The sequence below is a fragment of the Lolium perenne genome, chromosome 7, assembly GCF_019359855.2.
Source record: "Lolium perenne isolate Kyuss_39 chromosome 7, Kyuss_2.0, whole genome shotgun sequence".
Lineage (NCBI taxonomy): Eukaryota > Viridiplantae > Streptophyta > Magnoliopsida > Poales > Poaceae > Lolium > Lolium perenne.
Window position 1 is genome coordinate 3133289 of NC_067250.2, and position 71427 is coordinate 3204715.

The following is a 71427-nucleotide window of genomic DNA, read 5'->3' on the forward strand; positions in this document are numbered from 1 at the left end:
TAGCATTACATAAGGATGATCTTGTTCATGTAGGGCAGCTCACAAGATCTAAACATGAGGCACAAATTGGAGAAGACAACCATCTCGCTACTTCTATGAACCCATAGTTCAGGGATGAACTACTCACGCAGTGTGATGTAGATGCCTCCGGCAGGGTGGTCGGGAAGAGTTTCAGAACCCTCCTGAGATGGGTTCTGCGATGGCGGCCGTGATAGAACTTTTTGTGGATGCAGACTCGGGTCTTCAGAGTTTTCCTGAGATCTTAATTAAATAATCAGAGGGGCAATGTCGGTGGAGGCCAGGGTGGCCCACACCACCCCTAGGCACGGGCCAGGGCTAGGCCGCGCCTAGGGCTAGCGTGGCCACCCTGCTGCCCCCCTTCGACTCCCCTCTAGACTCTATCTTCGTTACGGAAAATATGGACTTCACCTTTTTTGTTTGATCTAATTCCAATAATATTTTCTGTACAACTTTTCTGAAATACAAAACAACACTGTGGCATCTTGTTAATAGTTAGTGCCGGAAAATGTATAAAAGTGCAATGAAACCTGAGTAAAACATATACGAATTGTTGTAAAACAAGCATGGATCATCAAAAATTATAGATACGTTTGAGACGTGTCATACTGATACTACTGCTGTGTTACTATTTCCATTTCTCTCATATTACTGCTGATTTCACATCACCCATGTTACTAGTGCTTTTCCAGGTGCAGCTGAATTGACAACTTCGCTATTAAGGCTTATAAGTATTATTTACCTCCTCTTGTGTCGAATCAATAAATTTGGATTTTACTTCCCTCGAAGACTGTTGCGATCTCCTATACTTGTGGGTCATCAGTGAGCCTCAGACACATATCATATTGTCGTGCCCAGGTTGTTGTAGCAGGCCTAGAAGACGCCACTTGTGAATTGCGATCCCAAACCGGTGATGATGTTTTTAGGCACACCGAATCGGCATACAATCCCCTTGATGAGCTTTATGGCGGCTTGGGCGGTTACGGCACGCATTGTCTCCACCTCCACTAACTTCGTGAAATTGTCGATGTATACGATGAGAAACTAGTAACCGCCAACTGCTCGTAGAAGCTTGCTGACAATGTCCAGCTCCTAAACCGTGAACATCCAGGAGAGCAGGATGGTTTGTAGAGCTTGTGCCTATTGGTGTATGTTATCCACGTGGAATGGAATGGCTAGTAGAATCCATGTTGGTACGCCTTCATATCCAGCGCCCATGAGGCAACGTGGCTGGAACACATGCATTGTGAATGTCTACCATCAATGCTCGGTCTTCCTCCCGAGAGAAGTACTGAAGCTTCCATATCCACGTCACCGTTACAGGTCGCCATCTATCAACATGTACATCTTTGATCGCTTGGCAGGTGATGCCTTCAACTTGCTTGCCATCCTTGGGCAGGGTGCACTCGCATATGTACCTTAGAGCATCTCCAGTTGCGTCCCCAAATGACGTTTGGGGGACGGCGGACAAGAAATAGAGAAAAACGTGTTTCAGTCGTGTCCCCCAAAGATAAATAGTGCCTCATTTTATGTCCGGCGTCTGGACACAAAAACAACGTCCGGACGCATGCATGCAGCCTACTTTTTCCACGTGGGGTGGTCCCCTCTATTAAAATGCATGCATCCGAACGCTGTTTGGGGGACGCGGCTGGGAAGGGCCTCTTTTTTGTATAGATTTTTAGTGTCTTTTTGTCCGGCGCTATCTCCAAACGTGCCCTCGTGCCGGACGTTTTTTGAGGGACACGACTGGAGATGCTCTTAGAATGTCTTTCACCCAAGGGAGAGTAATACCTTAGATGAACATGAGGATGTTCTTGTTGGGCACTGATCCCTTTGAGGGCTTCCCATTAACGTGATCCCCTAAAGAGGATGTGATGCCCCCCCCCCCCCCCCCCCGGTTTCCAGGAGAACATGCTCACGTTTGGCAGCGAGCTTCGAGAGTTCATCGACTATGAGGTTCATATCCCACTCCATGTATATTAACTTGAAACACCTCTACCTCCTGCGAACGTCATCGACATATGCCATCATCCGATGGCAGGCGTACTCCTGGTTGACTTGGTTCACCAACAACTGGGAGTCGCCGCAGACCACAATCTGTCTTATGCTAAGGCTGGCGGAAGCCCTAAGGCCTGCTAGCATACCTTCATATTCTGCAGTGTAGTTGGTGGAAAATCCCTTATCGAACCACATTTGCATGTCGTACTTGAGTTGCTCATTGGAGGGTGACACAATCAACACACCCTCCCATGCAAATTCATATGCGTACGAGCTGTTGAAGTACATGATCCAACAACCCACATCGTCATCCCCGGGATGGCTTGACTACGACTCCCAACAATCGGAGTGTCCGTGCACTCCACCACCAAATTTTCCACAGCCAGGCTCTTTATGGCATTGTTGTGGTGAAGTGTAGGTCGAACTCCACGATGCGCCGAATGGCTTCCTTGTTCCAGAGGGTGTGCTCGAGGTAGTACCCAATTGCCACCATGATGTGGTTGGCTTAGAATTAGTGGCCCAAATTTCGTTTATCTTGCTACAAAGACTTCATAATATCCTAATCAAATAATGAATATGCTAGTGGTGAATCTACAACTCCTTGAGAACGCTTTATCCTGACTGAGTTTTTAAGTACCCGTAGTCTGTCTATTTTATTTTTGTGCTTATTTACTACTGCTTTGTTCAAAACTCAACAACAACAATATTATTAATTATTTTTAGTTTTCTTTGGAATAAGAATATATCTCTGGTCTATCTGAGCGAAGAGAACAAGGGGCAATTAAAATGTTACCAAATAACTCCACCGTGGTTCGATAGTCGTGCTTTTTGAAACTAAGTACATACGCGTGCCATTGTGTAGCTCTTTATGGGCGTAGACATTCCGGGCACGGAGGCCAGGGATGTCACCGATGAGTGACGACTACATCGGCCTCTTCTCCTAGGAGGCCGAGTAGCCCAAGGCTGCTAAGATGGAGCAGTAACTCCTTGTCATGCCGCCCGATGTGGACGAGGTGGAACCTCTTCGCCTAGCCATCATTGCCTTGAGGCTGCAGGAGGTGAACGAGTGGCGGAGTCTCGCCATGCAGATACGCAAGTTGACGCATGCGTAGGGTACCCCACAACGCCTGTTCATACCTGACCCGACACTGCCACCGCCACCACCAGCACCAGCACCACGCCGCATGCCCCTCCAAGGTCGCCAGCGAATTACTGGAATGCGTCTGCACCCGCCCCTCCAGTGCGACTAATTGTCCCATGGCCATGGCCAAATTTGAAGTTCGTCAACATGACCAACAAAGAGGGCGAGGAGAACTAGATAGGCCTAGGATTTTTGCCCAATTATATTTTTCTATTTTGTTTACCTTGTGGTATGTGAATTATCTTCATAAAACGTGGTTTGGGGCAACTGCTCGACACCCTAAACGTGAGTGCGGCTATTTCATTATGTAGAGAGGTACACAATATATGTATAATACAATTACAGATAATCTACAACTATTTCGTATTATGTACAGTCTAACACCCTCCCTCGATCTTAACTATGTCCTGAGGTACAAAGCAGGTTAAGATTGCGCCTACATCCTACAAACTGAGGTTGTGTAAGAGGGTTCATGAAGATGTCAGCAAGTTGATCTTTGGAGGAGATGAACTTGATTTTGAGTAGCTTCTGATCAAAGCGTTCCCTCACAAAATGATAGTCAACTTCGATGTGTTTCGTTCGGGCATGAAATACCAGATTCGATGAAAGGTATGTAGCACCGATGTTATCACACCAAAGAACAGGCGGCTGAGCTTGAGGGATTTCCAACTCTCTCAATAACGACTTTACATATATGATTTTGGTTGTGACATTAGCAATTGCCTTGTACTCAGCTTCAATACTACTACGAGACACTGTAGCTTGCTTGCGAGCATTACATGCGATCAAATTAGGTCCAAAGAAGACCACATAGCCCCCCGTGGATCGCCTGTCATCAGGATTACCAACCCAATCTGCATCTGAGAATGCGGAAAGACCACAAGACGATGCAGGCTAGAGATGCAACCCGTACGGGGCAATGAGACAGATATAGCGCAAGATACGCTTCACATCGGACCAATGTGTAGTCATGAGAGCATGAAGATACTGACACACACGATTAACTTCATAGGAGATGTTAGGCCTGGTGATAGTCAAGTACTGGAGACCACCAACAATACTGCGGTGGTCAGTGGCATCATCAAAAGTGAGAAGGTCCCCATCAAGAGCAGAAAATCCGTCAGTAGCAGACATATGAGTCGAGGCATGTTTGCACTTTAGCACACCAGCTCGGCGCAGTAATTCCATAGAGTACATATGCTGAGTAAGAGACAATCCAGCAGAAGACAGCATCTGAGGAGCTAATAAGAATAAATATAATCAACATAGATCAGCAGGTACATGGTGATCTCAGGGCGCTGGAGAAGAAACAAGGATCAGTCTGCTGTAGAGGGGGCAAACCCATGAGCCCGAAGAACAGAGCCAAGGCGTGCATGCCAAGCACGAGAAGCCTGTTTCAAACTCTAGAGCGCCTTCACAAGACAACAAAGATGCTGATGACGATTAGGATCAACAAAGCCTGGGGCTGACGCATATAGTCCTCCTCCTCCAATACACAATGCAGAAAAGCATTCTGAACATCTAGCTGGCGCAACGACCACCCTCATGTGACAGCCAATGAGAGTAGCAAACAAATGGTATTAGGTTTAACAACTGGATAGAATGTATCCTCATAATCAAGTCCATACCTCTGTTTGAAGCCCTTGGCCACTAACCGCGCCTTGTAGCGTTCAATAGACCCATCAGCATGTTTCTTGACTTTGAAGATCCACTTGGAATCAATAATATTGACTCCAGACACAGGAGGAACCAGCTGCCAAGTATCATTCTTCTGAAGTGTGTGAAACTCCTGTTCCATAGCACTGCGCCAATGAGGAATACCGAGAGCAGCCTGAAAATGCCAGGGTTCGCAGTGGGGTCACCCTCAGCCTGTGCAACGCAAGATGCAATCCATGCAACCGTCCCGTCAGAGCGCTCTTTCAGGCAAAAATCCCAGCTTGACTGCAGGTAAGAGGATGGAGAACAACCGGTGCTGGAGCAGGTGGTGGAGACGTGTCGTTGAAGACGACAGTGACGCAGACGAGGCGGCCGACCCGGGAGAGGACGGCGTAGGCGAGGTTCCTGGGGCAGGCAAGAACGGCCTAGGGGACGTCACGGAGGGTGATGCTGGGCCGGGCGACGACGGCCCAGGCGAGGACGACGCGGGGGAGGCGGGAACCCCACACGAGGAGGCCATGTAAAACGTGGTTTGTGGCAACTGCTCGACACCCTAAACGTGGGTGCGGCTATTTCATTATATAGAGGGGTACATAATATGTGTACAATACAATTACAGATAATGTATACTACTCCATATTATGTATAGTCTAACAAAGTTTGCAATATATAATTTCTTTTAATGAGTCGGAGGCAGCTGATTTTGAGATTTTGAGCCCCTGACGCAAATGGATAAGGGAGGTGGCAGAGTTAACTTTGTGTTCACGGCCCAACCCCAACGGACAAGAGGAGCGGCACAACTGATTTTATGTACACGACCCGACCCAAACAAACTAAACGGACATATTTTTGTGTCTGAAATAGGTTGGGCTACAAAGAGATGCCCAAACGCAGCAACTGAATTGAGAGGGGAGAAGCGACATGCATTTTCACGGTGAATAGATTGTGAGAGCGGTACGTGTTCATGAACCATGACCTGCCGACTGTTCTAATTTAATAGCAAAAGGCTTTGTTCATTATCCCAGCATATCATGTCAGCCTATGCAAGATATATACAAAATGAGTTTGTGTTATTGCACTCGGCATTGACCTGTGGTTGGTTCGCAAGTCGCAACTACGGTTACAAATAAGCTGGATTAATCTGATCAGGTTTGACAAAACACATTCCAAGCAAAAGAAAAGTGCAAAACCCATACTACATGCCGGCAGGATTGTTTACAATCAGATAGCCAGACGTGCGCCCTTGAACTTTGTTATTTGTCAGAGAAAGGAAATTAATAATTAATTAACGAAAAATTAGAAAAGAAAATTGTACGTACTTACGTGCGCCCAACTCGTTTCAGATGAACGTGGAGGCAACGTACTCAGGCGCGCCAAGTTAATTCGTGAACCAGCCCTCTATAAACTCGCGTTCCCTCGGCGACGTACCGATCAACTCCGGCGTACGATCAATCGGTCAATCGGCGAGTTAAGTACCCTTTGACGATCATGGAGAGGATTCCGGCGATCGTGGTGGTAGTGTTGATCGCTGCGGCGGCTCAGCTGGCGAGCGCCGGTTTTCCTAACCAGTACTGGCCGGCGCCGGCGCCGGCGACTCCGGCACCTAGCGGTCCTTCGACGGGCTTCCCGACGTCCGGCTGGCAGGACGCCCACGCCACCTTCTACGGCGACGACTCCGGCCTCGGCCACGACTTCGGTACGTATACATCGATCCTCCATGCATATATATACCTACATGCACCATTGCACCGCAAAGTCTTGTACGTGAGCGTCCAAAATTAATGCAGGCGGCGCGTGCGGGTACAGCGGCGAGAACATCGCTGGGCTCTACTCGACGAGGACGGCGGCGCTGAGCACGCCACTGTTCCAGGACGGCCTCGGTTGCGGGCGGTGCTACGAGATCCGGTGCGTCCAGTCAAAGTGGTGCGTCGCCGGGTCCCCCTCCGTCGTCGTCACCGGGACCAACCTCTGCCCGCCCAACTGGTACCAGGCCAGCGACAACGGTGGCTGGTGCAACCCGCCGCGTCAGCACTTCGACATGGCGCCGCCCTCGTTCTACAAGCTCGCCGCCAGGGTCGCCGGCATCGTCCCTATCCAGTACCGCCGCGTCCCGTGCCAGAGGTCCGGCGGCGTCAGGTTCTACGTCGCTGGGAACGACTACTGGCTGCTCCTCTACGTGATGAACCTCGGCGGCGCCGGCGACGTCTCCACCGTGTCCATCAGGCCGGCCGACAGCAGCAACTGGATCGACGCGTCGCAGAACTGGGGGATCACGTACCAGGCATTCACCAGGCTGGAGAAGAGCGTGGGTCTCGTCGTCAGGCTCACCACCGGGAGCTCGCCGCAGAAGACCATCGTGTGCGGCGACGCCATCCCCGCCTACTGGGCCTCCGGCCTCACGTACCAGGGATCTAGCAACTTCTGGTGATCCATATACATATATGCACCGATATGATCCGGTCATATACTTCGATCGATCCATCAACGTGCTAGTGCTTTTTGTTTGATTTTGCTATACTTAAACTTGGAGTTGTAACGACCCACCTCGCTTTTTTTTTATCGTTTTGTTCTCAACTTTAATTTCGTCCATCCGAGTTGTCCTCCTGATAATGTATATCCTTGATTTATGTACTACATCTTCTCCGTGTCTTAGAGTTCCATAATAATTCATTATATGCTTTTGCTAATTCCCGACTAACCGGGAATTATGTTAGCTCCCGACGTTTCTTTGCTGGGACGCTAGGTCGGCCCACATTGGTGTTTTTGTAAGCTTTTGTTTGTTGTTGGGCTGCTAGAGTATGGGTTTGATATCTTTTTGGAGGAGGGCCTAGGTGCTGCTAGAGTCCTACTTACTGTCTTCATTTTTCAGCTAGGTTTTTTTTACCTTTGGACATTTTTATATTTAATTACGTATAGTTACATAATTACATATACGCATGTAATTGGAAATTTATGATTTATACACGGTTACATGTAGATGCGCAATTATGTATACATGTGTAACTGAAATCTCTTGATATTTTTTTATGTGTTTGCACATAGATATGTAATTGCACATATATATGCAATTACACATAGATGCGTATATGCAATTACACATAGATGCGTAATTGCACATGTGTATGCAATTACACATCGATATGTAATTACATATATGCGCGTGATTTTAAACTTTGTATGCAATCTTTTTTTCGATTATATCTTTACTGTATCTAGTAATAAAGGAAGTTTCTCTCTTATTTTTTCGTCCGTTTTTAACTACCCATGTTTTCTGTCAAATTTACGGGTACTGCCACCGCCTAGGTCAACTTAACCCACAGTCTCCCACCCCATGGTTCATCCCAAAACGTTTTTCTTGGTGAAGCCCGACCTCCATCTCTCTTTCTTTATGTAGGGTACCTCCACTTTGAACCCCGCCGCCGCCACATGCCACTCCGGCCGCCGTGGTAGCCTACACGCCAGATCCACCTGAAACAATACATTCTTGGTAGGAATCCGGCCGATCTTGGAAGGCAATCGACGCAGACATCGGTGGCAAGTGCCTGGACGCCATGAACCGGTCCAGGGCGGAGCCGGCTCGGACAACCAGGGAGCCCCCACGGCGAGGACATGGCATGTAGTGGAGCCGGACGGCGGCGCGGACATGACCGTAGGGGAGCCTATGGTGGCGGTTCCTTGGATGGAGAGGGCCTGGAAGGGAGGAATCGGTCCAGGGCGGAGCCGGCTTCGGCAAGCATGAAACCCCGCGGCGAGCATAAAACTCACCTCACCGCACAGCCCCTCCAGCCGCCGCCGTCAGGGGCGTCACCGGGCAAAGCCCGCGTGGCACTACGGCAGCGGGGGCGATCCTCGGTCGCTGATTGGACTGTCGCGGCGGCAAGCGTGTCCTCCTCTCGCAGCGAAGGTGAAGCGAGGCTACGGCGTTGGCAGGCGGCGGTGGTGCGGATTCCGGGACCGATCGTGCCCTAGATGGGCCTAGGCTGGGCCAGACTTCCGTGCAGTCCCTCCCGTTCATATGGTCCTTCGGTGACGCGCATATGCATCCCTGGGCTAATTCTTTATCAGGTGGATGCCTCGGGTAGGTGCTCCGGGCATGGCGGCGGTGGTCTCCTCCTTCGCTGGAGGTGGTCGGCCGGTTTGCAGCGAGTTGTGGAGGCGTGGCTGTCGGTGAAAGCCGTGCTCCGACTCCGGTCATGGAGGGTGATAGCGGCGTCTACTCGACGTTACCTTATTGAAGGCATCGATGTCGCAGCCAGCGTCTACACACTTGTGCTGCTCCGACAAAAACCCTAGATCTGGTTATGCAGATTACGATGGCTGTAGATCGGCATCGCTTTTTACCTCATGGGGCCATCATTTTTGGTGTCGCTGCTGAATGGTAGCGGCAAGTGGTGGAGCGGTGTGCCTCTATCATGTTGACGACGACAAGTCTTGGCGGCATGGCGAGCGGGGCCTCGGTGATGGATGCGGTGTGATAGAATTGTGTGGGATGGAGGTGTTGTATGGCGCCATGGCGGCGTCGACGACATGTATGCCATGGGCTTACGGATCTCTACCCTGAAGATGGACCAGCGGTTGGTGGAGGTGATAGCTTCAGAAGTGAGAGCATGAAGCGATTGTGGAGGGTCTGCTACACTGGTCGTGTGCTCTTGTTTCACCATAGGGTGACTGAGCGATGCCCCTAGTGCCTAATTAGTTGATGGGGTGTTGGTTTCTGATTTAAGGGCATAAGGCCCTGACGACATGATTCTTCACATATTGTTAGGTTGGTAGGTGTTGAGTGGTGTTGTCGGTTTTTGTGATGTATGTCTTTGGCAGATCTTGGTTGAATAAAATCCAAATAAAGGTTGTATGCTTTGCTTTGATGCAGAGGCTAGAGGCTAGGGCTTCGTTCACCCTTTCGAAAAGACTAATGATACCACTATATGTACCGGGTTACAACTAAGATACTACCAGATTGAGATATCATCATGATACGTATCGATTGGCCACCATAGTATCGTAACATCGTAAGATACTACGATACCTATCGTGATACTTACAACCATGCTTGCAACTTATATGCACAAGTCACGATGCAATCATACCATGTAGAACTTAACTGAACACAAACTTAGTCCCCAGAGCTAGCTAAGAGCTAGCAAAACCCAAATAATAAATAAACAAAAACCTAAACGTGCGTTATCTACACTCAGATAGCCTCGATCCGAATTTGATGAAATATGATCGTCCATCTCTTATGAACCATAAATCTCTTTGTTTTTTAGAGGAGGGCCATGCTCTGGTTCAATTTTATAGAAAGAAATCAGAAAAATCTTACAAAGAGCGGTTAACGACCTCTAGACACACAACGGTACCGCGTCTAGACAACCTTAGAGAGTTTTAAGTGGCGAAGGATGAAAAAGTTTTGAGGTGGGACGAACTCGGAAAAAAGGGAGAAATGATACAAAATCTAAAATAGTCTAAACAATTAAACATAAATCACTTGGTAAAACAGAAATTAGAACAAACTTAAATATAATCAAATCTAAGAAATACTGATAACGAAGCTTTAACGCCGTCCAAAATGCTGTAATGGCAAGACTCCGCCTTTTTGTTTTTGTTTTGAAAATCATCCTTAGTTTGACAATGATCGAGACTTCTAAATATCCCTGGCTCCATGTGGCGTACAAAGTTACTAAGCCAGCCACGAGAAATCTTGCTACGCAACATTGGATAAATCTATGTAACATTTCCATTTCCACAAATCATCAAATAACACAAAGTGTTCTATAAGGTACCTCTCGTTACTGGCCTTTCTCTTTCTTGTCCATCTTCAGACTGATTAATTCGAAGTGGCCAAGAGGGCCGAGGCATCCGGCCCGTCGTTCAGCTGCGCGGGCGCTTCATCGCGGTCTCGACCAGGCTTCCTAGCTTCTCACTGGAGAATGCGCCGCACTGCCTGGTGCCTGCCTACCTTCCGTTGTTCGCCTGCCACATGCTCTCAAGAGCACATACGAGAGGAGGGGACGAGCCGACGAGCAGTTGGACGGACGGGGGGACGAGTCACTAGCAGTGATGGTTTCCTCATCCTTCAGGTGAAGCTACCTTTGCCTTCTTCTCGGGAACACCAGACAGTTCAACTGGTTCCCCCATCCTGTAGCCTGGATCTCGCCAGGTCAATAGCAGTGAGTTTTGAACTAAATGCTCCACTTTGATCATCATTAAAACTAGCAGATCCTTGGCACTCTCAGTGACTGCCACTGCGAAAATGTACAATCCAACCTTTTCCAGAGCTAAACCTCATTTTTCTTCACCATTTTCTAAAAACCAACTTTGGAGGAGTTGAAAACCAAGTTCCAAAACAGTGCGTGCCCTGGTTGTACTGCAATACCATAAACCACTGCCCACCTGATCTTGGTCAAAAGAAACAACTAGTCCCAACGCGGTTTTCGGCAGGACTGCGAACCTAGATGACACTGCCAATTGTCAAATATTTAGGTTTAACCGGTGTAACCTGTTGAGGTCCCGGGTTCCGTGTTATATAGGCTGGAAGAACCCCAGCCGTGGTGTTTACATGAGATACGGGCTGGGTCGGTGTACTACACCGTACCCAGGCCCATACAGATATAACAAGATCTAACAGCCCCCCTTAATCTAAACTACGAAGAAGATTTAGATTACGTCTAAACTCATGAAGATTCTTAACTGGAAGAGCTTTAGTAAATCCATCAGCTACTTGATCCTTGCTAGACACAAACTTTACTCTTAGCTTCTTGTTCGCCACTCGTTCTCTGACAAAATGAAAATCAATCTCAATATGTTTAGTACGTGCATGGAAGACTGGATTTGCAGAAAGATAAGTAGCACCAAGGTTGTCACACCACAAACATGGTTTTTCCTTTAATTGAACTCCAAGTTCTCTAAGCAGTGCTTCTATCCAAATCATTTCCGCAGTTGCATTGGCCAATGCTTTATACTCAGCTTCTGTACTTGACCTTGAAACTGTAGCTTGTTTTCTGGCACTCCAGGAGACCAAGTTTGGTCCTACAAAGATTGCAAAAACTCCTGTAGATCTTCTATCATCAAGGCAACCAGCCCAATCAGCATCAGAAAAACCACTCAAGAGTGTAGATGATGATGGCTGAAAAGTGATGCCAATATCAACAGTATCTTTCACGTAGCGCAGAATTCTTTTAACAGCAGTCCAATGGACGGTGGTGGGAGCATGCAAGAACTGACAGACTTTATTCACAGAGAAAGCAATATCTGGCCTTGTAAGTGTGAGATACTGCAAGCCTCCAACAACGCTGCGATAATTTGTGCTATCATCGGAACCAAGAGGATCTCCATCCATGAGGGACAAAGGATCCGAGACTGACAATGGAGTAGGCGCTGCCTTGCACACACGCATACCAAGTTTCTCAAGTAGATCAGTTGCATATTTCTGTTGAGTTAACAGTAACCCATTCCGTGTTCTTTTCACCTCTATTCCCAAGAAGTAGTGTAAGTCACCAAGATCTTTGATTGCAAAATTATCATTGAGATTTTTAACCAGTCTAGTTATAGCCAAATCTGAAGAGCTTGCAACAATAATGTCATCAACATAAACTAACAAGAACATTGTGATACCTGGCCTTTGAAACAGAAATAATGATGTATCTGCCTTTGATGGTGTAAAACCAAGACTGTGCAGTTTGGAGCTAAGCCGAGAATACCATGCACCGTCCTGCACGGCGTGATGATGGTGGCTATGAGCGCCGCCATGATGATGGAGGATATGACCGTCGCCGACGTGGGCACGGGCGCGTTCCCACCCCCTATGTGGATGTGACGTGCCAAATTTGCACCATTCATGGCCATCGCGCCTCCGACTGCTGGTGGCGCTTCAACAAGGATTGACCAACATGTGATATAGCCATACCATTTCCATCAGCGGTGTGAACGCAGTCTCGGCCCTTGTACTTTTCAGAGGTGTTGAGCTTGTTCAATTCGCTTGTAATGTGATTAGTGGCTCCAGTATCGGAGTACCAATTGCTGTCGACGCCATAGGATGCAGCATGGGCACCCTTCTTCCCTCGTCCAGAATCATCATCATCATCACTGTCATCCTTCTTGAAGCGCCACCAGCAGTCGGAGGCGCGATGGCCATGAATGGTGCAAATTTGGCACGTCACATCCACATAGGGGGTGGGAACGCGCCCGTGCCCACGTCGGCGACGGTCATATCCTCCATCATCACGGCGGCGCTCATAGCCACCATCATCACGCCGTGCAGGACGACGATCTTCCTTGCGCGCGCCATCACGCCGGTCGTCCCAGCGAGCACCATCATCACGACGACGGTCACCGTCATCACGGCGCCGGTCGTCCTAGCGCTGCCCGCGGCCACGGTCACTGCGGTCTGGTGAGCGTGCACGGCCACGGTCACCGCGGTCTGGTGATCGCGCACGACCACGGTCACCACGGTCCTGTCCGCAACCACGACTTGCAGCGTTGGCAGAGGAGGTGAACCCCGCTGCTTGGCCAGTTTCGGAGAGCATTTCCTGGCGCATATCATGAGCAATAATTTGATCATAGACATCATCTAATGTAATGGCATTGTTACCGTTTACAGAGGCAGCAACATCGTTGTAGGATCCATCAAGTCCTCCAACAATGTAGCCGATCATCTCATCTTCTGGAACAGGTTTCCCTGCGGCAGCGAGCTCCGACGCAAACCCCTTCATCTTGGCGAAGAAGACCGAGGCGGAGAGCTCAAGTTTCTTGGTGCTAGAGAGAGCACCGCGCAGCTGATTGATGCGTGAGCGAGAGCGAGACCCGCAGATGTTGTTGATGATTGTCCATACCTCGGCTGTCGACTCGACGCCGATGGTGTGAGCAAGTACTTCCGGCGAGAGGGGGTTGAGGATCCACCCAAGCACCGTTGAATCCTTCGCAACCCATGTAGCATAGGCAGGGTTGGGGATTTTCTTCTTCTTCCCATCACTGTCTTCTACCTCCAGATGAGTCGGCGGCGCTGCATCCGTGCCGTCCAGCAAGTCCAGGACTTGCGCGCCGCGCAGAGGAGGGAACACCAGAGTTTTCCAGAACAAGTAGTTGGCCCTGGTGAGCTTCTGAGAGGGAGGTGCCCCCAGGGAGGCGGCCAAAGCCGGAGCTGACGAGGAGGACGCCATGAACTTGAGGCAAACTTTCCGATCTAACGATCGTGACGTTGGGTTTTGGTGTTTTCCGATCTACAGATCGTGGGTTTTTGGTTTTGGAGGTTTTCCGATCTACAGATCGTAGGATTTCGGTTGTGTTGTTGGGGTTTTTGGGTTTTTCCGATCAGATCGATCGTGAGGGAGATAGACGATGGGTTTTCCGATCAGATTGATCGTGGGAGGAGATCCTCGGCGGCAGCTAGGTCACGGGAGAGGAGAGCTCTGATACCATGTCAAATATTTAGGTTTAACCGGTGTAACCTGTTGAGGTCCCGGGTTCCGTGTTATATAGGCTGGAAGAACCCCAGCCGTGGTGTTTACATGAGATACGGGCTGGGTCGGTGTACTACACCGTACCCAGGCCCATACAGATATAACAAGATCTAACACCAATCAGATAATTATTTGTAGGAAAGATGGACTGCACACACATAGCACATCCCTATCTACAGTGATTAATACCGGCAATTAGTAACTTGCGAGTTGAGGCTACATCACTGGCATATAGTATAATCCTCTTATGAGGAAATAAATTAGTGCAAATACGTGGGGGCATCTCAGATGCATGACCAACTAATTAAACAAGGTCGTTGGAGATCAGCACAAGTGGTGATGCTTAGTTTAGTCACCTGAAGTTCCATTGGCCAGAATCTCCTGATCAGGAAGCTTTACTTGGTCATGATTTCACAGGTAATACTTACACAGTTGTGCTTGACCAGGGAACAACCTTAGGTTCTGACCAGATCCAAGTGAAGTGGAGGTGACATACTCTACCTTTTCTAGGGTGACATCACCAAGCTAAATTAACCGGCTTAATCATCTAGCCCCTAATTGCTTGATTAAAGTACTAACAATGGTTGAAGAAGGATGATGAAAAAGCCTATCTCCACCACAAACTCACATATAAAAATTTGCAAAAAAAAATGGCAATGGCAAAAATATAATGTCGTGTTGAATTATGCAAGCTAGCAGTACTTTTTCTGGCCTATTGTTGCAACTATAAACTATTTAATTTGCACTTGGTACGTACTAATAATATTAGAAGTACTATACCATGTCTTGTACTGTACTACTGTTTACCCTACGACTTGTATGGCCTTTCTGCCGGTTCTCCAGCTTGCAGCCCATCTAGTTATATAACACTAATTGATCACTGCGAACCCCTTTAGTTCAAACGAAATATCATAAGAATTTTGGAAAATTCAATTTCTTAGCATTTCCTCTTTGTCTTGCATATCTTCTTTGATCTGTAAGATTAGAAGCCGTAGGGATTCTTTGGAAAGACATGTTTTTCATTAGTTTAACCTCATGAAAAATTTCTCCTTGCTTCAGTGAGAAGTATGACATATATCTAATCCTTTGGAAGAATTCATGTTTGTATCTATGGAACTCATCCACTTTGATATCCCTACGTCATTGAAATCATACCAACCAGAGGGCCTGTCATGTGTGTACTGTCCGTAACAAAGACTTTTCTTCCAAATACGACAAATCCGATTGGCATGTGATCTCCTAAATTATTCCGTTCCTCATTTGTCTCAAGGGTTTATCATACATATCTACAGATGTTAATTGTCTATCCATGCACATTTGTCGCATCGATGGCTTCACTACTTAGTATAACTTGACTAAGGACCTTTTCCTTCGATTTTCACCTAACTACCGCGTTCACTTAATTATATCAACTTCATTCTTTTATGTTTTCTGCCGTAACTTTTTTGTTATGGCGATCTGAAGTCCATGGAGATTACCTATTGTGTGGGGATGAATCCAAAACTGAAGTTGTCGCAATCTAAAGTTCATGATCCAGGAGAGAAGCAAGCAAAGCGTGGCCTCGATCATTTCACTAGTACAAAACTGATTATTAATAGTAAGAGCATGTCTGCATACTCGGGGTTTGTGCTAGTGATTGGCGTCGATGCCATGTCGATGTATCATTCGGTTGGTGACTATCGGTACTACTACTGTGACTGCATGTATGTGCGCTTGTGGTTATGCTAGTTGTTGACTAAGTACGTGATGGTCCCCGAATTGATGCATATCCACCATTCCTACTCATCAACTTTATATTAGTTTAATCTACACCGTTATTTTTCTAATACTTGGTTATACTATAATAATAGACATAAGATTAAGTTGTTGTTTTTTTATTTTCGAAAAGAACAACATGAGTTTTAGCTAGCCCAACTCAACAATCTTGTAATGTAAAATAGCCGCGAGTACCCAACCCGGGCGCGGGGAGGAGGTGGGGCGCAACAAAGTTCCATACGACCACAGTCGTGCTCGCGAGTGTTGTGTACTAGCAAATGATGTGTCGCTGACGAAGCTTGTTAGAATTGTTAGATCCAACACCCACACGAATTGAGCCGATGAGCACTTTAGTGTTTTGTGTTATAGCTTTTCTTTCCTGCCTTGCCTTCTCCCTTTTTTTGATCCAAAATGTAAGCTTCTCACAAGCACGACAGAAACACAATGATTGATCTAATCATACTACCCCACAAGGACAATACACGCACTTAGTAACTTGTATCCCACACAAAAGGATAAGACATGCTCAAACTGGAACCAGATAGAACATAAGGGGAAAACCTAAACGCTTCTAAGACAAATGAGACGTGACACGGTTTATCTCTAACAAAGCAGGGCTTACAATGTATTAGGCGTAAATGGCAAAATGAATGAACCACTTGCACTCCCATGGTGCAAAACTAGATCACATCGAGGGTGTGAAAGGATCGTTCGGGACTAGAGAGAAGATTGTAGGCAACATTGGGCAACAAAACATGGGAAGTCAAGGCCATGATCTAAGCATCAACATGTCACGACTATAAGATGGGTCAGTCGAGAACCCTCTCTTTAGTTAAATAATCTCGAGGAAACTAGATGGCGGAGGGAGGAAGCTAAAAGGAAAGGCATTCTTCAGCGTAAAAAGTCCATGCAAATGAAGTGCAATCTTGTCTACAATTACAAGAGATTGAAGCATACAGTAACATGTTTGGAATATTAACAATTGCATCCTATAATCGGTCTAGGGAGACTCACATCAACCATATAAGGGGCCAACATGTATCCCTTTAACCTACACTCTTTCAGCCCATCCAGCCCACGAAGTACCAGGAGACGAGGATCACACCAACAACTCCACCAACCTAATATCCCGTGCTACATCCGAGTTCAGACGACTATACAAGGAAGATCACAATGCCAATTGATGCGCAAAATATACACTATGTCAGGTATTGCATGGAGACTCCTACCACCGACGCCTATATATACTAAATACCCTGATGTCAAAATCTCTTGGAGTCTTCCTCAAGCCCTTGAAGATTTAGTTTACGTAGGCATAAACCCTAACTACATCTAATCTCGTTTATTCCTTCTATAAACTAGATTGTTTTGTTCTTGTAATTGTACTTGTGATCTCCCTATCAATAAAGTCTAAAGGGAACTTCTTCTTGATCCACTGCATGTTGACCCGAGCATCTACCGAATGTTTGTTTCAATCTTCTGAAGTGTTATTATCACCAGATCATGAAACACCCCTTGGTCACCCCCAATCACGTAAAAGAATCAGCTATTTAGAGGCCAGAGTGCTTAAAACCCACTCCAACTGACTTTGCAAAACAATGTAGAGGATCATGTAAAACCAATCCTCTAGCCACAAATCTAGGGAGTATAGAGACATTTTTACATGATCACATGTCCATACTTATTTTTTAGGTGAACTATTTTCCCATAAATGGTGTGGAGGGATGCACGCTAGGTTGTGGCGAGGCAGGCGCCGTTGGTGCTACTGCTGCGTCTCGAGGCAGGGATTTGTGTCATAAGGAATAAAGTGAGCAGTAGCAAAAAATTAAAAAGAATGAAAATGATAACTTGCCGGTCTTTGTAAGAACAAACAATGAATAATGCTTGCTGCTCCAAATCAAAAGCGGTTATGGGAAGGTCAGGGACCTAAATGATACTGCAAAATAATACTAACCAATTTTTAAGAATCCGCAGAAGATCTGCGTGTTATTATATTATGCTCATAGGGGGACCACATCCTAAACAACGCTGAATACACCCAAAGAAGACTCACCGCAAAGGAAGATACCACCGCCCGTCATCTCTAAGGATGCAGGCTACTAATAATGTTGATGCAAATGCAGTGCACTACTACGAAACTAATGCCCCTACCTATAGTGAACGGTGGATTGAGACGGGAACATGGAGGCCGTCAATTTGGCCCTTGAGAGTTGTGTTGAGTTTAGACAAATTGAAAGTTTAAGCTTATGGGGGTCACAGATATATGTCCAACTGGATCACTACAGAGCAACCGAGTGTGATGCTTAATTTAGTCACCAAACGTTTCATTGGCCAGGAAACATAATTTACTTAGCAACCATACATAATGAATTGTGGTTGACTAGGGAAGAACCTTTGGGTGTGGCCAGGTCCAGGTAAAGTGCAGGTGACCAAAACATATTTTCAAGGATGACATCATCGCCACTGCAAAGTATATGACATCCAATTGCTTGATAATAAGGGTTAATATAGGAACGCGTTGTTTGGGATAGGACCATGATGGACGACAAGCTCACCACCACTGCATAAACCTAGATTACATCCAAATTGCCTCTCTCCTGGCCTAGTTGCACCCAAATTAAGAGTAGTCAAATTAAATTTGCACCGGGTATACCAACCCAATAATAGTACACCAGCTTGCATCCCATCCAATTATTTATATTAACCTTAATTAATCAACTTGTGAAATTAATCTTTATGTCTCTCTACTACATATTTAGCTCAGAATATTATGCCTGGCATCCAGTCATGTCCGTGCCCAATTGTTAATTACTACATGTATGCAGCATGCGTTACAAAGACTTTTCTTCAAGTTTGAGTAGAAGTTGACTTCCCAAATTATTTCATATTACCTCATTTGTCTTGAGCTTATCAACTGGCTCTAATGCATCTGCAAATGGAAATTATCTATCCATGCATATCTGTCACATCCATCTGTTTGGCCGCATGACAACTCACACGATTTGTTCAACTTGACCGTGAAGTCGTGAATTGTTCTTTTTTCGCAAATTACCGCGTTGATACTTACAGCTCTATTGTGTTTACTGCAAGTAATTGAAAGTTGATGTTATGTTGAACGCCTCATGGTTTCACATGCACCTGCTTCCAAGGTGACACGTCGGCACGCATGCATGCAAGACGATCAGTGCATGAATGTAGGCCGTCCGATCTACAACAGGAATCAAGCTAGGGCTGAGATTGAGCCAACGGGATATGGAAAGTCAAGGCCTCGACGACATGGCGCGAAATTCACCGATCGTGTATAAATAGGTGTACACATGTAACGCTGTCGGGACAGAGATTCAGAGAAGATCGTCTGATCGAGCTGCAAATCCAACAATGGCGTTGACTGCGGCGCTGCCGGAGAGCACGGGAGCGGAGCAAAGCCAAGGAGTAGTCAAGCTGGCGCGCCGTAATGGCGGCGAGGAGAGGAGGCGGGAGCACATGTTCGACAAGGTGGTGACGCCCAGCGACGTTGGGAAGCTGAATCGGCTGGTGGTGCCCAAGCACTTCGCCGAGCGGCACTTCCTGCCGCGGCTGCTCGGCGACGGCGCGGCGGCGAGGCTCGCCGGCGCCGTGCTGCGGTTCGAGGACGGGCGCGGCGGCGGCAAGGCGTGGGCCTTCCGCTTCTCCTACTGGAGCAGCAGCCAGAGCTACGTCATGACGAAAGGGTGGAGCGCCTTCGTGCGCGACCGCCGCCTCGCCGCCGGCGATACCGTCTCCTTCTACCACGCGGGCGCCCGACTCTTCATCGACTGCCGGCGGCGCGGCGCCCGAGTAGCATTGGCGCCGGCCACGCCCGTCTTACCGGCTCCTTGCCGAGTCTTGGTCACGTCGACGCCCTGTTCGACCTCGGACGACTACGTCGGGGCGCCGGCGCCGCGGGGGCGGTGCTTCCGGCTGTTCGGCGTCGATCTCGTGCTTGCCGGCGCCGAGCTGCCGCTGTCTACGGATTTGCAGCTAGCTCTGTAGCGATGATCATCTACCTCTACCTCTCCCTCTCCCTGATAGTACTTCTGACTGTATAAAGTGAGTTGCATTTCTTTCTGGTTAGATCATCGCAGCAAGAAGGGGATTAAATTGATTAACATGTTGCTAATTCCGAATTCATATGTCTTCATCCATTCATACACTCGCTTAGTCACGTACGGACAGGACATGTTGAAACATTTAGTTGATTCTGAAGAAATTTAGTTTACCTTAGCTATATCCGGCTAATTTGCACTGAATTATTCTGTGAGGTATTCTGTAACTGAACTCGAGCGGAGACAATCTAAATCCTCAACTAGGTTTTTAGCTAAATTATTTTCTTGCTCGGTCAATGTCGCGCTAAGCAATGCCGCCATCGTCGTCGTCTCCAGGCGACCGCCCCAGCTCCTTGGCCCTGGCGGCTGCGAGCTCCTTGCCTTTGCCCCAGAGGAAGGCGTAGAGCCCCAACACGACGAGCGCCGCCCCGAGCACGCCGCCAAGGTAGACCTCGGTGCCGAGCACGAGGGCGTCGACCACGGTGGTTGCCACCAGCGAGAGCGAGTTGAACATGGGCGGGTACACGGGCCCGCGGCGAGCCACCGCCCAGGACACGAGCACGAACGTCACCCCCGTGTTGAACACCCCGGAGTAGACCACCGTGGCCAGCTGCACGTCCCACCGCAGCCTCCACGCCTCCAATGTCAACGCCCCGCCGGCGCCGGTGCCGCTGAGGGCGGCCACCACGACGGCCGCGATGGCGGACTGGACGCTGCCGGCAGCGCAGGTCAGGGTCGTGGTCCAGTACCGCGACGGGAACACGACGGCGACTCTGGCCTGGACAACGAACCAGAGCGCGTAGCTCACGCAGCTGCCCACCAGGAACAGCGTGCCGACGACCATGTTCTGGCTGCCATGGACGGAGGTGACAGGTTTGGCGCCGTGGGAGTGGGATACCCGCAGGTGCGGGAGGTGGAGGTGGGTGCCCTTGCAGAGGCTGACGACCATGGTGCCGGCGACGCCCGCGGCGGCGCCAAGGAGCTTGGTCCTACCCGGCCAGCCGGCGAGGGAGAGGCGCTCCGCCCGAAGCGCGACGGCGATGAGAAATGTGGCGACCGGGATGAGGTTGAGGAAGTCGACGGCGTAGGCGGCGCTGGTGGCGCGCAGGCCGCAGTAGTAGAGCCCCATCGCCAGCAGAACTCTGCACCATGCAGTGCATTGCACGTAGCACACGCACAGGCACCATGTTTGAGGAATTTTGACGATCAACCAACTGTAAAATTAAAATGCTTTGGTTCTAGGTTGCGATGCGAACCCTAACGTGGCGTTGATGAAGATCCAGCCCAGCACCGCCAGGTTCAGTTTCTTCCAGAGTGCCCTGTAGTAATCAGCATGCAGGAACAAATGTAAGAAGAGATGTTGTTGTGTTTGGGTGCAGAGAAATGACCGAATTAAGAAAGATATGAGGTTGCATGCATTTTTTTTAATAATGAGCGCTTTATTACTCTTTAGAAGCAATTTCAGCCGACCTCTACATAGCTAAGATGTACTCATATGAGGTTGCATGCATGGAAATGGATGCATGAGAGACACAATGTTGTTTCCAAACAGAATTAACTTGGTAGAAATTCTTTTGGAATGTTGTTGTGTTTTTTGTTTCGCTTGTCGTTCATGTAAGCACCTAGCTCACAAGCTTTGGTTTGGAATTGCAATTTTGGAAATATTTTGTCCGGTGTTGGAAATAACTAAAATCAAGTGAATTTCAGCTATTTCGGCACTCATTTCGGCCAACATGCTGAATTTTCCCTCGACATTCATTTAAATATATTTTAGAAATTAAATTAATGTATAGTACTGTAATATTTTGAAAGAAAGTTAATTATTCTGGGGTCTACTCAAAAATTCAGTGAATTCCGATGAAATTGCATGGAAAATGACTTCCTTCGCCTGATAATAATAAAAAATAAATTAGACCACTGGGGAGAGAGACCAGAGTTATTTTCGTTAGCAGAATGGAACATCACCGAAATTGCAAGTAGAAGCACTTAAATTTGGGTGGGTGAGAAAGCATCGGCCGAGAGGTCATATTCAGATATATACGAACAAACCGTAGAGACACGACTGAGTATTTGTTAGGTGTACAATTTCCAAATTGACAGACAGAGTTCAGTGCACTTGCAGCGTGTAAGTCTGTGCATGATCTGGATTAGCAGAAATGGAGATCGATCGAGACAGCATACATGGCCAGATCGGCCAGCGTATAGCTGGCAGACTGCATGCGTGTCTAGTGTCTAGTGCAGTCGCAAAACTAACTGTCAAAGAAAAAGAAAAAGACAACACCGATAGCTTGCTGTAGTACAAGGTTTCCATTTGCGGCTGAATGCTTGTCTGGTACTACGTGCCACGTGGCAAACGTCGGCCAGATCCTCTATTAGCCTAGGTGCTCGCATGCATGTCTACTGCTGCTGTCAGTAAACATGAGAACTACTCCCTCCCTCAGTTTCAAAGTAAGTTTGACAGAGTTGTCTAGATTTGTGTTGTTTAGATACATATACGATCTACAGTAGAGTTCAACGTCTCCAACCTAAGGGTGCGTTTGGTTGCTGATTAAAAGAGGGATGGGATGGGACGGCCCCTCTTTTGCTTATGTTTGGTTGTAAGTGAGATGGATGGTACTATCCACTTGTAGGGAATATTTTCTCAAAAAAAAGATCAACTGATCCGGTAAAATTGGCCGAACCTCCTCAGCCATGTTTTGCTAATCGGTGGACCACTGACTATTATTCTCTCCTCATTCCTCGTATTCCCCGTCACTCTTTCAAAAAAAAAAAATTCCCGTTGCCAACCGCTTTCCATCCCATCCCTCAGATTGTACCAACCAAACAAAATGTGGGATCAGCATAATGTTCATTCCATCCACAGAATGTAGACCATCCCATCCCATCCACATTAGTCCATCAACCAAACGCAGCCTCAGGTCTAAGACTAAGCTATTCTTCAATCCAGTACCCTAATCCTTTCGAACAAAACCTAAAGGCTACAAAGACTTAATCTCCGCTAGTACACTTTTGAATCTTGAGATCCAAGAAACAGGAGAATTGCATGAGTTCGTTCTGGGTGAATCACCAGAAGCTGGATAGATGCATATAGGCAGAGAGAGATGGGTGTACAAATGTATATCCATTATTTTTGACAAAAGCTTGTATATCTGTGTCTAATTTTCATGTAGAGCAATAAACATCAAGTTAGGAGAAATATAAGTAAAAAACTGTGACTTTCAGTCTGCTCTATAAACCAATTATTCATAGGCTGACTCTCCAATGATAGAAGTACCCAAATTGAGACGTAAATCTGCCATACTCATTTTGAAACAGAGGAACTACTAGGGTACTACCGGTATATGAAAAGCAAGAGGAATCGCTCGTCACTGGACTTTGTCGGTCGATCGCCGTTCGTGTTTTTCGTCGCAACAAATTGACGAGTGAATTGTTCATTTCGTATACGTACGTGTGTCAGTCTATCTACGTACGTGTGCGCCTATGCTGTTGGACTGTACGCATGGCGTACGTCTGGTAGCGAAGTACTCTGGGACCTAGCTAAGAACAAAATTATGTTCCTGCATCACGGATGGACGGACGCGGCGAAAATCCACTTGCGCGTACGTACGTACCTCTCGAAGACGAGGGCGAGGGGCGCGACGGCGGCGGCGGCGACGAGGTTGCGGTAGACGAGGAGGACCAGCGGGTGCATGCCGGCGTTGAGGGCCACCTTCGACATCACCATCGTCACCACCGTGAACACCTGCACCAGCACCATCCCGGCCGGCAGCGCCACCCACTCCGCCCTCCTCCTCCTCTTCCCCGCGTCCCTCGCCGCCTCCGTGGCCACGGCCGCCGCTTCCATGTCGCCGCCGCCTCCCGCCATGACCGGCCCGCCGGACTAGTTAGTGTGCGTGAGCTTTCCTAATAATCCTGGGACGCGAGCCGAGCTAACGCCGGGAGAGGAGGCCGCAATATATAGCCGGAAACGAACAATGGCACTGCCGGGGGCTGGCCGCTGGCGGTCGCCTTGCGTTGCGTGTGGTTAGTTAGCTCCTGGTTACTGTATGTTTTCCATTGCATACGCAAATGCATTAATGCCTCACAATTCGATCTAGGGTACTACTGTCTACTACCTACTCTGGGAAAAAATCGATCAAGAAATAGAAAAAAAAAACTGAAATATTCGGCAGTATAGATAATGACCACAAGGTCGATCCTGCTTCAAACGATCAAGAAAATATTTGGAATGTCTTGAAAAAAAAGAGGCAATAAGTTTTCTTTTCTTAAGGATATACTCTCTCCGTTCTAAAATACTCTGCATTCTAGACCTAAATTTATTCTGGAAAAAGATAAGTACATTCTAGCTTTTAGTCAACAAGAATACGGAAACCGAATGGTCCTCTTTTATCTATTGGATGTCACTATTTTCAATGTAGCTTGAATCGGTTGTTTACTAATTTAAGTAGTACTAATAAATGCACTACTAATTTGTCTGATTTTTTCTAGTACAATGTAGAGTAAAAGAGAACGGGGAAGTATATCTTTGAATTAAGTGGCATGGTCAATATATCTATAATATCTATAAAGTTGATCCCCGCTAAGTGTATTTAATGTTTGCAAGCTGCATCCACAATAAGCCTCACCTGAAATATTCAGAGCCATTTGATCAAGTATTAACGCACTGGATTTCCTGCAAGATCAGCTTTCAATACGCTACCATGCGCAGCTAACCAGTCTGAGAAACCAAAAGACCTCTTTCTCTTCCCTCATTCATCTCCCCAGTCCTAAGACTAGCCACAATAAGAGTATCATAAATAGTATCATGCATGCTATGGTAAAAATCTGATGTGACGCATCAATTAATGAGGTGAGAGATGAGAGTGGTATCATAATATGATACCGTATCATAGAACGTAAAACTAGAAAATTTAATGGCAAACACATCTAGTACACATATTTGCATTGACACTCTACAAAACATTAAATATGATAATACTATGATACTACTCCCTCCGTCCTAGAGTGTAAGTCACAATCTCGTTTTCAGATTGTCCCACATATGAGGCAAATAAGGCACAATTTTGCATTAATTGGAGTTAATTAGCGCATACATGCAGCCTCACCTTCCTCTTCTCCACATGCAGCTATGCGGGAGACTCACTCCACCATGCATGCAATAATTATGGGGTTGTTTTTATTGGTTGTTGCAGTAACGAAACATCACAGTCCGGTCTAATTAGTCACAATTTCTGCCCCAATCATGTTACGCCTTGGGCCAAGATATTAGAGGATTGTGACTTACACTCTAAGACGGAGGGAGTACTATTTTATGATATTACGCATTGTGGGGTTAGTATCATAAACTAGTATCATGTGCATGATACTAGTTCCAGTTGTGACTAGACTAAATAGAAACCGCAGCCGTCTCATCTTCCTCCGCTCATGATGTCAGCCATAGAATTGTCTCTGGCATCCATGCACGCAGATTGCGGAAAGAAATTCGTGGAGGTAGTCAAAGGGACATACGTGCCGATAAATACCTTCCTCCCAGCAAGAATCCTCCTGGCCACCGGCGCGGCCTTAATCAACATTGCCTCCGTAAAATCTGATTCAATTGGTAACCCTCCCCACCTCTGTCTCTTCAGGAATAAGATTCAGTCTTGTCAGCCAGTACGTCGTCGGGGATCTGATCGCCTCTGTATGTGCATCACTTCAGGTGCGGCTATTTGCTACCCAGTCTCACCATGCTAAACGTCTGACAGAACCAATGACCAAGCACTCCTCTTGCCTAATACTCCTATATATCTCGCTGCTCTGCTTTTCAGCACAAATGCCATGCGCGGGTTGTAGTCTAATGCACGAAAGATTAGAAAGCAGATACACCAAACTGTGGCGATCCATGATCTAGGAGGTCAGCTTTTCTAGCATGAGTTAGAGTTGATGTTGCACTACAAGGGCTACAAGGTCCTAATTCATCCATGTCTGCGCGGACATCATCAACATCATGTCATGTGGTATTGTGGTGCCCGTATATGTCATGTGCCATGGGTTTCAACCGGTACACACAATACATGTAGTGGTCATGAAAGTGCATTTCTGCCGGCTTCCATACTGGTAATCTTCGTGAGCTAGCTGCTCTGATGCTAATGCAAGGTGGATGATGTGGTCATATGTACCAAAAATTCCTTTTTTATTTGTTCTCTTTTTCAAAATAATTTCCCCCACTTTGGCCTTATCCTGCAAACTAGGTATAATCGTTGGGATGATGTTCCTTCTGAATAATACTGCACTTTGATTGGCCACAAATTCACATATTGTATGCAAGATTGGTCTTCCAAATATTTCATTATAAGACGTGAAATTTCAGTCATTAGAAGGAATACAATTTTGGCAGTGTATATCAAAATTTTTTTTTGCTACATAACTACTTTGCTTAGATAGCATCCCCGGGTATTTTATAACTGTCTTCACTCATCTTCCTTATGTAGGACACTTAAAACCAATTTGTGAAAGGTATCATTTGTTTGATGATTAAGGATAATTGTTCCACCTAAATGAATATTGCATTTTATATATGTTAAGTAGTTTGTAAGAAAAATCTCATCTATAGTGTACTCTTAATACTTTCTTCCAGATTCCCGCAGCAACGCGCGCGAGGAATTCACCTAGTTTTCAAATCAGAGCCACTCCACTTGGGTGGTTGGGGGCAATGGGACATGGCATCTTGCTTAGCGTCCACCTTATAATCAATCATCACACGCCTTCCCCTTCTATATAGACTTAGTTTTTTTTTCTTTTGAACCAACCGTCTCACACTAGTAGAAAACAGGACTTTCGTCAGGCTGCTTTAGTCTGGTCGTAGTCTAGACCGGGACTAAATGTCTGGCCACGTCGACCCGAATCCGCTCACGTGTACGGCACCCTTTGGTCCCGGGTCGTTAGAACCTTTTGTCCCGGTTTGAGACACAAACCGGGACTAAAGGGGTCTGCAGCCATGTGCTCCCCCTCAAACCCGGACAAATGGGTTGGCCCTATATATATGGCAGCCCCCTCTCCCCTCTCTTTTGTTTTTTCCCTGGTGGGAGGAGTGTGGGTTTGTGCTAGTTTTTTTATTCGTATGCACTAGAGGTATTTGTTGAAATGTGTGTTAGAGTGATGCCACCATAGGTCACAGAAGACAAACATGATATAAGGTGCCCGAACCACACTTAAGCTTCCTCCTCCTAATTTCCACTTGTTCTAAAAGGTTAGCAACTATTTTCTCGTTTAGACCGTGCGGTACTAATTTTAGGATCGTGATTGTGTTTGATATAGTTGTATGATGCAGATGAGCCATCCATTGATGTATACATCCACCGCCAAGACACCTGAAATACAGACTCTCCAAAAACGATGCCTCCAAGAAGGGAACAGTGCTCTAACACCATCGTCGCCCGATCAACGATCTTAGGTTTTCACCCTGAAGATAATCCCTGATACGTCCAATTTGCATCACTATTTTATATCATAATTTGCTGTTATTCATTGATATATTTCATATTGGGACACAATACTTATGTTATTTCATCTATTTTGCATGTTTCATCATTATTGGAGGATCAAGCACCGGAGCCGTGGATTCTGCTGGAAAAAGCACCGTCAGAACGCAATATTTCGGAAGATCAACTGTGGAAGGAAATTATACCAAAAATCCTATTTTTCAAGATGACGAAGGAAGCCAGAAGGAGGAGCTGAGAAGGCCCAAGGTGGGGCCAGACCACAGGCCGGCGCGGCCCATGGCCTGGCCGCGCCACCTTGTGGTGTGGGGGCCCCACAGCCCCTTTCGCCTCCTTTTCTTCGCGAAACCCTTCGTCCCGAAAACCTAAGCTACAGAGGGTACCTCGCGAAGAGCCACAGCCGCCTCTGCGGGGCGGAGAACACCAGAGAGAAAAGAGCTCTCCGGCGGGCAGGAATCCGCCGGGGAAATTCCCTCCCGGAGGGGGAAATCGACGCCATCGTCACCGTCATCGAGCTGGATATCATCTCCATCACCATCATCATCATCTCCACCATCATCACCGCCGTCTCCACCGCTGGACACCGTCACCACCGTAGCAATTTGGGTTTGATCTTGATTGTTTGATAGGGGAAACTCCTTGATTGTTTGATAGGGGAAACTCTCCCGGTATCGATTTCTACTTGTTGTTGATGCTATTGAGTGAAACCATTGAACCAAGGTTTATGTTCAGATTGTTATTCATCATCATATCACCTCTGATCATGTTCCATATGATGTCTCGTGAGTAGTTCGTTTAGTTCTTGAGGACATGGGTGAAGTCTAAATGTTAGTAGTGAATTATGGTTGAGTAATATTCAATGTTATGATATTTAAGTTGTGGTGTCATTCTTCTAGTGGTGTCGTGTGAACGTCGACTACACGACACTTCACCTTTATGGGCCTAGGGGAATGCATCTTGTACTCGTTTGCCGATTGCGGGGTTGCCGGAGTGACAGAAACCTAAACCCCCGTTGGTATATCGATGCAGGAGGGATAGCAGGATCTCAGAGTTTAAGGCTGTGGTTAGATTTATTCTTAATTACTTTCTTGTAGTTGCGGATGCTTGCAAGGGGTATAATCACAAGTATGTATTAGTCCTAGGAAGGGCGGTACATTAGCATAGGTTCACCCACACAACACTTATCATAACAATGAAGATTATTTAGCCGTATGTAGCGAAAGCACTAGACTAAAATCCCGTGTGTCCTCGAGAACGTTTGGTCATTATAAGTAAACAAACCGGCTTGTCCTTTGTGCTAAAAAGGATTGGGCCACTCGCTGCAATTATTTCTCTCGCATTTTACTTACTTGTACTTTATTCATCTGTTACATCAAAACCCCCTGAATACTTGTCTGTGAGCATTTACAGTGAATCCTTCATCGAAACTGCTTGTCAAAACCTTCTGCTCCTCGTTGGGATCGACATTCTTACTTATCGAAGATACTACGATACACCCCCTATACTTGTGGGTCATCAAGACTATTTTCTGGCGCCGTTGCCGGGGAGTGAAGCGCTATTGCTAAGTGGAATTGGTAAGGAAAACTTTACTGTTTGTGCTGATTTTATTTCTGCCTGCTGCTATAAGTCATTATGGAGAGATCTTCTCTTCAATTTCTATTTGGGAAATCTACTACTACTGCAACGGTAGTGGATGAGGCGCCAGGTGAGGAAGTGATACCATATAAAATACCTATGAAAATTATTGAACGTGTTATGGATAACCGCTATGAAGGGGATGGAACTGTCCATCCCGGTGATCATTTACTATTTTTGCATGAATTATGCGGGTTATTCAAATGTGCAGGTATTGCCATGAATGAAGTTAGAAAGAAACTATTCTCTATATCGCTGTCTGGTAAAGCGGCGCATTGGTATAGATTGCTGAAGAATGGTGATTCTCTTGATTGGGAGGACATTGTGCCTTTATTTTATTCTAAATTCTATCCTCCAAGTGAAATTCACAAAGATCGTAACCGCATATATAATTTCTGGCCTCATGATGGAGAAAGTATTGCCCAAGCTTGGGGGAGATTGAAGTCTTTAATGCTCAAATGCCCCATTCATGAGCTTCCTGGTAATGTTACTATTGATAATTTCTATGCAAGACTTTCTTTTCAAGACAAGACCTTGCTGGATACTTCTTGTTCTGGATCATTTACACGCAACAAAGAAGAGTTTAAAAGGGACCTTCTTGATCGGATCCAAGAAAATACTGAAGGTTGGGAGAACGACAAGGATAGAGAATCAGGTATAATTTATGATTATAAATGCATTGAAGCTTTTATGGATACTGATAAATTTCGTAATATGAGTGCTACATATGGTCTTGATTCTCAAGTTGCTGCAAATCTTTATAAAGCTTTTGCCTCTCATTATGAATTGCCTAAGAAGAATTTTGATAAGTATCATGAACCGTATAAAGATAAAATTGATTCATCTATTAATAAATGCGTTGTAGTTGAAACTGCTGATCATGTTATTCCTGAAGCTTATATTGAAAAAACTCCTTTCCCTGCTAAAATGAAGGAGTACTCTGTTATAAATAGTGCGGTTCATAAAAGTGAAAAGAAACACTGTAGAACCTGAAGAACAAATAAAAGTTGAACCTCTTGTTGCAATAGTTAAAGATCTTGTGACTGAAAATGTGGAGGATGGTCATATTATTTTCTGTGAAGATGCTTCTAATATTGTTTCACATCCTAATAAACCCAAACAAGTTAGTGTTCCTATGCTATCTGTTAGAATTGGTGATCATTGCTATTATGGTTTATGTGATATTGGTGCAAGTGTTAGTGCTATTCCTTATGAGCTTTACACGGAGATTATGCACGAAATTGATTCTTGTGAACTTGAAGATATTGATGTGGTTATTCAGCTGGCTAATAGAGAAACTATTTCTCCAATTGGTATTGTTCGAGATGTAGAAGTTCTATGTGGTAAGATTAAATATCCTATGACTTTTTGGTACTTGGTTCTGCTGCTAGTGATTATTGTCCTATCATTTTTGGTAGACCTTTTCTAAATACTTGTGGAGCTATTATAGATTGCAAGAAAGAGAAAATTTTGACTAAATTTGCTGGTGAATCTTATGAGTTTAACTTCTCTAAATTTATCAAAACTCCTTATAAAGCTGATTTGCCTAGTGATGATTTTAAAATGGAGCAGTGTGCATCTATTGTTCTTGTTCCTAATAATCCTTTGCAGCAACATTTGGAGAATAGCGAGAGTGAAGTTTTTAGGAAAGAAAGAGATGAGCTTGAGGAAATTTTTCTTCGCCAACCTATTCTCAAGCATGATTTACCGGTGGAAGATTTGGGTACAACACCGCCACCAAAGGAAGATCCTGTTTTTGATTTAAAGCCTTTACCTGATAATCTTAAATATGCTCATATTGATGATAAGAAAATATATCCTGTTATTATTAGTTCTAAGCTTTCAGAGATTGAGGAAGAAAGGTTATTGGAAATATTGAAGAAACACCGAGGAGCTATTGGCTACACTCTTGATGATTTGAAGGGGATTTCTCCTTCTATTTGCCAACATGCTTTTAATATGGAAGATGATGCAAAGCCTGTTGTTGAACATCAGCGTCGTCTAATTCCGAAGATGAAGGAGGTGGTAAGGAATGAGGTATTAAAACTTCTTGAAGCTGGTATTATATATCCTATTGCTGATAGTAGATGGGTTAGTCCTGTGCATTGCGTTTCCAAGAAAGGAGGAATGACTGTTGTGCCTAATGATAATGATGAGCTCATCCCTCAAAGAGTAGTTGTAGGGTATAGAATGTGCATTGATTTTCGAAAAGTTAATAAAGTCACTAAGAAAGATCATTACCCTCTACCATTTATTGATCAAATGCTAGAAAGATTGTCTAAAAATACTCATTTTTGCTTTCTTGATGGTTATTCTGGGTTTTCACAAATTGCTGTTAAAACTAAAGATCAAGAGAAAACCACTTTTACTTGTCCCTATGGAACTTATGCTTATAGGCGTATGCCTTTTGGTTTATGTAATGCTCCTGCTACTTTTCAAAGATGCATGTCTGCTATTTTTCATGGCTTTTGTGAGAGTATTGTGGAAGTATTCATGGATGATTTTTCCGTCTATGGGAATTCTTTTGATAGTTGCTTGCGAAACCTTGATAAAGTTTTGCAGAGATGTGAAGAAACTAACCTTGTTCTTAATTGGGAGAAATGCCACTTTATGGTTAATGAAAGAATTGTATTGGGACATAAAATTTCTGAGAGAGGTATTGAAGTTGATAGAGCTAAAGTTGAAGCAATTGAGAAGATGCCCTATCCGAGGGATGTTAAAGGTATTCGTAGTGTTCTTGGTCATGCTGGGTTTTATAGGAGATTTATTAAAGATTTCTCCAAGATTTCAAAGCCTCTTACTAATCTTCTTCAAAAAGACGTACCTTTTGTTTTTGATGATGATTGTAAGGAAGCTTTTGAAACTCTAAAGAAAGCCTTAACAACTGCTCCTGTAGTTGAACCTCCTGATTGGAATTTGCCTTTTGAAATTATGTGTGATGCTAGTGATTTTGCTGTAGGCACTGTTCTTGGACAGCGAGTAGATAAAAAACTGAATGTTATTCATTATGCTAGTAAAACTCTTGATGCTGCTCAAAGAAATTATGCTACAACTGAAAAAGAATTATTAGCTGTAGTCTTTGCTTGTGATAAATTTAGATCTTATACTGTTGATTCAAAAGTTACGATTCATACTGATCATGCTGCAATTAGATACCTTATGACAAAGAAAGATGCTAAGCCGAGGCTTATTAGATGGGTACTTCTTTTGCAAGAATTTGATTTACATATTGTAGATAGGAAAGGTGCTGATAATCCTGTTGCTGATAGTTTGTCTAGATTGGAAAATATTGCTTATGATCCTGTTCCTGTTAATGATAGTTTTCCAAATGAACAATTGGCTGTAATAAAGGTGAGCTCGCGAGACAGTCCTTGGTATGCTGATTATGCTAACTTTATTGTTTCCAAGTACTTGCCTCCAACCTTTTCAGCTCAGCAAAGGAGGAAATTATTTTATGACTTGAGGCATTATTTCTGGGATGACCCACACTTATATAAAGAAGGAGTGGATGGTATTCTGCGAAGGTGTGTTCCCGAATATGAACAACAAGAGATATTGAGTAATTTCATGGTAGTGCTTATGGAGGACATCACGCCGGAGAAAGAACCGCGCAAAAGGTTCTACAATCAGGTTTTTATTGGCCAACTCTCTTCAAGGATGCGAGAAAGTTTATTTTATCTTGTGATGAATGCCAAAGGGTTGGTAATATCTCCAGACGTAATGAAATGCCTATGAATTATACTCTTGTTATTGAACCATTTGATTGTTGGGGATTTGACTTCATGGGACCTTTTCCGTCTTCAGAAGGTAACACTCATATACTTGTTGCTGTTGATTATGTTACTAAATGGGTGGAAGCCATACCTACAAAAAGTGCTGATGGTGAGACCTCTTTAAGAATGCTTTTAGACATTATTTTTCCTAGATTTGGAGTGCCTAGATATATTATGACTGATGGAGGTTCTCATTTTATTCATGGAGGTTTTAGAAAAACTCTTGCTAGGTATGGTATTAATCATAGAATTGCTTCCGCTTATCATCCTCAAACTAGTGGGCAAGTAGAATTATCAAATAGAGAGATGAAATCTATCTTGCAAAAGACTGTTAATAAAACTAGAAAGAATTGGGCTAGTAAATTGAAGGATGCACTATGGGCTTATAGAACTGCTTATAAAAATCCCATGGGAATGTCACCTTCTAAAATGGTTTACGGAAAAGCTTGTCATTTACCTTTAGAACTAGAGCACAAAGCTTATTGGGCTGTTAGAGAATTAAATAAAGATCCTAAACTTGCCGGTAATAAGAGGTTGTTGCAATTAAGTTCTCTAGATCAATGGAGAAGTGAAGCCTATAAAAATGCTAAACTCTTTAAAGAGAAAGTAAAAAAATGGCATGATAGGAGGATTATCAAAAGAGAATTTACTATTGGGGATAAAGTCCTATTGTATCGGTCTCGTCTCAGATTCTTTGCAGGGAAATTACTCTCGAAATGGGAAGGACCGTATGTTGTTGAGGAGGTGTATCGTTCAGGAGCAATTAAAATTAGCTCTCTCCAAGGCAATGCCACGCAAGTGGTGAATGGACAAAGACTCAAGCATTATATCTCAGGTGATTCTTATAATGTTGATGTTGATATTATTCAAGTGGAAACACCGGAGGCTTTCATTAAAGGACAAATTGACAGTCCGCCAGAACTCGACTTTGAATAGGTAACAGTACTGGTAATGAAAAGTTCACAATTTACTTTCCGAACAATATTTTTGCTGTTTTTGGAAAATATGAAAAATTACGAGATCGAAACGGAGTGGAAAAGACGCACGAGGGCGTGCCACCATAGGCCGGCGCGGCCTGACCTGGGCCCGTGCCGACCTATGCTCTGGCCGCCTCGTCGCCCCTTTCCGACCCTGGTTCGATCTGGTACTTTCCTTTTGTCGTGAAATTTTTTGCTATATAATCCCCCGGACCCCTGGAGGCCCGCATATCGTTTTCTCGACGTGTTTTGTTTGAAATTTTTTTGCCAGATTTGCTTCGGATCTAGAGCCATCATGTCTTCGTCGGAAACTCCGAAGGACAGCTCCTGCAAGGATGTTGGCAACTTGTACATGGAGGAGCTGAGGATGCACCCCAAGGAGTTGCTGCTCGTTGAAGGAGAACTGCAGATCAAGGATGTCCAGGGTCCTAAAGGAGAAGGAAGCTTGGAAGACAGGATGGAGAAGCTAGAACAAGAGGTTTTCAAATACAAGAAGATGGCTGAGCGTGAGGTGGATATCTTCCACAGGATTGTGTCTGAACTCATTGCTGAACATGAGAAGGAAACTGCAAAGCTTTGGGGCGACATCCTCTCACTTCACGACACCACCAACAAGCTCCAAGCACAACTCTATGACGTTCGAATCGAATCGTGAGTATGAAAACAGGTTTAAATACATAAGCTGTGCTGCTAGTTTCAGGATTCCCAAGACCAAGATGTCGTTTCTTGATGGAGAGCCTCTTCCTTGGAAGTTTGATGACGGGAGTTCATCACCCCCATCGCCGAAGGAGTAATTCATCATCGGTATTGGCATCCCCTTGGTTTGTTCCAAGCTTGGGGGAGTGCCGCGGTATCACATCATCACTATCTTTTACTTTTTATTGTCAAGTAGTGTCATATCATGAGTAGGGAAGTTATCATATAAGATGGGTTGCAGTTTGGAAGTATCTCCCCTTTAGTTGGTTATCTATGTATCCCTTGGTGTGAGTTATCGTTATGGAATATTAATGAGAAGTCTTATCATTTACATATTGCACATCTTATTTTAGTTTGCAATCTCTATTATATGATTTACCTTGTTGTTAGTATTGGTATCACTTTGGGAGCATTGAATAAATCTATTTGGTTTTGGCAAACTTAGCATTGGTCAATAGCAACAACACTTTGAGGTTTAAGTAGAAAAGAGAAATACATGTAGTTATTTCATTGTCTTTCTTTCTTGTTAGCTCATAGCTTATTATTCTGAAGTTAAAATTGTTTGTCCTTACAAGGGGGATGCATGATTGTTTCTATCACATGTATATTTGTTTGTTTCCTTCAACTCTTATGCTTGCTAATTAGCCTTGCTAGCCAAAGACTTGTACTGAGAGGGAATACTTCTCGTGCGTCCAAACCTTAGTCCAAACCTATGTCATTTGTGTCCACCATACCTACCTACTACATGGTATTTTCTGCCATTCCAAGTAAATACTTCATGTGCTACCTTTAGACAATTCAAAACTTAGTATCTCTTATTTGTGTCAATGTTTTATAGCTCATGAGGAAGTATGTGGTGTTTTATGTTTCAATCTTGTTGGGCAACTTTCACCAATGGACTAGTGGCTTCATCCGCTTATCCAATAATTTTGCAAAAAGAGCTGGCAATGGGATTCCCAGTCCCAAACTAATTAAACTAATTAGACACTCCTTCATGGTATGAGATTGTTGGCAGGCACCCGAGGATTCGGTTAGCCATGGTTTGTGAAAGAAAGGTTGGAAGGAGTGCCACACAAAATAAAAATAAAATGGGAGCCGCTCTTTGAAGGTTGTCTGGCAAGGGGGTTAGAGTACCCGCTACCAGTCGTTGACAACAACAAACACCTCTCAAAATGTTACTTTTATTATCTCTATATGATTTCAAAACTGAAAAAGCTCTAGCACATGATTTAATCCCTGCTTCCCTCTGCGAAGGGCCTGTCTTTTATTTTCTGTTGAGTCAGTAAACCTATTTCCCTCCATCTCAAGCAAGCATTTTAGTTGTTGTGATCAAACTATTATATTGTGATTTGCTTTATCATGTCTTTTATTCTTCCTTGTTTAGTACAAGTTTTATCTGAATGAATATAGCTTTGCAAGTTATCAATGATCATGAGGAGACCATTATGATTGAGTATGCAAGTTGTGCCTTATAAACTTTAACATGAGAGCGCTGCTCAATGAGATAAGTATAATCTGTTAATTGTTCTCTGACCAAGAACGAAGTTTGCCATCACCAACTATGATTTCTTATGCACCTTTATTTGTGATTACTTTATACTTGTTTCAAGTTGAGTTATATGAGGAAGTTGTTTACTAGAATGTCTTGTGTGAATGAATATGATGCTTCTTGTCCGTATTTTATTTATCGACTCTTCACTCCATAAACATGTGGTCCTGTTTACCGAGTTCAGTTTCGCTTGGGGACAAGCGAAGTCTAAGCTTGGGGGGAGTTGATACGTCCAATTTGCATCACTATTTTATATCATAATTTGCTGTTATTCATTGATATATTTCATATTGGGACACAATACTTATGTTATTTCATCTATTTTGCATGTTTCATCATTATTGGAGGATCAAGCACCGGAGCCAGGATTCTGCTGGAAAAAGCACCGTCAGAACGCAATATTTCGGAAGATCAACTGTGGAAGGAAATTATACCAAAAATCCTATTTTTCAAGATGACGAAGGAAGCCAGAAGGAGGAGCTGAGAAGGCCCAAGGTGGGGCCAGACCACAGGCCGGCGCGGCCCATGGCCTGGCCGCGCCACCCTGTGGTGTGGGGGCCCCACAGCCCCTTTCGCCTCCTTTTCTTCGCGAAACCCTTCGTCCCGAAAACCTAAGCTACAGAGGGTACCTCGCGAAGAGCCACAGCCGCCTCTGCGGGGCGGAGAACACCAGAGAGAAAAGAGCTCTCCGGCGGGTGATGACCCACAAGTATAGGGGGTGTATCGTAGTATTTTCGATAAGTAAGAATGTCGATCCCAACGAGGAGCAGAAGGTGTTGACAAGCAGTTTCGATGAAGAATTCACTGTAAATGCTCACAGACAAGTATTTAGGGGGTTTTGATGTAACAGTTGAATAAAGTACGAGTAAGTAAAGTGCGAGAGTAACAATTGCAGCGAGTGGCCCAATCCTTTTTAGCACAAAGGACAAGCCGGTTTGTTTACTTATAATGACCAAACGTTCTCGAGGACACACGGGATTTTAGTCTAGTGTTTTCGCTACATACGGCTAAATAATCTTCATTGTTATGATAAGTGTTGTGTGGGTGAACCTATGCTAATGTACCGCCCTTCCTAGGACTAATACATACTTGTGATTATACCCCTTGCAAGCATCCGCAACTACAAGAAAGTAATTAAGAATAAATCTAACCACAGCCTTAAACTCTGAGATCCTGCTATCCCTCCTGCATCGATATACCAACGGGGGTTTAGGTTTCTGTCACTCCGGCAACCCCGCAATTGGCAAACGAGTACAAGATGCATTCCCCTAGGCCCATAAATGGTGAAGTGTCATGTAGTCGACGTTCACATGACACCACTAGAAGAATAACACCACAACTTAAATATCATACCATTGAATATTACTCAACCATAGTTCACTACTAACATTTAGACTTCACCCATGTCCTCAAGAACTAAACGAACTACTCACGAGACATCATATGGAACATGATCAGAGGTGATATGATGATGAATAACAATCTGAACATAAACTTGGTTCAATGGTTTCACTCAATAGCATCAACAACAAGTAGAGATCGATACCGGGAGAGTTTCCCCTATCAAACAATCAAGATAAAACCCAAATTGCTACGGCGGTGACGGTGTCCAGCGGTGGAGACGGCGGTGATGATGGTGGAGATGATGATGATGGTGATGGAGATGATGTCCAGCTCGATGACGGTGACGATGGCGTCGATTTCCCCCTCCGGGAGGGAATTTCCCCGGCGGATTCCTGCCCGCCGGAGAGCTCTTTTCTCTCTGGTGTTCTCCGCCCCGCAGAGGCGGCCGTAACTCTTCGCGAGGTATCCTCTCTGGCTTAGGTTTTCGGGACGAAGGGTTTCGCGAAGAAAAGGAGCATAATTTCTTTGAGCAAAGACTACAGCTAATAATTCTTTTTCAGTTGTAGCATAATTTCTTTGAGCAGCATCAAGAGTTTTACTAGCATAATGAATAACATTCAGTTTTTTATCTACTCGCTGTCCAAGAACAGCGCCTACAGCAAAATCACTAGCATCACACATAATTTCAAAAGGCAAATTCCAATCAGGAGGTTCAACTACAGGAGCAGTTGTTAAGGCTTTCTTTAGAGTTTCAAAAGCTTCCTTACAATCATCATCAAAAACAAAAGGTACGTCTTTTTGAAGAAGATTAGTAAGAGGCTTTGAAATCTTGGAGAAATCTTTAATAAATCTCCTATAAAACCCAGCATGACCAAGAACACTACGAATACCTTTAACATCCCTCGGATAGGGCATCTTCTCAATTGCTTCAACTTTAGCTCTATCAACTTCAATACCTTTCTCAGAAATTTTATGTCCCAATACAATTCCTTCATTAACCATAAAGTGGCATTTCTCCCAATTAAGAACAAGGTTAGTTTCTTCACATCTCTGCAAAACTTTATCAAGGTTTCGCAAGCAACTATCAAAAGAATTCCCATAGACGGAAAAATCATCCATGAATACCTCTACGATACTCTCGCAAAAACCATGAAAAATAGCAGACATGCATCTTTGAAAAGTAGCAGGAGCATTACATAAACCAAAAGGCATACGTCTATAAGCATAAGTTCCATAGGGACAAGTAAAAGTGGTTTTCTCTTGATCTTTAGTTTTAACAAAATTTGTGAAAATCCGAATAACCATCAAGAAAGCAAAAATGAGTATTTTTAGACAATCTTTCTAGCATTTGATCAATAAATGGTAAAGGGTAATGATCTTTCTTAGTAACTTTATTAACTTTTCGAAAATCAATGCACATTCTATACCCTACAACTACTCTTTGAGGGATGAGCTCATCATTATCATTAGGCACAACAGTCATTCCTCCTTTCTTGGGAACACAATGCACAGGACTAACCCATCTACTATCAGCAATAGGATATATAATACCAGCTTCAAGAAGTCTTAATACCTCATTCCTTACCACTTCCTTCATCTTCGGAATTAGACGACGCTAATGTTCAACAACAGGCTTTGCATCATCTTCCATATTAATAGCATGTTGGCAAATAGAAGGAGAAATCCCCTTCAAATCATCAAGAGTGTAGCCAATAGCTCCTCGGTGTTTCTTCAATATTTCCAATAGCCTTTCTTCTTCAAACTCTGAAAGCTTAGAACTAATAATAACATGATATATTTTCTTATCATCAATATGAGCATATTTAAGATTATCAGGCAAAGGCTTTAAATCAAAAACAGGATCTTCCTTTGGTGGCGGTGTTGTACCCAGATCTTCCACCGGTAAATCATGCTTAAGAATAGGTTGGCGAAGAAAAATTTCCTCAAGCTCATCTCTTTCTTTCCTAAAAACTTCACTCTCGCTATCCTCCAAATGTTGCTGCAAAGGATTGTTAGGAACAAGAACAATAGATGCACACTGTTCCATTTTAAAATCATCACTAGGCAAATCATCTTTATAAGGAGTTTTGGTAAATTTAGAGAAGTTAAACTCATAAGATTCACCAGCAAATTTAGTCAAAATTTTCTCTTTCTTGCAATCAATAATAGCTCCACAAGTATTTAGAAAAGGTCTACCAAAAATAATAGGACAATAATCACTAGCAGCAGAACCAAGTACCAAAAAGTCAGCAGGATATTTAATCTTACCACATAGAACTTCCACATCTCGAACAATACCAATTGGAGAAATAGTTTCTCTATTAGCCAGCTGAATAACCACATCAATATCTTCAAGTTCACAAGAATCAATTTCGTGCATAATCTCCGTGTAAAGCTCATAAGGAATAGCACTAACGCTTGCACCAATATCACATAATCCATAATAGCAATGATCACCAATTCTAACAGATAGCATAGGAACACTAACTTGTTTGGGTTTATTAGGATGTGAAACAATATTAGAAGCATCTTCACAGAAAATAATATGACCATCCTCCACATTTCCAGTCACAAGATCTTTAACTATTGCAACAGCAGGTTCAACTTTTATTTGTTCTTCAGGTTCTACAGGTTTCTTTTCACTTTTATGAACTGCACTATTTATAACAGAGTACTCCTTCATTTTAGCAGGGAAAGGAGTTTTTTCAATATAAGCTTCAGGAATAACATGATCAGCAGTTTCAACTACAACGCATTTATTAATAGATGAATCAATTTTATCTTTATAAGGTTCATGATACTTATCAAAATTCTTCTTTGGCAATTCATAATGAGAGGCAAAAGCTTTATAAAGATTTGCAGCAACTTGAGAATCAAGACCATATGTAGCACTCATATTACGAAATTTATCAGTATCCATAAAAGCTTCAATGCATTTATAATCATAAATTATACCTGATTCTCTATCCTTGTCGTTCTCCCAACCTTCAGTATTTTCTTGGATCCGATCAAGAAGGTCCCTTTTAAACTCTTCTTTGTTGCGTGTAAATGATCCAGAACAAGAAGTATCCAGCAAGGTCTTGTCTTGAAAAGAAAGTCTTGCATAGAAATTATCAATAATAACATTACCAGGAAGCTCATGAATGGGGCATTTGAGCATTAAAGACTTCAATCTCCCCCAAGCTTGGGCAATACTCTCTCCATCATGAGGCCAAAAATTATATATGCGATTCCGATCCTTGTGAATTTCACTTGGAGGATAGAACTTAGAATAAAACCGGGGCACAATATCATTCCATTCAAGAGAGTCCCCATTATCCAGTAATTTATACCAATGCGCCGCCTTACCAGATAACGATAAAGAGAATAGTTTCTTCCTCACTTCATCCATAGCAATACCTGCACACTTGAATAAACCGCATAATTCATGTAAGAACAATAAATGATCTCCAGGGTGGACAGTTCCATCCCCTTCATAGCGGTTATCCATAACACGTTCAATAATTTTCATAGGTATTTTATATGGTATCACTTCCTCACCTGGCGCCTCATCCACTACCGTTGCAGTAGTAGTAGATTTCCCAAATAGAAATTGAAGAGAAGATCTCTCCATAATGACTTATAGCAGCAGGCAGAAATAAAATCAGCACAAACAGTAAAGGTTTTCCTTACCAATTCCACTTACCAATAGCGCTTCACTCCCCGGCAACGGCGCCAGAAAATAGTCTTGATGACCCACAAGTGTAGGGGGTGTATCGTAGTATTTTCGATAAGTAAGAATGTCGATCCCAACGAGGAGCAGAAGGTGTTGACAAGCAGTTTCGATGAAGGATTCACTGTAAATGCTCACAGACAAGTATTCAGGGGGTTTTGATGTAACAGTTGAATAAAGTACGAGTAAGTAAAGTGCGAGAGTAACAATTGCAGCGAGTGGCCCAATCCTTTTTAGCACAAAGGACAAGCCGGTTTGTTTACTTATAATGACCAAACGTTCTCGAGGACACACGGGATTTTAGTCTAGTGTTTTCGCTACATACGACTAAATAATCTTCATTGTTATGATAAGTGTTGTGTGGGTGAACCTATGCTAATGTACCGCCCTTCCTAGGACTAATACATACTTGTGATTATACCCCTTGCAAGCATCCGCAACTACAAGAAAGTAATTAAGAATAAATCTAACCACAGCCTTAAACTCTGAGATCCTGCTATCCCTCCTGCATCGATATACCAACGGGGGTTTAGGTTTCTGTCACTCCGGCAACCCCGCAATTGGCAAACGAGTACAAGATGCACTCCCCTAGGCCCATAAATGGTGAAGTGTCATGTAGTCGACGTTCACATGACACCACTAGAAGAATAACACCACAACTTAAATATCATACCATTGAATATTACTCAACCATAGTTCACTACTAACATTTAGACTTCACCCATGTCCTCAAGAACTAAACGAACTACTCACGAGACATCATATGGAACATGATCAGAGGTGATATGATGATGAATAACAATCTGAACATAAACTTGGTTCAATGGTTTCACTCAATAGCATCAACAACAAGTAGAGATCGATACCGGGAGAGTTTCCCCTATCAAACAATCAAGATCAAATCCAAATTGCTACGGAGGTGACGGTGTCCAGCGGTGGAGACGGCGGTGATGATGGTGGAGATGATGATGATGGTGATGGAGATGATGTCCAGCTCGATGACGGTGACGATGGCGTCGATTTCCCCCTCCGGGAGGGAATTTCCCCGGCGGATTCCTGCCCGCCGGAGAGCTCTTTTCTCTCTGGTGTTCTCCGCCCCGCAGAGGCGGCCGTAACTCTTCGCGAGGTACCCTCTGTGGCTTAGGTTTTCGGGATGAAGGGTTTCGCGAAGAAAAGGAGGCAAAGGGGCTGTGGGGCCCCCACACCACAAGGTGGCGCGGCCAGGCCATGGGCTGCGCCGGCCTGTGGTCTGGCCCCACCTTGTTCCTTCTCAGCTCCTCCTTCTGGCTTCCTTCGTCATCTTGAAAAATTGGATTTTTGGTATAATTTCCTTCCACAGTTGATCTTCCGAAATATTGCGTTCTGACGGTGCTTTTTCCAGCAGAATCCTGGCTCCGGTGCTTGATCCTCCAATAATGATGAAACATGCAAAATAGATGAAATAACATAAGTATTGTGTCCAAATATGAAATATATCAATGAATAACAGCAAATTATGATACAAAATAGTGATGCAAATTGGACGTATCAGCGGGCAGGAATCCGCCGGGGAAATTCCCTCCCGGAGGGGGAAATCGACGCCATCGTCACCGTCATCGAGCTAGACATCATCTCCATCACCATCGTCATCATCTCCACCATCATCACCGCCGTCTCCACCGCTGGACACCGTCACCGCCGTAGCAATTTGGGTTTGATCTTGATTGTTTGATAGGGGAAACTCTCCCGGTATCGATTTCTACTTGTTGTTGATGCTATTGAGTGAAACCATTGAACCAAGGTTTATGTTCATATTGTTATTCATCATCATATCACCTCTGATCATGTTCCATATGATGTCTCGTGAGTAGTTCGTTTAGTTCTTGAGGACATGGGTGAAGTCTAAATGTTAGTAGTGAATTATGGTTGAGTAATATTCAATGTTATGATATTTAAGTTGTGGTGTCATTCTTCTAGTGGTGTCGTGTGAACGTCGACTACACGACACTTCACCTTTATGGGCCTAGGGGAATGCATCTTGTACTCGTTTGCCGATTGCGGGGTTGCCGGAGTGACAGAAACCTAAACCCCCGTTGGTATATCGATGCAGGAGGGATAGCAGGATCTCAGAGTTTAAGGCTATGGTTAGATTTATTCTTAATTACTTTCTTGTAGTTGCGGATGCTTGCAAGGGGTATAATCACAAGTATGTATTAGTCCTAGGAAGGGCGGTACATTAGCATAGGTTCACCCACACAACACTTATCATAACAATGAAGATTATTTGGCCGTATGTAGCGAAAGCACTAGACTAAAATCCCGTGTGTCCTCGAGAACGTTTGGTCATTATAAGTAAACAAACCGGCTTGTCCTTTGTGCTAAAAAGGATTGGGCCACTCGCTGCAATTATTTCTCTCGCATTTTACTTACTTGTACTTTATTCATCTGTTACATCAAAACCCCCTGAATACTTGTCTGTGAGCATTTACAGTGAATCCTTCATCGAAACTGCTTGTCAACACCTTCTGCTCCTCGTTGGGATCGACATTCTTACTTATCGAAGATACTACGATACACCCCCTATACTTGTGGGTCATCAGTCCCCGCTCTCAAAACAATGCCTCCAACAAGGTCATTGCCAGGCACAACCAGTTAAGGCCAGACCTTGGGTTTTCACCCTGAAAGGCGGGACTCTGAACTCCACCTGTGTTGTCGCCCCCACTTTCATACCGCTGTTGTGAAGCCCGGAACACCAAGCAAGTCCCTCAACAGCGCGGAGACTTGAACTTCCCTTAGCTAGTTCTCCCCTCCGGCCTTCACGAAAATCTCTTCTTCCGTCTTTCATCATGGATCCATAGTCACTTGATGTCAACACAGAAAAGAGCTTCACGCCGCTCCCTCCAGAACCAATCGATCGGAATAAAAGCATGGGTGCGCACGACCGAATACCACCGATCCAGCAAAATCCAAGCAAAAAGCACTGTTACATTCGCCGGCGGAGCCTTCCGGAACTCAACACTCCGGCCATATCACGAGTCCAGGCCTCCAGTAGGTCTTCCTCTTCACGCAAGAGAGACCCTAGGACCAGCGCCTTTATTCAGTCGGACCCCCACGTCGGCGACCATCCCGGGCTGGCCACTCCAACCCTGGCTTCCATGCTTCTCCATCTCGCCGCCGAAACGCGGTGATAGATCGATAGATCCACCACCACCAACCGCAGGCCGACCCTCTCTGGCAAAGAAGAGGGCCACCTCCACCATCGTACCCAAGGTTGATGCCCCGGGAGACCTCATGTCGCGGGTGAAGCCCGAGATCGCCTCCACTCACCGACGAGAGGCGGGGGAAATTGGCGCAGGCCATGGGCCTGGCCGCCGCCCACCACCAGCCCCTGCCGGAGTGCTGCGGAGAGCCGACGGGAGGAGGGAGACCGCAGCGCAGGCCGCCGCCGCCCATCCCAACAGCGCCGGCCGGTCCACCAGGGGAGAGCCGACGGGAGAAGGGGGCACAGCGCAGGCCGCCGCCGCCTATCCTATCCGCGCATGTCCACCATGCGTCGAGGAGGGGAGATCCGTCTGCCGTCCACCACGCGTCGACGAGGAAGGGCCCCCGCCACCACCACACCCCGTGGGTCTTTGCCCCGGCGGCGCTACTGGCAGCGGCGGCGGCGGTTAGGGCTGTGGTGCCATGATTATATTTCCTATTACTACAAGTTATTGAATATCTCAGCTCTAGGAATTAAAGAAGGTATGCCAATGTATCACAACCAAATTGAAGAACTTACCTATTTGGCTTTAGCATGTATTTCATAATTAAACAGCTTTCTATATGTGTAGATAGTATCATTTAGCTGGCCAAATACTCCAAAAAATGGCTACATAGTTTTATACTTTGAATATAGTTGGCTAATTCATGTTCACAATTTTTTTCCTTTGGATAATAAACACGCAATTTTTTTAATGTTTAACTATTGGCTTATCTATTTTTTTTGTTAAAACACAATATTTGCTCAAATTACCGTAGCAACATGCGAGGTATCATCTAGTTTTCTAAACGATAGAGCTTGTAGTCGAGGTTCGTATTCTTTGGTGGTATATCATGGCATGGATGTGCTCCAGTATCATGCCCATGTGCAGGAGTTTGCAATCTATGTCAATGGCACTCATCGATTTTTCTTGTGCTCTAGTATCATGTCATTTGGTTACAACCGGTTATGCATGTGTTGTTGCGACAGTTTGCAAGGTCCAGATATACTTATAGTCTTTCAAGGTGTTAGTGATGCACTCCTGCCTGAACTATGTGTGGATGTTTTTGAGGTGACGCATGTCATGTTCGCTGATTAATAACCTTCTGAACAGAATGTCAAGAGCTTGGTCATGTAACACTTGTGAAGTGCTATATTCAGGTGGGGAGCCTCTCCGCGGTGATTGTTAAAAAAATCACCGAAATAGACTTTTTTGCTTATGTGGATGAACCGGGGTGTGCTATTTTCTATTGTTTTATTTATGCAATATATCTATCCTTCATTTGTAAAGTTAGCACCGATAAACTTTTGTTCCATTGACCCTCAGGTTTTTCTTTGTAAGATTTCGATACAAGGAATGTGATCTTCATATCCAGTAGCTCGGGTCTATAGTACCTAGTCCATGGCACTCTCCTATGCTGGGTCATCCTCAAACACATCTAACAAATCCTCTATCCCATCCAATATCCCTAACCTTTTCAAATAACAATCTAACCCCATCAAGATGTAATATAGAGGATAGAGGGCCAAAAACTAGTTGTGTTGGGGTGCTACGAAGAACGTGGGCGGGGAAATGTGATGGGCATGCACATGGACATGTGCCGCCCAATCACGAATAGGGAGGAGCCATGTCGACGTTTCGGTGGAGGGGGCGACTTGGATGGGAGGTGTCTGGAACTCTACGGTTGCTAAAGACGTTTTGAGGATTCTTAAGAATCATTTTATAGGATAGACTTTTAGAGGATCCCCTTGAGCTAATTCTCAGTCAGATGATGTCATGAGAACCGACTTAATTTGACCCCCAAGTTGATTTTGTTGCACCTGTGCCGAGATTTTGTTCAATAATTGTTGGTCCATTTGCTATAAAAACGTGATTTCCTACGCATCATACAAAAGGAGAATTGATTGCACATTTTTGCAATAATTAGTTATTAATAGCATATTTGGAGAGTTGTTTAGTCAATTTGTTTTTTGAGAAACACGGTATAAACGCAGACGTTCACATACACGCGCATACATTCATCCCTATGAATGCACACGCGCACACCCTACCCCTATGAGCACCTCCGGAAAACTGAGCCGGTGGATCGAATCTTGAAATTGACGAAGTCACCAAATACGCCTCGCTGTCGATAGGAACGTCGCCTCCCACTGAAAAAATATTCTACCTTTATGAGACACACAGATGTCAAACCTAAGGTTTGAACTCTGGTGGGATGGGGGTACAACCACCCTCCTAACCACCCAACCTCAGTGTGTGGAGAGTCGAAAGACGGAGCTAGGTAGTTGCCGACCTGATTTGAGTTAAGCTATGTTGGAATCGGGGGCTCATGTGCCATTACTAGTTCCGTAACTTTTTTAGCGCGTGCTAATAACACGATTAGCATCGTAGCGAGCAAATTATGCATAACGTAGCGTTCAACTCCTAAATACGCTGTAGCGCCGCTAAAACGATGAAATATCCTATTTTCTCCATGGTTGCAATACAACTTGCAACTCACAAATACATGAATCATGATGCAATCGTCCAGTGCAAGAGTTGACTAAGCACGTTCTTGGCTAGTTGAGAACTAGCAAATTCTTATATGTATTTTTTTTTGCTACTCCCTCTCTCACAGTTTATAAGGCACGCGCGTATCCCTAGGTCGCAAATTTGATCAAGTTAGCATTAGTTATATGTTATAAAAATTATATCATTAGAAAGTTCAAATGTTCTATTTTCTAATGATATAATTTTTGTATTATATAATTTAAATTATATAGGTTAAATTGATGATCTAGGGGTACGCGCACGCCTAATAAACTGTGAAGGAGGGAGTAGTCTTGATTAGTTTGAATATAAAGAGAACTCTGATAGCAAGGGTAATGCAGGCAGGCAGATACTAGTTTGATTCGATGGACATCTGAATCTATGTTAGACAGGGACAAAGACGGAGATCTGAATTGTGCTGGTCGAGTGGGGTTCGTCCAGTGTTCCCTCCAAAACCACGAGCACCACTTCATCCTCACCTCCCCTGCCTTCCACTCATCTCACTATCTCTCCCTCCACTCTATCTTATTCTTCCTCCTTAACCTCTCCCCGCAAGCTCAGTCCTCCTCCTAGCTGCCTGCAACCTTGATCCACACTCGCTCTCTCTCACCGTTGCGGCGCCATGGCCGCCGTCACGGCTGCGGCCGTCTCCCTTCGCTCTGCCACCACCGCCTCCACCCCGTCCAGCACCCCACACTCCCACTGCAGCTTCCCCTCCGCCGCAAGAACCACCGCCCGCCGCGGCCTAGTCATCCGGGCGCAGGCCGTCTCCACCGACGCCGCGCCGGTGAAGGCCAAGAAGGAGTCGAAGAAGCAGGACGAAGGGGTGGTGACGAACAAGTTCCGGCCCAAGGAGCCGTACGTCGGCAAGTGCCTGCTCAACACCAAGATCACCGCCGACGACGCGCCCGGGGAGACGTGGCACATGGTGTTCGGCCACGAGGGGGAGGTGCCCTACAAGGAAGGCCAGTCCATCGGGATCGTCGCCGACGGGGAGGACAAGAACGGCAAGCCGCACAAGCTCAGGCTCTACTCCATCGCCAGCAGCGCGCTCGGCGACTTCGGGGACTCCAAGACCGTGAGTCAGCTGAGCTGAGCTGAGCTTGGTCGATTAATTCTACCTTCCACTCTGAACTGCGTTAGTTTTCGGCTCAGTTTTAACTGTATTTGTGTGCAGGTTTCCCTGTGCGTCAAGCGCCTGGTTTACACAAACGACCAGGGGGAGGTCGTCAAGGGAGTCTGCTCCAACTTCCTTTGTGAGTTCCACCTCTGCTTCTGCTATCCTGCCCTTGCTCTGCTCTAAAGATTTTGATTCTGAAGAATCTGCTAGTAATTTTTCAGACTTCAATTTTTCGAAAAACAAAATCAGACTTCAGAGTGTTTCAGTTCAGTTCAGGTTTTTAAATTCAAAATCGGTTACTTATTTCTTTATTAGACTCTTATTATTCAGTGGATTCAATAAATAAAATCGGCAATGGATTTTACATGTTGTCAGTATCTCCACGGCTATTTTTCAACTGCAACATGTACTTCCCTCTGAAGAATCTGCTATCAAGTGTTCAGTGTTTAGTGCTAGTTCAAATCAGGCTTTGCAGATCGGAATCTGTTACTTTCTGATTGTTCCTTAACAGGATCCAACAAATTTTATCTGGATGGCTATTTACCCACACTGGATATAATCGTTTGTAGTATGCCACTCACTCTGGATATAATGCAGGCGACCTCAAGCCTGGCGCTGATGTCAACATAACAGGACCAGTAGGCAAGGAAATGCTCATGCCTAAGGACCCCAATGCCACCATTATCATGGTAATCTTCAATTCCTTGTTTAAAAAATCCGCTATAAATCCATGACAAGCTGATGGTTAATTAGAAATTTCCTCACCACCGACCACATCTACTACTTGCAGCTTGCGACAGGGACTGGTATCGCTCCATTCCGGTCATTTTTGTGGAAGATGTTCTTTGAAAAGTATGAAGACTACGAGGTATATGATCATTATGTTGTTGTACCACTCCCACCTAGTAGTGTAATTCACAAAATAGACTACTTCTTTAAACAAGAAAACTGAATGAACATTTATTTGAATTTTTGTGTAGTTCAAAGGTCTAGCATGGCTCTTCCTGGGAGTTCCGACGAGCAGCTCTCTGCTCTACAAGGAGGTGAGAATACCGATAATCTATTGTAATCTATATGAGAATTTTTCTCTCAGAGTGCTACCTCTTCTTCTGTGTGACACTTTTTTTTCACTTGTAAATATTAGGAGTTTGGAAAGATGAAGGCCAAGGCGCCAGAGAACTTCCGGGTGGACTATGCCATCAGCAGAGAGGAGACCAATGCGCTAGGAGAAAAGATGTACATTCAGACGAGGATGGCCGAATACAAGGATGAGTTGTGGGAGCTCCTGAAGAAGGACAACACCTATGTCTACATGTGTGGGTTGAAAGGCATGGAGAAGGGTATCGATGAAATTATGATCCCATTGGCTGCTAAAGAGGGTACTAAACAATAAACATATATGCTTTTGAATAGTTTAGATTCAATAACTTGAGAAGTTTTCTTGTTTGTCATCGCAAGTGGTTCTGAATCTTGCATGTTTTTGGTGCCAGGAATCGATTGGTTGGATTACAGGAAGCAACTGAAGAAGTCGGAGCAATGGAATGTCGAAGTCTACTGATTCTTGTGTTTTTACTGCCAACATTTTATTGTGCATATGTACGCACCCTATGCGTGCGATCAAGATGTACGTATATAAAGTAGATACAGGTGTATTTCTGACATCTTTTCATGTTGGTTTTCCCAAGATCCATACATACACTACTATAAGTACTATTCCTTTCTGCTCAAAACTTTTCAACAGATTTTCTCTCCAAAATGTTACATATCTCGAAAAGATAGGCAACATCCAAATCCAATATGATCCCTCCACACGAAAATACACATATCCAAAAGACACGCAAAGCGATTGTAGTATACACTTTTCGGTTTTAATATTTCTGTTACTTTTGGTTCAGACGATTATCCATGTACCCTAGTTTTGTTTGGATTAGAGCCTAACCAGCTTCACGAGTCATAATATTCTGAAGCTTTACACCTGAGTGACCTTACATGAACAAGAAAGATTAAGAAAATAAGCGAGAGTTGGAGAACTTATTGCTGCACTTGTTAATTAACACCCCATTGGAGGACTCTGTCTTTCAATCTTCAGTCAGGGCTGCAATTGCACTTGCTGCTGCTGCTGTTCTCTGTCATGTTCAGAAACTTTTGGACGCTGCTGCAAGGCCTCCTGCCTCTTGCCCCACAGCAGTAGGTACAGCCCACCTATCACAAACACAGATCCCAGCACACTGCAGATACAATTTTCAGGTGTCAATCATCATGAATATATGATGTGATCAGTGTCTGCCAGAAACTCTGAATCTGAGTTTACCTTCCAAGGTATAGAGATTCGTGTAAGATGGAGAAGTCGATGATGGCGACGATGATCTGCACAACCGGGATGAATGCGGAGACGAACACCGGGCCACGCTTCTCAATGCACCAGGTCAGCAGCACGAAGGACACGCCGCACGCCACAATCCCCTGAATTGGTTAGGCTGGTCATCAGTGACCGTTCACATACCAAAAACAAAGCCAAATTAAGGAAGTCGGGGAATTTTTGGTGGTTGATGGAATTACGTACGGCGTAGAGGACGGTGAGGATCTGGAACTTAGAGGTGATGAGCCATGCGGCGAGGTTACGCTTGGCGCAGAGCCCGATGGCGGCGACCTGGAGGAAGCTGAAGGTGGACATGAAGGCGTTGCAGGAGTAGACGTAGGGGTACTTCTTGGCGAGCCGACCGTGAAGGAGGTACCAGCAGGCGAGGCAGACGCAGTTTCCGAGGATCGCCACCGTTCCCAGCGTCCACCGCCTGCTGGACTCGGCGGCCGATAATGGCGACGACGAAGGAGCAGCAGGAGAAGCTGAGTGATGGAGGTGGGTGTTGGTGAGGGGCACGCCCTTGTAGAAGGTGAGCACCATGGCGCCGGCGAGCGAGACGAGCGTGCCTGCGAGCTTGGCGCGGCCCGTCCCCGTCCGGAGGTTGAGCTTCTCGGAGCGGGTGACGGCGGCGAGGAGGAAGGTGAGCACTGGCGCCAGGTTGGAGAAGGCGGTGACGAAGGTCGCCGTGGTGTACCGCAGCGCCACGAAGTTCATGTACTGCCGCAGCGCCGCCCTGGTGCAATCATCATCAATGCAAACAGAAGAACGAATGAAAATCTTTAAAAAAAAAAGATCATGTATGGATCGTGAATTAATTCCAAGATTTGGTGGAGCGCGCGGGAGTTGCAGTTGCAGGTACGTACCCGAGCGCGGCGCTGGCGAAGAGGTACAGGAAGATCTCCATGGTCATCTTGGGCCTGGACTTGCGCTCCCTGAAGAAGGCGATGGGGCCGAGGAAGAGCGCGGCGATGAGCTGCTGGAGGGTGACGAGCACGAGCGGGTCGAGGCCGCCGTCCATGGCCACCTTGACGAGCAACACCATGACCGCCGCCGCCACGTTGAGCGCCACCATGACCACCACCGGCAAGAACCCACCGGTCGCCATCAATCAGCTATCGCTCTGCCACGGCAACTAGGAACGCACGCACGAACTGAATCAGATGGATATGGATATGCTAGGAGCAGCAAGGTCGGTTTCAGGTGGACTTTATAGCCGCAGCTGCTGCTTCGGTTTCGCATGTGCTGTGCGTGTGAAGAATAACAAGAGGAGGGAAGAAGAAGACGATGACGACTTGATCGGATGATCGATGCCGATCGCCGAGTGAGGAAGCAAAGAATCGTTTTAGATACGGCTCTTTAATTTCTCCAGCCCCGGCCCGCCGAGAAAAGGCGTCCAAGATTAGATCGGTTACAACTGAAGCAGGCCAGGCGGTGTCCACTGGCTGAGGCCTGAGGGTAGCTAGAAGATAGTGCAGTGAGACTGTAGCATGCATGTGTTGTGTGGTACCCCAGGATTCCAATGTAGCCACCTATCTTTTCCCAAAGGGAGCAACAAAAAAGGTCTTTTCTTTTGCCCCTCTTGACTGTAGTACAACGAGAAGGATGTATCAGTGTACATGGTGAGTACTGTGTGTGTGTTATCCCCTTCTCCTTCTCAATGGTGCATGCGCGCGCAGTTTGGTCCATGCATGCACGTTCGGCGGCGCTACACCTATATTAGCTCCACCGCCCTACTCTCTCAGCCTAGGTGCTAACACATAGGCCTCCTTCATCTCATCCATCTCACAGGTATTGTACTAGTAGGTCACAAGCGTGCATATCACAACACTGTGGAACTCATTCGAGGGTGTGTTCCACTTTCAGCTTAAAAATCTAGAATATCTATCACAGTGGATTGGAAAAGGGAACCAACAAAGTTTGTTTTTTCTCTCGGGAATCCAAATGACGTGGTAGCTGATTGGATGGATAATTTACACGTGTAGCTTCGCGGTTGTATGGACCTTCCCATTGTGACCGGTCTAAAAACTATCTAGACCATGTCAAACAGCTTACCATGGCCAAGTGTCATGCTATCCCCTCTATGTCGGATTTAACCCCAAGTTAGGTGTAGCATGTAGGTACTTGCGGTGATCCTACACACCGCTGCATGTTTTAGTTCGTGAATTGTCGATATAATACTCTTGAAATACCTTTCAAGAGATATTACAATCTTCAAAGTAGTATAACAGATAGATACATTATATTATATGTGCATGCTTTTGTTGGTGTTCGACTCTCGGTTTCTTAAATCAGCATCATAGTCCGATAAAGACATATGTTAAAAGAATTGCAATATGCTAATCCTGATCCATAGTAAGTATCGTGGTTTAGTTCAAATTTGGTTGATTATTTGATTACCCATGCTTCTAAGTATTTCTTTTAAATATTACACTTAAGGATTTCTTTTAACTAAAAACCTTATTTAATTTCCTTTGTTATAATTCTTATTGATTCAGAATTTTAATTAATTTTTTATTGTAGAATATTGATTTGAAATGGTTTCTATTTTTTCTATTTTATTTAATTATTTGACCTTCTTTTAATTACTTAAAATAATATTATAATATTAAAATAATTAATGAATTTTTCATAGTTCACACAAAATAAAATAAAACTCATATTATTCTTTCTGATATAATTTGGGATGCAAATCCAATTTTCATTTATTTTTGTGTGTACTCAGTATTTTTCTAGAATTTTCAAAAGTTCAATTCTAATTATTGCCCCCACATGGCATGTGGACCCCAAGTAATGACCACAAAAGCCTCAAGCTTGGGGAAATCTCAACAACTTAACTAGAGGCCCCAAATAATCCACTGCGAGCTTTACACCAAAATGATTAATCTCCATGTCACCTCTAAGCCACAAAGTCGTTTAGGGTTCCAAGAAGAGAAGAGGAACAATCACCGAAGAGTAATACTTAAGCTTCTCAGTGTTACTTCCACGAATCTTTTTGGAGAACTTAAACTGATGCACCAAATAAAGTCGCAAGAACAGAAGTGAGCAAATCCCACCACAACAAATAAAGAGCTATGGAGGAACAAGGAAGGAATAACAAAGGAGGAATCCACAAAAAACTCCAAGATATATATCTAATATGTTCTCCTAACCTAAGAGGATATATTGGTTTTGTAAATGTAGATCTAGATTTCCCCTCTCTTTTCCATCAATATGATTCAAGAACGATAGGAGGAATCGAGAGAAAGGGCAAGCTATTCAAGGTCAATAATGGAGGAGAGAGAGTGGGAAGAAGGAGCCTCCTCTTTGAGAATAAGCGTCATTTATAGGGCCCCTCAAAAACTAGTCGTTGTAGGCTCACTAACCCTAGGGATTCCATCCCGAGAGGCCGAAAATTGTAGCCCGAGGGGCGGGATACTCCGGGCCGGTTGGGCCGGTATCTCCGCCATGAACACTTGCCAATCTTCGTTCTGGTATATGTGACTTGCGCCGCTTGGCACAGAACTGAGAAGCTAGATTCGGAGAGTAGGGGTGATACCTTCGATCCGAATTACGGATGCAGTATAATAGCTTTTACCCTAGAATACCTAGGGTTATCGAACCTTGGGAAACACTTGCTGATGGTTAAGGAAACGTCTAGAAGACTTCCTATTTTGTTTTATCTTACGTTTACCAGACCCTTCTTAGTTTGCTTTGTATCCAAAGTTGTATCGGCGGATCGAGAGAGGCCAGGGTTGAAGCTTCACTTGCAGCTATGCATTCATATGGGATACATATAAAGTTAAGCAAATTTATGTGTGAAATGATCTAACATGATAGGATTTGTGGGCAGCACATCCGTAAATACTATATCCCTTGTGATCCACATGCATAACATATAGTCTATTGGTCCAACCGTTATACAATGAAGCACCAAGCTATGGATGATTATTAAGTAAAATATAGACCACATAATTAAGTATGATGATATTATTGTTACTTCCAAGTATAGCACTATATGAACACCCTACTCCCCTATTGTCACTAGGTTTCACGTGTAGACGTCGTTTAACACTCAACCGAGCTCAAACCTTGATCAATCCGCGATGTCTTGGGCACTTGACAAGTCCTCGGATTAAGGTAAGAGACAAAGATAGAAAATACAAATCTTCTATTGAAATCAGCATACAATAATCCCATGTATTAGATGCACATAATCGTAGCAAGGCTAATCCTCAACCCACAGTCGGTGAGGACTACTCACTCATAATAGTAAGACCAATGAAAGAAAATGGTGTAGAAATACTTAGATTGATACCAAATATCCTTACAAGGTCGCCAGTCGCTAGGAGATCCCAATTACAAGGTATGGCTATGACTATGAGATGGAGATGGAGATGGGAATGATGATCAATGGTGGAGGTGAAGTGTTGGATCTTCCTCGGGTGTGTTTCTGATGCAATGTGTGAATGGCAGCTCTTTGTGCGGTGGCTGGAGTCTCAAAATATATAGGGCCTGTTGCGGTCAGAAACCCACCGGCGAGCAGCGACGGGCAACACAGGAGAGCCGGGAGCAACTTAGGGCTGCGGCTGGCCCTGGTCCCTCCGAGCGACGGCCCGCAAAGACTCCGGCACGCACGTCCGATGCTGGTGCAAGGGCGTGCCACCTGACCTATACCTGGTCAGGAAGGTGATGGAGATGCCTCGCTTAGTTTCCTGCATGGCATACACGTAAACATTAAATACGAGCCTCGATCGGCTCTCAGGTTGTCCTGTGAATCGGCTCAAGGAGCCGATCCACCCATGATTTGCACGAGGTGTACGAATATATGGTGGTCCTGCTTGATCAAGATAAAGCTAAAACGATCTACGACGATTTGGGGTTTTCACCGCATAATCGGATCATCCTACTCGTGATTGGGCCTCGCGGTCACGCACGGTGATCGTAAGCCGATCCTAGACAAGGCCTAAAAACCAACACGAGGTTGATCCCCGGAACATCCTGTCTAGGGCTAGCAAACTACACCCTACGCGTCGCTGGATACTCCAACCCTTTGTAAGGCCTAACTATGCAGATATTAAACTAATCCTTGAAGAACAAGGAGCAACCATAACGGATCGGATCTACTAAATAATGATCAAGCGGGGTGCCGCCCCTACACCTAAGATAGGTGTAAGGGCGGCTAGATGTATAAGGGTTGCACTACGACAGCATATGATACGAAGAACAATGCTAACCCTAACACATCTAAGATAACTACATTGCTCGCCATCAAAAAGGCTTCAGTACGAGCAACGCATGAACAACGAATAAACTTGTACTGCCTAGATCGCAAGATGCGATCTAGGCAGCATGATGCTTACCCGGAAGAAACCCTCAAGACAAGGGAGTTGGCGATGCGCCTAGATTGATTTGTGGTGAACGTGATTGTTGTTTATTTCATAAACCCTAGATACATATTTATAGTCCGTAGACTTTCTAACGTGGGAATAATCCCCACCGTGCACGAGACAAACTCTAACTAACCGACACGTATCCTACTATATTACAGATACACGGGCAAACTAGCCCAAACTTTGCATAACAGGCCGATTCACGTATTTCTTCCATGTATATTCTTCAAGTCCATCTTGATCACGGCCCACCTCTGACTCGGTCAAATTCTGGTGATAACACATGCCCCACTGGTTTTGGAATTGATAATTCCAAAATCACTCTGCTCTTTCTTCGCCGGGTCATGTCGTGGCAGAGCAGAACCGTCACAGTATCCTTCATCATGATGCCTTGTCTTCTCAACTTCTCTGCAAAATTTCATAGCTTTAGCATCACTTCCTCGGAAACTGCAATGGCATTAAATCTCCACTAGGCTCCTCCTTATTTAACTGTGCCGATTGATTAGCCCTCTTCATCCCCTTTCCCTGTTCTAGCTATCGGCACCGAAAAAACCCTCTTTCCCTGTAGCAATGTCTTCCTCTTCCTCCGTCTCCTCCGGCGTCTCCCTCCAGTCTTCCTCCTCGAGCGAGCCGGAGTGGAACTTTGATCATGTGCCAGACGGCCCACCCGAAGCACTCGTCGGGTCAGATGGCGACCTGCCTCTGACGGATGGGGAAGACGACCTCAAGTTCCTCATCGAAGGGGAGCTGATAAGCGAAAGCGAAGACGACCTCCATCCCTGGGTGAAACCCACCTCCTCCGACGGGAAGGAGGAAGAAGAAGAAGGAGAGGAAGAAGAGGAAAAGGAGGAGGATGATTCCTCCTCCTCTGCTAAGCATCCGCCGGCAAAGCGATTCCGCGCTTGGGCGGACAGCGAGGACGATGATGATGACGAGGAGGAAGAGGAAAAGGAGGAGGATGAATCCTCCTCTTCCGCCGGATATCCGCCGGCCAAGCGCTTCCGCTCTTGGGCGGACAGCGAGGATGATGATGATGACGAGGAAGAAGAAGCTCCGGCCGAGGGCTGGGGCAGCAGTGACGAGGAACTCCCTGGAAGCAGCGCCGACGGCAGCTACAACGGCGATGATGAGGACAGCGACGACCCCTAGAACAGGGGCAAATTAGTGTAGGACTAGTAGTAGCAGTGCACTAGGCATCAGATCCCCCTTTTGAGAGCCATCGGCTCTTTCCTGTAAAGCCGCTCCTTTGAATTAATAAGAATTGTTCTTCCAATTTGACTTTCAATTAATCCAATGTCAAGCCTTCCGCTCGCCACACCAAGACCGATAGCAACGTATCGGATCAGATACCGATTAGACCGTCAGTCAAGCACTTCTCAAATTCAGACTGTGATTTGGTATCTGACCATAATATTTCGCAATCCTACAGCCGATGGCTGTTCATCGGCTGTTTTGAGAACCTAATCTCCTTCATTTTCTTGCAGTAACAGGACGGTCCAAACCCTGTAGATGACGATGGCTTCCCTTTCAGGCTCCTCTCCGTAGCTCTAGCAGCCTGCTTCTGCAACGACTCACCGCTTTCGGAGAAGGTTATGGTGCAGGGTCAGCCGATGCAACTCCAATCGGCTCCCAAAAACGGAGTGTCTATCAAATCAGCTGCCCCCCGAGCCTCAGTCAAGGTGAGAACAGTGGCGAGGATACACAGTTCAATCCAAGGGCCCTGAACTCAGGCAAATTGAGACAGCCACCATGTAGAGGTCCTAACCACGCCTACGAACGTAGCTGGGAAAATAGCCAACTTGTAGACGCATCAGAGCCGATCACCCTTCTTCCTTCGAAAGCCGATATTGCAGATGAAGTACCAACGGCTTAAAGAGCAAAGGGCTGCCTTGTGCCAAAACTGACGTTTCTGCCAGTACTGCTGAACTGTCGCAAAGGGTTGGAAGTCCTCGAAGAGAAGGTTCAGGTACCAAAATCGGCTCATTGTTTACTCCCTCGAGGAAGCAGAAGGCATCACAACTGAACTGAAAACCGACCTGGTCGAAATCCGTGTCTTGAACACGCAGCCGGTAGATCTTGTGTAAGTGTACTAGAGTCGATGGCTGTGCATCGGCTTTGTTTCTTAGTTCTAAAGTCGATGTCCGCGCATCGGCTATATATCGTGATGCTGATTTTTTTTTTACTGGCCGATTTTTCTATCGGCCCCCCAATATTTCACTGCACACATGTTGAATCTGCACATGTTCATCTGATTAGGTGCCCCCCGAGCCGAATCTGTCAGGTAACTGCAGATATCGGCTCTGTAGTTAGCCAAGGCACTGTATTTGCACGTCGGCTCCAGTAGGACCAATGTTGATTTTTCCTAACTCATCAGCCGACGTAAAACCGCTGCCCAGCAGATCGATGTTGAACACAAGCAGAACATGTGGTGAGGATAATTTTGGCCGATTGCTGGAATCGGCCTCCATATTGAATCGCTCAATGAAGGTTTTGTAATGTTCCTTCATAGATCTTTGGGGCCGATCCCAAGGATCGGCCTCGCCATGTTTGCTCATCAGTTTGTTCTTGCTACACGGTCAGGCCGGTGGATAAGACCAGCCTAACCCTGCCCTTCGTCACGTCGATGCGCTCGCAGTCGTCCAAATTGATACCTGAGAGTGGCTCTTGGCCTGCTGTTTCCCAAGCGTTCATGCCAGCCGTTGAAATCTCGGCTGAGTCATCTGCATGGACGACCTCTACCTCATCTCCATCCCACTGTATTACGCATTGGTGCATCGTGGAGGGAATGCAACAATTGGCGTGGATCCAATTTCTTCCTAGCAGAACAGCATAGGTGCTCTTGCTATCGACGATGAAGAACGTCGTAGGGATGGTTTTCCTTCCTACGGTCAGATCCACGTTCAGAACACCTTGTGCGTTAGACGCTTGGCCGTTGAAATCACTCAATGTTACGTTGGTCTTGATCAGATCCGAGCTAGAGCGTCCCAACCGACGTAGCATAGAGTATGGCATAATGTTGACTGCCGCTCCGGTGTCCACCAGCATCTTGTTAACAGGCCTCCCATCGATATAACCTCGCAAGTACATGGCCTTCAGATGTCTGTAGCTTCTTTCTCGTGGCTTCTCAAAGATAACCGGCCGTGGGCCGCAGTCAAGTTGTGCCACAGGTGCCTCGTCTAATCCTGGAGCACTGAACTCCGTAGGAAGGATGAACACCATGTTTGTGCCAGCCGATGTTTCATCATCGGCTTTCCTTTGCTTGGGGCGCCACTCCATTTTTTGTGGTCGACCCTCTTCATCCAGGGTTCGCTGGACCTTCGCGGCCAGATCAGGCCGCGCTTTCCTTAGCGTGTGCAGGTATAACCTTTCGGCTTCCTCCAAGCCACGCAGTCGCTGAACCCTACGCTTTTGGGAACGGCTGAGTCCATCAGGGCACCACCTTGGCCGGTGGTACCTGTCTTCTTCTTCTTCATCATCGTCTTCCAAATCCTCGAGATCTTCCACCCGAGGGGACTCAGCGTGTTTGCTTCGAGGTGGGAGAGGCCCTAGACGTTTGAACACGGACACGTTAGCTGCATCCTTCCTCTTCTGTCTACATTCTGGGCAGTTACCGATTGTAGGCAATCGGCTCATTCCTGAATCCCAGCAGTGTCTGAAGAAGGGGCAGTCCCAGTGCCTATCCTCGTCGTCTTGCTTCCTCGATTCTTCCTTGGCACGGCGCTCGTACTCCTCCTCATCGCGATCATGCCGACGATGTCTCCTGGCGTCCCTAGCCAGACGATCTCTATCATCATCGTCGCTGGATCGTCGGCGTTGGCTATATTGACTCACATACTTGTTGAGGAGGTGATCAGAGAGAGGTCGCTGATATCTTACATTCTTTACTTCTCCCTCTGTGATGTAGCGCTTGCCATCATGACGGAGCCGATCGCGTGGAGCGGCCTCCTCTGTGTCCTTGCTACGAGAGCAGCTGCCCTCATCTCCATCCTTGCCAGAGTGGTGTCCAGGTCCTACCATGTTGACGTTGAACGAGAATCCTGGCTGGCAACCTTCAGGGTAAGTGCACTCCACCATGTTAACGGCGGGGAAGGGGTGGGTGTCGACCTTCATGGCGTACTGGTTAAAAATCAGACGTCCTTGTTCTATCGCCATTTGGATCTGCTGACGCCACACCCTGCAGTCGTTGGTGGCATGGGAGAACGAGTTATGCCATTTGCAGTATGGCTTTCCGTTCAACTCCTGTACCGTGGGGATTTTGAGACCTTCGGGTAACTTCAACTGCTTCTCCTTGAGTAGGAGGTCGAAGATTTGCTCAGTTTTAGTCACGTCAAAATCAAACCCTCTGGGCGGACCTGGTGGCTTCACCCATTTGCAAGACACGGGGGTCGCCCCTCGAGTCCATTCAGCCACTGCTACTTCTTGATCTGCCTCAACCAGGACTACCGCACGCTTGAATTTGTCCTGGTACAGGTCCGGGTGGCGCTGTTCATATAAAGACAGTTTCTGAACCATGTGCGCCAGTGAAGGGTAGTCTGCTTGGGAGGCCATATCCTTGATTTGTGATGCAAGGCCCACCACGCCAACTCGGCGCTTCCTTTTCGATCAGGGCAGGCCGAATAACATCGGTTCCTAAGATTTCTGAAGCGCTGGACGTATTCTGCCACAGTTTCTCCACGCTTCTGACGTATTTGTGCTAGATCGGCAAGGCCAGACTCGGAAGCCTCTGAGTGATACTGCATGTGGAACTGTTCTTCCAACTGCTTCCAAGTCCGGATCGAGTCTGGTGGCAACGAAGTGTACCACCCGAAAGCCGATCCTGTGAGGGACTATGCGAAGAACCTCACACGTAGCTCATCTGCTGCTGAGATCGTGCCCAGCTGTGCCAAATATCGGCTCACATGCTCAATGGAGCTGGAACCATCTGATCCATTGAACTTGGAGAAATCAGGGAGCCGATATTTGGGTGGTAGCGGGATCAACTCGTACTCGTTGGGTTACGGCTTGGAATAGCCGATTGTCCTCCTTTTCGGCACCATGCCGAACTGGTCTCTCAGTATGGTACTGATTTGATCCGCGGTGCTGGCTGCAGGAGTCGAATTCTGAAGATTCGCCGGAGTGGCATACTTAGCCAGCCATGCTTGCTTTTCCAGCTCTGAGCCAACTGCAGGAGCTGCGCTCTGGAGGTTTGTTGGAGTGGCGTACTTAGCTAGCCACGTTTGCTTCTCAAGATCTGTCGCTGAAGTTCCTCCTGCTTTTCCAGAAGTCCCTGCTGTTGCAGTCTGGTTTGTGAGTGCCCAGTTACTGCAGTCTGGCACGTATGTGCACGTGTATCCGTGAGGGATCTCCTTAGGCGCCTCGTACAAAAACTGGTAGTCGCTCGGGTCACCACCGATCTTGTAGACGACGAATGCCGGTGAATTCGGCACTTCTGGTGCTGCCAACGCGAATGGCAGCGGTGGATGGGACTGGAGTGGCATCTCTCCTTGGTATGTCCCGAGAGCTGGTCCTGACGGAGAGTACTAGTGCCTCATGATTTCCTGGATCACCCGAAGAGCAACACGCTCCAAAGTGTTCACCAGGTTCTCAGAGTGGCGGTGCAGCGAGTGAGCCACCATGTAGTTAATCTCCTGACGCAGGGACCTGGTGCGTTCTTCTGATGGGGCGGATAGGTCTATTCCATCGAGCGCACCTTCAGGCGAGAACCCTTTCCACCTGATGCCATGTGAGCGGGTTCTGTGAAAGGAGCCGATGAGGTCGGCTTCGAGGATCGCTTTGACCTCGTCATAATTCTTCTTGAGCTCCTCGGTCAGATCCTCGTACGTGACTGGGGTGCCGTCCGCCATCTCAGATGTAGATGGCGATGTGGTTGATGTAGAAGATTGTCCCACCGGGCGTGCCAGAATGTGTTGCGGTCAGAAACCCACCGGCGAGCAGCGACGGGCAACACAGGAGAGCCGGGAGCAACTTAGGGCTGCGGCTGGCCCTGGTCCCTCCGAGCGACGGCCCGCAAAGACTCCGGCACGCACGTCCGATGCTGGTGCAAGGGCGTGCCACCTGACCTATACCTGGTCAGGAAGGTGATGGAGATGCCTCGCTTAGTTTCCTGCATGGCATACACGTAAACATTAAATACGAGCCTCGATCGGCTCTCAGGTTGTCCTGTGAATCGGCTCAAGGAGCCGATCCACCCATGATTCGCACGAGGTGTGCGAATATATGGTGGTCCTGCTTGATCAAGATAAAGCTAAAACGATCTACGACGATTTGGGGTTTTCACCGCATAATCGGATCATCCTACTCGTGATTGGGCCTCGCGGTCACACACGGTGATCGTAAGCCGATCCTAGACAAGGCCTAAAAACAAACACGAGGTTGATCCCCGGAACATCCTGTCTAGGGCTAGCAAACTACACCCTACGCGTCGCTGGATCCTCCAACCCTTTGTAAGGCCTAACTATGCAGATATTAAACTAATCCTTGAAGAACAAGGAGCAACCATAACGGATCGGATCTACTAAATAATGATCAAGCGGGTGCCGCCCCTACACCTAAGATAGGTGTAAGGGCGGCTAGATGTATAAGGGTTGCACTACGACAGCATATGATACGAAGAACAATGCTAACCCTAACACATCTAAGCTAACTACGTTGCTCGCCATAAAAAAGGCTTCAGTACGAGCAACACATGAACAACGAATAAACTTGTACTGCCTAGATCGCAAGATGCGATCTAGGCAGCATGATGCTTACCCGGAAGAAACCCTCGAGACAAGGGAGTTGGCGATGCGCCTAGATTGATTTGTGGTGAACGTGATTGTTGTTTATTTCATAAACCCTAGATACATATTTATAGTCCGTAGACTTTCTAACGTGGGAATAATCCCCACCGTGCACGAGACAAACTCTAACTAACCGACACGTATCCTACTATATTACAGATACACGGGCAAACTAGCCCAAACTTTGCATAACAGGCCGATTCACGTATTTCTTCCATGTATATTCTTCAAGTCCATCTTGATCGCGGCCCACCTCTGACTCGGTCAAATTCTGGTGATAACAGGGCCCTTCACAAAATTTGCTTGGTTTGACATGGAGAAGTCGGAGCCATATAGTGCAGGATGGTGGTACTGGTGAGCCCTTCACGTACTAGTGCTCGTTAGCACCACTAGAATTAGCTCTTCGATCCTGGTTGACTTGTGAGTATGGGCAACTCGTGATTCTTCCCCTTTTGCTCCAGATTTTGCCATAAAAATGTGATTTTCTGTATCACACAATTCAACTCAAGGATTTTCCGATCTTTGCAATAATTATTCATTAATATCTTGATAAACCCCAAGTGCAGGCGATCACCACAGTACAATTCGATAAGTATTTGAGTGTCGAATCCACGAGGAGATGAAGGTAAACTAGTTATATATTCTCTAAAGCCATATAACCCACTTATATGGCCTTTTATGTAAAGCTAGGATCTAGTGTGTATGTCTGTAGAGGTTTTTGCAATAAGACTATGAGTGCTGAAATTAAAATGCAAGTAGTAAAGATAATGCAAATAAAACAAAGTAAAGTGCAATAAAGTAAAATGCAATTGAAATGAAGGGAAGTGAAGTGGAGTAACTCAAGAGAGCAAGTGTTTAGGAAAATTGCTATTTCATTTGTGTGGTTGTCAAATTAGTGAAGCTCATTGTAGTCTTTTTAGTGTTTCTTCCAGAGAGGAGCCATAGATAGGTGTAGCCATGGATATGAGCAAGTACACCCCTAGTGATTGATCATAATACCATTGGTATGAGAAAACAAAGGAATTATTAAGACATGAAGTCCAACCACTGTTGTAGGTTTAAAGGTCCCTATAATTGGACCCCCAGTTTGATTAATCATGATTAATACTACATGCCTATTTAGGAATTGGGACAAGGTTTATGTCGCTCCCGCTATCCCTCTCCCTATCAACATGCAACGGTGAAAACCTTATGCATCCCCCAACATATGTGTGCACTCATATATCAGTACAAAAGATCATCATAGAAGATAATAAATACTTGTATGCAACCATCAAAACACTATATAACAATTGCCATTAACAATTCGCTACTCAAACATCAACATAGAGATACAATAGATCATGGGAAAACAATATATTGCATCATATATCATGTTTTCCAAGATATTATAGGGGGGTGATGAAGAGTTGATCTACATGTTGATGAAGATGATGAATATGGTGCTGATGCCTTCACCGGAGGGGGTGGAATCCACCGGGGGAAATTCCAGCAGCGTTTCCCCCACTCCGATCTCTGCTGGCGGCCTGCGGACTCTATGTTCATGTGTTTTTGATTTGCGCCGCCGTAGCCTCGACGAAACCCCCGGGGTCGTATATATAGTAGTTTTTAGCGCAAAAGAAGTCGGTTCGCAAAAATGAGGCAAAACGGATGCTCGACATGGGAAAGAGCATCGATGGCGCGCCCGAAGGGGGAGGGCGCGCCACCTGGCCCCTTTCCCATCATGTTGATCTCCTGGTGTCCCTCTTCATCCCATCTTGTACGTCTCGAAAATTCTGAAGCGTGGCCCCTAATCTTGCCCTTTTTGGAGTCCCGTAGCTCCTGTAATGTCAAAAACACTAAAAAGTGGCATTTTCTGCCAAACAGAATTAGAACTGGAGGAGGGAGATTGTTTAGAAAATCCCCTAAAACGTCATAAAACATGGTAATAAAATTATATAGCATGCAAATATGTGGTAATATGTTGCAGTAAAGTGCAAAGTTCATGTACGCATTTTACATGCATCAACATCCCCAAGCTTAACCTATGCTCGTCCACGAGCATAAAGATTATAAAACTAACATGGACTTTGGAGTTTATTGCATATCTTCTATGTAATCATGCAAAGTCTTACAAGGTTCAGTCAATAAAGAATGACAATAAGCAATATGAAGTATAACGTGATACCTCTTACATTCTACAAAGCATGCATAACAACAAATATCATTGTAAGAAACATGAATGATAAGTAATATGAATCATAAAGCATGCTTAGAAGAATCATATAGAATTCTTGGAAGACTATTGTCCTCTTTTTTATGAATATTTCTTCTGACTCTTGAACACAAGAAAGTAGGCAGGGAATTTATGTGCTAAACCTCCAACAAACTAAAAAGTAGAGAGCATAAAACATGGTTTTGAGCTATGCAATTCATGTCAACAGTAATAATAAAAATTGGGTACCAAGTATCTCATGTATGACGATATCTATGTGTCATCTGTTTGACCTCTGCCTCATTTTCTTGAATTCTAAGAACTACACCTCTTATTTCACACCAAGACCTTTCAACATACATATTTCAACCAAGTATCACAATGGGGTATCTTCATGCCGCATGTACAAAGGACCAAAGGATATGGGTACCTCAACTATAGGCCATCCATACCGGGACAACATGAACAACAGATGTTGAACATCCTCTCTAACTCTCTCTCTCACTTTTTATCATACCATTTTTCTTTCTTTTCCTTTTCTTTTTCTCTTACTTTTTCACTCTTCCTATTGAGGATGCTCATTGCTGAAAGTTTCACCATAATTAAGCATGGCTTCGGTTAGAGACCCATTGATTTTCTCTAACAATGTATGCCTACTTGCTTAAAATAACCTCCATTCATTCCACAAGAGATAGCCATCAACAAAAGAAAAGAAATGCTGATCAAAGCAGGGTACAATACCTCGACAGTGCAATGTTGAAAGACTTCCCCAGTAAACATGGTTACGGTCTAGCTCATTACTCATAATCAGTCAAACCCACAACATGCATAGTGGTATTTTCCTTCCACACCTTACTTTCTTATGAGCTTTAAATTACACAAAAAAAATATTTTGAAAAGGTTGGAGGAAAAACACACACATTATACTTGGAATATCAAGTGCTATATAGGTAGGTATGATAGACATTGTATTTGAGTTGAGCTTGGAAACAAGTCTATGCTTGTGTAAGAATTCACTTCTTTTGGCTAGCAAGAGGTCTAAAAGCATGCAGTAGTATCAATAGACTATTCATTCATTCTCAAACAATGATACTTCAAATTAAACATCTCCAATGATAGTTTCCAAGCAAGAGTCATGAATGACTTTTTAATAATTTGCAACACCCCGGGAGATAGTTTATCCCCAAGGTGTACATTTTAGTTAGCTGGCACGTGTAAAGCAATATCATACTAAGGTTCACGACATTAAAGTTTGGCATGTGTCTCAACCACTACTAGGTTTCAATTCAATCCAACAATTCCTATCATGAGTGATATCAAATCATTTCATCGAGACATGTGGTTGAGTGCTTCCAAGATTAAAACCTTAAGACAAACATATGGCACCAAAGTCATCAAGAGATGATTGTTCTTGTTATAAAAAGGATTGGAATTGGATCCAATTGCCATTGTTTTTCATACCTCATTCAATGATTGTGAAGCAAAACCAAAGTAGTGACACTAGCATGGGAATGAAATTTATATGACAACAAACTAAGTGGGGAGCGAGACTAGAGTGCACCCAAGCAAATAATGATATGATCAAGAATGGAATTATAGCAAGAGTGAAGATGAGAAATGATACCTCATCTAGCTTGCTTGCCTTATATTCGATTCGTCCTCCCTTCCATTCCCTTCACGAGGCCACTGGCAATGAATAACTCAAAGAAATTTCAAATAAATATAAAGAGAGCTTCACACAAGTAAAAACGAGGAAATTTAATTAATTTTTTGTGTGTTTTCAATTATTAATGCAAAATAAGAGTAAACATGCAAATAGCAAGAAAAGGAAATAAACGGAAAGAATAAACTAAAATATGAATGCAAAGGTGGAGGAATTAAACCTCCCCAATCTTAGGTGTTTGGCCTAACTTGGATGAATGCCCACCATCACCACCTTGCAGTGGCGGGTAGTAGGAATGGAAGCTGGTGGTGAACTCACTGAAGCTCTGGGTGAGAGACATCACGTTGGCATTCACGTCTTGCAACGTGCTCTCCACGTCACCGACGCGACCCACCAAGGTGTCGTACTCCTCCGTTGAGACGTAGTCGTATCCCGGTTGTGGCTGCATGTAGGGCTGCTGCAGCGGCTGCTGGTACTACTGATATTGGTGGGCTTGACCGTAGTCATCCCACCCCTGGTCTCCCCACTACTGGTCATCATCTCCAGCTTCATCATTTTTCTGCTCCCAAGCAACATTTCCTCCGGGGGCCTGTATTCATCCAGCCACCACCCTCAAAGCATGGTACGCCTCCCGTGAAAGCACCCAAGTGTTCTTTCCTGGAAGACCAAAAGCACCATAAAAAGGCAAAAACTCTTGGACCATTTCACGGGTAGCCTCAAACTAAAAGTGATAAGCATGAAGTTGGGTGTTCTCCTTGTACACCCCCAAAAACTTGGTACTAGCCATATGGTTATTATCAAAATACTTACTTCCCATGATGAGATTGCTCGGAGGCATCGTAAGACCATGGAAGTAAGCAATTTGGGTAACTAACCCACTCCAATGGATATCACCTGTGTTTGCTGACCTCTGTGGGTGGAAGTGCTGAATCAGCAGGGCGAGGTTCACCCTGTGCTCCATGTTGGGGTAGAGTGCGCTGCAGATGACACACATCTCAGGGCTAGCCATGGCCTCGGTATCTCCCTTTCCTAAGATGGAATTCGCCAAGAATGTGGCGAAGTAGCGAATGGCAGGGTTCTAGATGGTGCCGGTCTTCTTCCGCATATAGTTCAAGTTCCTGTGTACAGAAATACGTTGCCAGGCTTCTTGTGCCTCCTGGACAACCTCCTCAGTAATCTCGAGCCATCCATCAGTGGAGAACCCGAAGCAACCACAAAATTCCTCAAAAGTAAGAACATACATCGTATCGTTCAACCGAATACTCACAGTGGTGTCTCGCCCTAGGACGGCGAGGTCGTCGTGGAAGCTCGAGAGAAACTCGAGTGTGGCACACTTGTACATGTCACAACTGAGTGACGAGAAGATCTCCAGACCAGCGTTCTTCACCAACATGCTGTCGCTGATGAGGCCTTGGCAGGAGAGAAAATCCTCATCAACCCACTTCGCCGAGGGTACTTTGTGGGCGGACAACCGCTTGTACTCCTTGTTGAAGTCGGTCTCGAGCACTTCCCTCTCCCTCCGCGGCTTCTTCCGCGAGTCAGGTTGGCTGCTCGAGCCACCAGTTCCACTGGCCGAGCCACTACGGAACATACCTCTAAAGCTCATTGTGCTGCAAAAAATTCATAGAAAAAGTATAGGCATTAGGTTTCTATGGTATATATTGTACAACGGTTACATGCACACACATTGAATTCGATTGTGTACAATCAACAAGAAATTTCAGAAAAATATGAACTCATCTAGGTATCCAATATGAGAGATTCAACCGTTCATTGTTGCAAGTAACACATGGATCGAGTGAGAAACGTACCGATGTGAAGAATCCCCGACTCAAACGGACGAAATCGGGTGAGAAATGTATCGATGATTCTAGGGGATTAGGGTTTGAGTTTTTGAGAGAAAGAGAGAAAGAATGCCAGCCCCGTTGTCTTGATGAAGCCGTCCACGCGGTACGGGCGGACGGTATGGGGCAAACCCACCCGTACCAGTGGTCGCCACCATTGGATACGTCGGTTTGGTTAGGATCCCTTACCCGGATCTAGTACGGGTAGACGGTACGGTCATATGCACCCGTACCGATGCCCGCTAAAGTTACTGGTTCCTGAAACGGGTTTTCGAAGTTCGGAGAATGAAACCGGTATGGGCATGTGGTATGGGCGGATCCCGCTGTACCACTGCACGCTAAAGCTACAAATGGTTTCGATAATTTTCGCGAGGGGACGCTGATGTCTATGCACTCTTCTATTCTTATAGATAGTGTTGGGTCTCCAAGTGCAGAGGTTTGTAGAACAGCAGCAAGTTTCCCTTAAGTGGAACACCCAAGGTTTATCGAACTCAGGGAGGTAGAGGTCAAAGATATCCCTCTCAGGCAACCCTGCAATTACGATACAAGAAGTCTCTTGTTTCCCCAACACACCCAATACACTTGTCAGATGTATAGGTGCACTAGTTTGGCGAAGAGATAGTAACATGCAAGTGATATGGATGAATATGAGTGGTAATAACAATCTGAAATAAATATGGCAGCAAGTAAACATGCAGTAAAATAGTAAATAAACGGTGATTCGATGTTTGGAAACAAGGCCTAGGGATCATACTTTCACTAGTGGTCACTCTCAACAATGATATCATAAAAGAATACAAATATAAGCACTTCACTATACGATTCTGAACCACTCTCCGGTTGGATAACGAACACTAATTCACCGCGTAGGGCTGCAAAAGAAAACCTCAAAGATTCCCAATTACTAATGAACACCCCACTCCATCACTTTGAGCATTCATAGGAGGTACTAACACACCACAATTTCATAGAGACATCCAAACCAAATCATAATTCAGTGAGCAAGTATTCTGTGAAATATAGCCTAAGAGACCCACACAGTGCACACACCCACACCTTTACACACATGGGACAAGGAGTCTCCGGAGATCACATAAGTAAAATCCACTTGAATAGCATAACAACGTCTAGATAACAAAGATCATGGTCACATAAAGATCACACCGTGGGAGACAGAGATAAACCATATAGCTACCGGTAGAGCCCTTAGCCTCGGGGGAGAACTACTCCCTCCTCATCATGGGAGTCAGCGATGGCGATGGAGATGGTTGTGGAGTCGATGGAGATGGCTCTGGGGCCAATTCCCCGTCCCGGCAGCGTGCCGGAACAGAGACTTCTATCCCCCAGATATTGTCTGCAACGGCGGCGGAGCTACGAAACTTTTCGTGGATGGAGGCTTGTATATTTAGGGTTTTTGCGTCAGGAGGTATTTATATGCAGAAGGGTGAGGTCGGTGGAGGCCTGGTGGCCCCACACCACCCCTAGGCGCGGGCCAGGGCCTGGCCGCGCCTAGGGTAGGTGTGGCCGCCCTGCGCCTCCTTTTCGTCTCCCCTTCAGACTTCGTCTTCGTTTCGGTAAAATATTTACTTCGGATTTTGTTTCGTCCAATTTCGAGAATATTTCATGTACAACTTTTCTGAAATACAAAAATAGCAGAAAACTGGGAACTGGCACTGTGGCATCTTGTTAATAGGTTAGTGCAGGAAAATGTATAAAAGTGCAACGAAGTATGATCAAAACATATATGAATTGGTGTAAAACAAGCATGGAGCATCAAAAATTATAGATACGTTTGAGACGTATCAAGCATCCCCAAGCTTAACTCCTGCTCGTCCTCGAGTAGGTAAGTGATAACAAAATAATTTTTGAGGTGACATGAGGTCAACACAATCTTGATCAAGCATGTAAAGCATTGTGAGCTGGGATCAAAGTACTCTAAACATAGGCACGATAGATATAATTCTAGCATTAGAACTTAGCAACTATGTTATATCATGAGAAGTAACTCAAACAAAGGATCATGAATAATAGTGCATTGAAAGCAACTGTTTGTTTATGAACATAGCAAAAGCATAACAATGTGGTATTCAGCTTGTCCTTTATGAATTAGCAAAACATAAATGCTAGGACACCTTCAAAGTTCAGAATGTGACTAGATACAAGTAATTTAAGAACATGCAATAGCACAATTATGAATCAATCAATAATAATTTTGGGACTATGCACATTGCATTAAGAATGACAACTATGCTCTCTTAATTTGTGCATAAGTAGAAGATGAAAACTCAACATAAAAGTAAAAGAAAGACTCTTTGTAGAGTAAGCAAGATAAAAAAGTTTTATAAACCTTCCAAAAAGTATGGTACTTATTAGCTTTGAGCTCTCATTGCCTCTATCATAAGCATCTTGAATGGTTAAAGTTAATGTGAGTTAAAAATGAGCTATATGCTTGCAAATCACAAGTTAAAAATCTCATGCCCCTTGAATGCGAGTACCTAAACCTCATGCTACTCAACTTAGGTTCCAAATAAGTTCTTGTCGTTGTAAGTATACATGTATCATTGAGAACCGCCAACGGGGTATCTCTTGCCCGATGATATGGAGGTACTCTTGTAAGAGCAACCCCATGCCGAAATGACAAGACAAATAGACAGTGAGCATCTCAGCAATTTTTATTTACTATGAGTATAGCTTTTTATTGCAAATGCTTCATAAAATTCTCACTATGGCTTAGCTGTAAATTTCCACCATGAATGATGCATGACTTAGATTAGCGGCCCAGGTGTTTCCCTAAATCATATACAAACTCCATGGACTTAAAATTTTCATTTTATTTCGCACCGCTAGGCATTCATAAACAAAAGAACATGACATCAACTAAATATAAGTGCAATGTAGAAAGTGTTCCCCATGAAAGCATGGTTCTACTAACTCCCAACTCGCAATTGCAAACATATAAAGTTCATAAGATAGGCACAATGATCAAATTTATTAAGTACAAGAAATTAAATGTGCCATCAAGTTCGTGAGAGCTTTACTAACTAATTTTCTCATGCCAAAATTTAATTTGGAAGATAAAAACATGATGAATTACT

At 45.0% G+C, this 71427-nt stretch overlaps 5 protein-coding genes and 1 pseudogene across 5 annotated transcripts; 3 read left to right on the forward strand and 3 right to left on the reverse strand.

Moving 5' to 3' along the window:
- Positions 1 to 6261: 6261 nt before the first annotated feature.
- On the forward strand, positions 6262 to 7352 carry LOC127313880 (expansin-A17). The gene is made up of 2 exons (XM_051344360.2): positions 6262 to 6509; positions 6601 to 7352. The coding sequence occupies exons 1-2, from the start codon at positions 6302 to 6304 to the stop codon at positions 7239 to 7241; spliced, it is 849 nt and encodes a 282-aa protein (XP_051200320.1). The 5' UTR covers positions 6262 to 6301; the 3' UTR covers positions 7242 to 7352.
- Positions 7353 to 10879: 3527 nt separating this feature from the next.
- LOC139833145 (uncharacterized mitochondrial protein AtMg00810-like) lies at positions 10880 to 12655 on the reverse strand. The gene is made up of 3 exons (XM_071823319.1): positions 12511 to 12655; positions 11477 to 12424; positions 10880 to 11055 (listed from the first exon to the last, which is right to left on the reverse strand). The coding sequence occupies exons 1-3, from the start codon at positions 12653 to 12655 to the stop codon at positions 10880 to 10882; spliced, it is 1269 nt and encodes a 422-aa protein (XP_071679420.1).
- A 6714-nt stretch (positions 12656 to 19369) lies between these two features.
- Positions 19370 to 20162, forward strand: LOC127313879 (B3 domain-containing protein Os06g0107800-like). The gene has a single exon (XM_051344359.2). It carries the CDS (start codon positions 19402 to 19404, stop codon positions 20032 to 20034), a length of 633 nt encoding a protein of 210 aa, XP_051200319.1. The 5' UTR covers positions 19370 to 19401; the 3' UTR covers positions 20035 to 20162.
- Positions 20163 to 20323: 161 nt separating this feature from the next.
- Positions 20324 to 23977, reverse strand: LOC127316312 (WAT1-related protein At5g64700-like; annotated as a pseudogene).
- Positions 23978 to 47500: 23523 nt separating this feature from the next.
- LOC127311666 (ferredoxin--NADP reductase, leaf isozyme 1, chloroplastic) lies at positions 47501 to 49851 on the forward strand. The gene is made up of 7 exons (XM_051342116.2): positions 47501 to 48079; positions 48179 to 48257; positions 48719 to 48810; positions 48912 to 48989; positions 49102 to 49164; positions 49266 to 49500; positions 49612 to 49851. The coding sequence occupies exons 1-7, from the start codon at positions 47624 to 47626 to the stop codon at positions 49677 to 49679; spliced, it is 1071 nt and encodes a 356-aa protein (XP_051198076.1). The 5' UTR covers positions 47501 to 47623; the 3' UTR covers positions 49680 to 49851.
- A 129-nt stretch (positions 49852 to 49980) lies between these two features.
- LOC127311667 (WAT1-related protein At3g30340) lies at positions 49981 to 51717 on the reverse strand. Its single transcript, XM_051342117.2, has 4 exons — positions 51347 to 51717; positions 50685 to 51216; positions 50433 to 50584; positions 49981 to 50349 (listed from the first exon to the last, which is right to left on the reverse strand). Exons 1-4 carry the CDS (start codon positions 51586 to 51588, stop codon positions 50211 to 50213), a joined length of 1065 nt encoding a protein of 354 aa, XP_051198077.1. The 5' UTR covers positions 51589 to 51717; the 3' UTR covers positions 49981 to 50210.
- Between the last annotated feature and the right edge of the window lie 19710 nt (positions 51718 to 71427).

What these genes read in the sequence shown, in the direction of transcription:
- LOC127313879 (XM_051344359.2), top strand. Translation starts at nt 19,402, where the DNA reads ATGGCGTTGACTGCGGCGCTGCCGGAGAGCACGGGAGCGGAGCAAAGC.
- LOC127311667 (XM_051342117.2), bottom strand. Translation starts at nt 51,588, where the DNA reads ATGGCGACCGGTGGGTTCTTGCCGGTGGTGGTCATGGTGGCGCTCAAC. An exon ending in TCCTCACCGTCCTCTACGCC is followed by an intron (nt 50,585 to 50,684) that starts GTACGTAATTCC and finishes TAACCAATTCAG; the next exon opens with GGGATTGTGGCGTGCGGCGT. An exon ending in GAATCTCTATACCTTGGAAG is followed by an intron (nt 50,350 to 50,432) that starts GTAAACTCAGAT and finishes TTGTATCTGCAG; the next exon opens with TGTGCTGGGATCTGTGTTTG.
- LOC127311666 (XM_051342116.2), top strand. Translation starts at nt 47,624, where the DNA reads ATGGCCGCCGTCACGGCTGCGGCCGTCTCCCTTCGCTCTGCCACCACC. An exon ending in ACTTCGGGGACTCCAAGACC is followed by an intron (nt 48,080 to 48,178) that starts GTGAGTCAGCTG and finishes ATTTGTGTGCAG; the next exon opens with GTTTCCCTGTGCGTCAAGCG. An exon ending in GCTCTCTGCTCTACAAGGAG is followed by an intron (nt 49,165 to 49,265) that starts GTGAGAATACCG and finishes TGTAAATATTAG; the next exon opens with GAGTTTGGAAAGATGAAGGC.
- LOC139833145 (XM_071823319.1), bottom strand. Translation starts at nt 12,655, where the DNA reads ATGGCCATGAATGGTGCAAATTTGGCACGTCACATCCACATAGGGGGT. An exon ending in GCCGTGCAGGACGGTGCATG is followed by an intron (nt 12,425 to 12,510) that starts GTATTCTCGGCT and finishes TTCAAAGGCCAG; the next exon opens with GTATCACAATGTTCTTGTTA. An exon ending in GAATCTTCATGAGTTTAGAC is followed by an intron (nt 11,056 to 11,476) that starts GTAATCTAAATC and finishes ACATTTTCGCAG; the next exon opens with TGGCAGTCACTGAGAGTGCC.
- LOC127313880 (XM_051344360.2), top strand. Translation starts at nt 6,302, where the DNA reads ATGGAGAGGATTCCGGCGATCGTGGTGGTAGTGTTGATCGCTGCGGCG. An exon ending in CGGCCTCGGCCACGACTTCG is followed by an intron (nt 6,510 to 6,600) that starts GTACGTATACAT and finishes AAATTAATGCAG; the next exon opens with GCGGCGCGTGCGGGTACAGC.